Source organism: Ranitomeya imitator, chromosome 1 (assembly GCF_032444005.1).
Source record: "Ranitomeya imitator isolate aRanImi1 chromosome 1, aRanImi1.pri, whole genome shotgun sequence".
Lineage (NCBI taxonomy): Eukaryota > Metazoa > Chordata > Amphibia > Anura > Dendrobatidae > Ranitomeya > Ranitomeya imitator.
In genome coordinates, this window is record NC_091282.1 from 37,244,494 (window position 1) to 37,316,582 (window position 72,089).

The 72,089-nt window shown below is 47.0% G+C and overlaps 1 protein-coding gene across 1 annotated transcript; it reads right to left on the reverse strand.

The window, feature by feature from the left end:
• Positions 1-29,309: 29,309 nt before the first annotated feature.
• TARS1 (threonyl-tRNA synthetase 1) lies at positions 29,310-52,507 on the reverse strand. Its single transcript, XM_069745985.1, has 19 exons — positions 52,221-52,507; positions 51,062-51,142; positions 49,781-49,971; positions 48,691-48,814; positions 48,472-48,593; positions 48,131-48,248; positions 47,921-47,985; positions 47,466-47,544; positions 44,608-44,754; positions 42,774-42,872; positions 41,021-41,187; positions 39,461-39,623; positions 38,879-39,016; positions 38,333-38,410; positions 34,961-35,061; positions 34,769-34,873; positions 33,698-33,770; positions 32,926-33,040; positions 29,310-30,747 (listed from the first exon to the last, which is right to left on the reverse strand). Exons 1-19 carry the CDS (start codon positions 52,266-52,268, stop codon positions 30,599-30,601), a joined length of 2,163 nt encoding a protein of 720 aa, XP_069602086.1. The 5' UTR covers positions 52,269-52,507; the 3' UTR covers positions 29,310-30,598.
• Between the last annotated feature and the right edge of the window lie 19,582 nt (positions 52,508-72,089).

The window sequence follows — 72,089 nt, forward strand, 5'->3', positions numbered from 1 at the left end:
CCCTGCTGTTACATACTTGATATGGCGCCCCCTCATGTTATATATTTGTTATGGCGCCCCCTGGTGTTACATACTTGATATGGCGCCCTCTGCTGTTATAAACTTGTTATGGCGCCCCTGCTGTTACATACTTGTTACTGCGCCCCTGCTGTTACATACTTGTTACTGCGCCACTGCTGTTACATACTTGTTACTGCGCCCCCTGCTGTTACATACTTGTCATGGTGCCGCCTGCTGTTACATACTTGTTACTGCGCCCCCTGCTGTTACATACTTGTCATGGTGCCCCCTGCTGTTACATACTTGTCATGGCGCCCCCTGCTGTTACATACTTAATATGGCACCCCCTGCTGTTACATACTTGATATGGCGCCACCTGCGGTTAAATACTTGATATGGTGCCCTCTGCTGTTAAAAACTTGTTATGGCGCCCCTGCTGTTACATACTTGTTACTGCGCCCCCTGCTGTTACATACTTGTCATGGTGCCTCCTGCTGTTACATACTGGTTATGGCGCCCCCTGGTGTTACATACTTGTTATGGCTCCCCCTGCTGTTACATACTTGTTATGGTGCCCCCTGGTGTTACATATTTGTTATGGCGCCCCCTGCTGTTACATTCTTGTTATTGCCCCCCTCGTGTTACATACTTGTTATAGCGCCCCCTGCTGTTACATACTTGTTATGGCGCCCCCTGCTGTTACATATTTGTTATGGCGCCCCCTGCTGTTACATACTTGTTATGGCTCCCCCTGCTGTTACATACTTGTTATGGCGCCCCCTGCTGTTACATACTTGTTATGGCTCCCCCTGCTGTTACATACTTGTTATGGCGCTCCCTGGTGTTATATATTTGTTATGGCGCCCCCTGCTGTTACATACTTGTTATAGCGCCCCCTGCTGTTACATACTTGTTATGGCTCCCCCTGCTGTTACATACTTGTTATGGCGCTCCCTGGTGTTATATATTTGTTATGGCGCCCCCTGCTGTTACATACTTGTTATAGCGCCTCCTGCTGTTACATACTTGTTATGGCGCCTCCTGCTGTTACATACTTGTTATGGCGCCTCCTGCTGTTACATACTTGTTATGGCGCCCCCTGCTGTTACATACTTGTCATGGCGCTCCCTGGTGTTACATATTTGTTATGGCGCCCCCTGCTGTTACATTCTTGTTATTGCACCCCTCGTGTTACATACTTGTTATAGCGCCCCCTGCTGTTACATATTTGTTATGGCGCCCCCTGCTGTTACATATTTGTTATAGCGCCCCCTGCTGTTACATACTTGATATGGCGCCCCCTCATGTTATATATTTGTTATGGCGCCCCCTGGTGTTACATACTTGATATGGCGCCCTCTGCTGTTATAAACTTGTTATGGCGCCCCTGCTGTTACATACTTGTTACTGCGCCCCTGCTGTTACATACTTGTTACTGCGCCACTGCTGTTACATACTTGTTACTGCGCCCCCTGCTGTTACATACTTGTCATGGTGCCGCCTGCTGTTACATACTTGTTACTGCGCCCCCTGCTGTTACATACTTGTCATGGTGCCCCCTGCTGTTACATACTTGTCATGGCGCCCCCTGCTGTTACATACTTAATATGGCACCCCCTGCTGTTACATACTTGATATGGCGCCACCTGCGGTTAAATACTTGATATGGTGCCCTCTGCTGTTAAAAACTTGTTATGGCGCCCCTGCTGTTACATACTTGTTACTGCGCCCCCTGCTGTTACATACTTGTCATGGTGCCTCCTGCTGTTACATACTGGTTATGGCGCCCCCTGGTGTTACATACTTGTTATGGCGCCCCCTGCTGTTACATACTTGTTATGGCGCCCCCTGGTGTTACATATTTGTTATGGCGCCTCCTCCTGTTACATTCTTGTTATTGCGCCCCTGCTGTTACATATTTGTCATGGCGCCTCCTGCTGTTACATACTTGCTATGGCGCCCCCTGCTGTTACATATTTGTTATGGCGCCCCCTGGAGTTACATACTTGCTATGGCGCCCCCTGCTGTTACATATTTGTTATGGCGCCTCCTGCTGTTACATATTTGTTATGGCTCCCCCTGCTGTTACATACTTGTTATGGCGCCCCCTGCTGTTACATACTTGCTATGGCGCCCCCTGCTGTTACATATTTGTTATGGCTCCCCCTGCTGTTACATACTTGCTATGGCGCCCCCTGGTGTTACGTACTTGTTATGGCGCCCCCTGGTGTTACATACTTGTTATGGCTCCCCCTGCTGTTACATACTTGTCATGGTGCCCCCTGGTGTTACATACTTGTTATGGATCCCCCTGCTGTTACATACTTGTCATAGCGCCCCCTGGTGTTACATACTTGTCATGGTGCCCCCTGCTGTTACATACTTGTCATGGTGCCCCCTGGTGTTACATACTTGTTATGGCTCCCCCTGGTGTTACATACTTGTTATGGCTCCCCCTGCTGTTAGATACTTGTCATGGTGCCCCCTGGTGTTACATACTTGTTATGGCGCCCCCTGCTGTTACATACTTGTCATAGCGCCCCCTGGTGTTACATACTTGTCATGGTGCCCCCTGCTGTTACATACTTGTTATGGCTCCCCCTGCTGTTACATACTTGTCATAGCGCCCCCTGGTGTTACATACTTGTCATGGTGCCTCCTGCTGTTACATACTGGTTATGGCGCCCCCTGGTGTTACATACTTGTTATGGCGCCCCCTGCTGTTACATACTTGTTATGGCGCCCCCTGGTGTTACATATTTGTTATGGCGCCTCCTCCTGTTACATTCTTGTTATTGCGCCCCTGCTGTTACATATTTGTCATGGCGCCTCCTGCTGTTACATACTTGCTATGGCGCCCCCTGCTGTTACATATTTGTTATGGCGCCCCCTGGAGTTACATACTTGCTATGGCGCCCCCTGCTGTTACATATTTGTTATGGCGCCTCCTGCTGTTACATACTTGTCATGGTGCCCCCTGCTGTTACATATTTGTTATGGCTCCCCCTGCTGTTACATACTTGTTATGGCGCCCCCTGCTGTTACATACTTGCTATGGCGCCCCCTGCTGTTACATATTTGTTATGGCTCCCCCTGCTGTTACATACTTGCTATGGCGCCCCCTGGTGTTACGTACTTGTTATGGCGCCCCCTGTGTTACATACTTGTTATGGCTCCCCCTGCTGTTACATACTTGTCATGGTGCCCCCTGGTGTTACATACTTGTTATGGATCCCCCTGCTGTTACATACTTGTCATAGCGCCCCCTGGTGTTACATACTTGTCATGGTGCCCCCTGCTGTTACATACTTGTCATGGTGCCCTCTGGTGTTACATACTTGTTATGGCTCCCCCTGGTGTTACATACTTGTTATGGCGGCCCCTTGTGTTACATACTTGTCATGGTGCCCCCTGGTGTTACATACTTGTTATGGCGCCCCCTGCTGTTACATACTTGTCATAGCGCCCCCTGGTGTTACATACTTGTCATGGTGCCCCCTGCTGTTAGATACTTGTCATGGTGCCCCCTGGTGTTACATACTTGTTATGATGCCCCCTGCTGTTACATACTTGTTATAGCTCACCCTGGTGTTACATACTTGATATGGCGCCCTCTGCTGTTATAAACTTGTTATGGCGCCCCTGCTGTTACATACTTGTTACTGCGCCCCTGCTGTTACATACTTGTTACTGCGCCACTGCTGTTACATACTTGTTACTGCGCCCCCTGCTGTTACATACTTGTCATGGTGCCGCCTGCTGTTACATACTTGTTACTGCGCCCCCTGCTGTTACATACTTGTCATGGTGCCCCCTGCTGTTACATACTTGTCATGGCGCCCCCTGCTGTTACATACTTAATATGGCACCCCCTGCTGTTACATACTTGATATGGCGCCACCTGCGGTTAAATACTTGATATGGTGCCCTCTGCTGTTATAAACTTGTTATGGCGCCCCTGCTGTTACATACTTGTTACTGCGCCCCCTGCTGTTACATACTTGTCATGGTGCCTCCTGCTGTTACATACTGGTTATGGCGCCCCCTGGTGTTACATACTTGTTATGGCGCCCCCTGCTGTTACATACTTGTTATGGCGCCCCCTGGTTTTACATATTTATTATGGCGCCTCCTCCTGTTACATTCTTGTTATTGCGCCCCTGCTGTTACATATTTGTCATGGCGCCTCCTGCTGTTACATACTTGCTATGGCGCCCCCTGCTGTTACATATTTGTTATGGCGCCCCCTGGAGTTACATACTTGCTATGGCGCCCCCTGCTGTTACATATTTGTTATGGCGCCTCCTGCTGTTACATACTTGTCATGGTGCCCCCTGCTGTTACATATTTGTTATGGCTCCCCCTGCTGTTACATACTTGTTATGGCGCCCCCTGCTGTTACATACTTGCTATGGCGCCCCCTGCTGTTACATATTTGTTATGGCTCCCCCTGCTGTTACATACTTGCTATGGCGCCCCCTGGTGTTACGTACTTGTTATGGCGCCCCCTGGTGTTACATACTTGTTATGGCTCCCCCTGCTGTTACATACTTGTCATGGTGCCCCCTGGTGTTACATACTTGTTATGGATCCCCCTGCTGTTACATACTTGTCATAGCGCCCCCTGGTGTTACATACTTGTCATGGTGCCCCCTGCTGTTACATACTTGTCATGGTGCCTCCTGGTGTTACATACTTGTTATGGCTCCCCCTGGTGTTACATACTTGTTATGGCTCCCCCTGCTGTTAGATACTTGTCATGGTGCCCCCTGGTGTTACATACTTGTTATGGCGCCCCCTGCTGTTACATACTTGTCATAGCGCCCCCTGGTGTTACATACTTGTCATGGTGCCCCCTGCTGTTACATACTTGTTATGGCTCCCCCTGCTGTTACATACTTGTCATAGCGCCCCCTGGTGTTACATACTTGTCATGGTGCCCCCTGCTGTTACATACTTGTCATGGTGCCCCCTGCTGTTACATACTTGTCATGGTGCCCCCTGGTGTTACATACTTGTTATGGCTCCCCCTGGTGTTACATACTTGTCATGGTGCCCCCTGCTGTTACATACTTGTCATGGTGCCCCCTGCTGTTACATACTTGTCATGGTGCCCCCTGGTGTTACATACTTGTTATGGCTCCCCCTGGTGTTACATACTTGTTATGGCTCCCCCTGGTGTTACATACTTGTCATGGTGCCCCCTGCTGTTACATACTTGTCATGGTGCCCCCTGCTGTTACATACTTGTCATGGTGCCCCCTGGTGTTACATACTTGTTATGGCGCCCCCTGGTGTTACATACTTGTCATGGTGCCCCCTGCTGTTACATACTTGTCATGGTGCCCCCTGCTGTTACATACTTGTCATGGTGCCCCCTGGTGTTACATACTTGTTATGGCGCCCCCTGGTGTTACATACTTGTCATGGTGCCCCCTGCTGTTACATACTTGTCATGGTGCCCCCTGGTGTTACATACTTGTTATGGCTCCCCCTGCTGTTAGATACTTGTCATGGTGCCCCCTGGTGTTACATACTTGTTATGGCGCCCCCTGCTGTTACATACTTGTCATAGCGCCCCCTGGTGTTACATACTTGTCATGGCGCCCCCTGGTGTTACATACTTGTTATGGCTCCCCCTGCTGTTACATACTTGTCATGTTGCCCCCTGGTGTTACATACTTGTTATGGCGCCCCCTGCTGTTACATACTTGATATGGCGCCACCTGCGGTTAAAGGGAACCTGTCACCCCGAAAATCGGGGGTGAGGTAATCCCACCGGCATCCGGGGCTTATCTGCAGCATTCTATAATGCTGTAGATAAGCCCCCGATGTTACCTGAAAAAAGAGAAAAAGACGTTATATTATACTCACCCAGGGGCGGTCCCGCTGCTGGTCAGGTCGAACGGGCGTCTCCGGTCCGCTGCGGCGCCTCCCATCTTCTTTCCAAGACGTCCTCTTCTGATCTTCAGCCACGGCTCCGGCGCAGGCGTACTTTGCTCTGCCCTGTTGAGGGCAGACAAAGTACTGCAGTGCGCAGGCGCCGGGCCTCTGACCTTTCCGGCGCCTGCGCACTGCTGTACTATATTCTGCCCTCAACAGGGCAGAGCAAACTACGCCTGCGCCGGAGCCGTGGCTGAAGATCAGAAGAGGACGTCTTGGAAAGAAGATGGGAGGCGCCGCAGCGGACCGGAGACGCCCGTTCGACCTGACCAGCAGCGGGACCGCCCCTGGGTGAGTATAATATAACGTCTTTTTCTCTTTTTTCAGGTAACATCGGGGGCTTATCTACAGCATTATAGAATGCTGCAGATAAGCCCCTGATGCCGGTGGGATTACCTCACCCCCGATTTTCGTGGTGACAGGTTCCCTTTAAATACTTGATATGGCGCCCTCTGCTGTTATAAACTTGTTATGGCGCCCCTGCTGTTACATACTTGTTACTGCGCCCCCTGCTGTTACATACTTGTCATGGTGCCTCCTGCTGTTACATACTGGTTATGGCGCCCCCTGGTGTTACATACTTGTTACTGCGCCCCCTGCTGTTACATACTGGTTATGGCGCCCCCTGGTGTTACATACTTGTTATGGCTCCCCCTGCTGTTACATACTTGTTATGGCTCCCCCTGATGTTACATACTTGTTATGGCGCCCCCCTGCTGTTACATACATGTCATGGCGCCCCCTGGTGTTACATATTTGTTATGGCGCCTCCTCCTGTTACATTCTTGTTATTGCGCCCCTGCTGTTACATATTTGTTATGGCGCCTCCTGCTGTTACATACTTGCTATGGCGCCCCCTGCTGTTACATATTTGTTATGGCGCCCCCTGGAGTTACATACTTGTTATGGCTCCCCCTGCTGTTACATACTTGCTATGGCGCCCCCTGCTGTTACATATTTGTTATGGCGCCCCCTGGTGTTACATACTTGTTATGGCTCCCCCTGCTGTTACATACTTGTCATGGTGCCCCCTGGTGTTACATACTTGTTATGGCTCCCCCTGCTGTTACATACTTGTCATGGCTCCCCCTGCTGTTACATACTTGTCATAGCGCCCCCTGGTGTTACATACTTGTCATGGTACCCCCTGCTGTTACATACTTGTCATGGCTCCCCCTGCTGTTACATACTTGTCATAGCGCCCCCTGGTGTTACATACTTGTCATGGTACCCCCTGCTGTTAGATACTTGTCATGGTGCCCCCTGGTGTTACATACTTGTCATGGTGCCCCCTGCTGTTAATAATAATAATAATAATAATTTTTATTTATATAGCGCCAACATATTCCGCAGCGCTTTACAAATTATAGAGGGGACTTGTACAGACAATAGACATTGCAGCATAACAGAAATACAGTTCAAAACAGATACCAGGAGGAATGAGGGCCCTGCTGCTCGCAAGCTTACAATCTATGAGGAAAAGGGGAGACACAAGAGGTGGACGATAACAATTGCTTTAGTTATTCGGACCGGCCACAGTGTAAGGATCGGGTGTTCATGTAAAGCTGCATGAACCAGTTAACTGCCTAAGTATGTAGCAGTACAGACACAGAGGGCTAATAACAGCATAAAGTGAATGAGAACATGATGCGAGGAACCTGATTGTTTTTATTTATTTATTTTTTAAATAGGCAATAGGCCACACAGGGATCGTTAGGTTAATGCATTGAGGCGGTAGGCCAGTCTGAACAAATGAGTTTTTAGGGTACGCTTAAAACTGTGGGGATTGGGGATTAATCGTATTAACATGGGTAGTGCATTCCAAAGAATCGGCGCAGCACGTGTAAAGTCTTGGAGACGGGAGTGGGAGGTTCTGATTATTGAGGATGCTAACCTGAGGTCATTAACGGAGCGGAGGGCACGGGTAGGGTGGTAGACTGAGACGAGGGAGGAGATGTAGGGTGGTGCTGAGCCATGGAGTGCTTTGTGGACGAGGGTAGTAGTTTTGTACTGGATTCTTGAGTGGATGGGTAACCAGTGTAATGACTGGCACAAGGTAGAGGCATCGGTGTAACGGTTGGTGAGGAATATGATCCTGGCTGCAGCATTCAGGACAGATTGGAGCGGGGAGAGTTTGGTAAGAGGGAGGCCGATTAGTAGAGAGTTACAATAGTCCAGACAAGAATGAATAAGTGAAACAGTAAGAGTTTTTGCAGAGTCGAAAGTAAGAAAAGGGCGAATTCTAGAAATGTTTTTGAGATGCAGGTAAGAAGAGCGAGCCAGTGATCGGATGTGGGGGGTGAATGAAAGGTCAGAATCAAGGATGACCCCAAGGCAGCGGGCATGTTGCTTTGGAGTAATGGTGGAACCGCACACGGAGATGGCAATGTCAGGCAAAGGTAGGACAGTGGAGGGAGGAAACACAAGAAGTTCAGTTTTTGACAGGTTTAGTTTCAGATAGAGGGAGGACATGATGTTAGAGACAGCGGTAAGACAGTCACTGGTGTTTTCTAATAAGGCAGGCGTGAGATCAGGAGAAGAAGTGTATAATTGGGTGTCGTCAGCATAGAGATGGTACTGGAAACCAAATCTACTGATTGTTTGTCCAATAGGGGCAGTGTACAAAGAGAAAAGGAGGGGGCCTAGGACTGATCCTTGAGGAACCCCAACAGTAAGGGGAAGGTGAGAGGAGGAGGAACCAGCAAAACATACAGTGAAGGATCGATGCTGTTACCTACTTGTTATGACGCCGCCTGGCGTTACATACTTGTTATGACGTCTCCTGGTGTTACAAACTTGTTATGGCTCCCCCTGCTGTTACATACTTGTTATGGCGCCTCCTGATGTTACATACTTGTTATGGCGCCCCCTGGTGTTACATACTTGTTATGGCGCCTCCTGCTGTTACATACTTGTTATGGCGCCCCCTGCTGTTACATACTTGTTATGGCTCCCCCTGGTGTTACATGCTTGTTATGGCGCCTCCTGTTGTGAGTTCCGTTCTGGAGCTCCCTCCTGTGGTTGCTAATGGTATTTTTGCGAGTTCTGCCCTTGGGCTCCCTCTGGTGGTTTCAAGTGGAACTGCTGCTCCGTTAGGTAGCTGTGGCAGCTGCCTTCACTAATCGCCTTGCCTGGGTTTGTTATTTAAACCTGCTCTGGGCTCTAGTCCATGCCTGCTGTCAATGTTCTTGGTTGGATTTGATTCTTCCCTTGGATTTCTCATATGGCCAGTCCTTGTCTGCAAAAGATAAGTTTTGCTAGTTTTATTTGTCCATTTGCTTGGACTCTATTGCTTTGCGTTTTGTCTCTTTTGTCCAGCTTGTCACTATGTCTTATTCAGGCTAGCTGGAAGCTCTGGGGAAGCAGATTTGCCCCTCCACACTGTGAGTCGGTGTGGAGTTCATTTTTGTAAACTCTGCGTGGATTTTGTAGTTTTTAATACTGACCGCACAGTATCCTTTGCTCTCTGTCTATCTAGTTTAATTTTGGCCTCCCTTTGCTGAAATCTAATTTCATTTCTGTGTTCGTCATTTCCCTCTCCTTTCACAGTCAATATATGTGGGGGGCTGTCTTTCCTTTTGGGGGTTTCTCTGAGGCAAGATAGCTTTCTATTTCCTTCTTTAGGGGTAGTTATATCTGAGGCTGTGACGAGGTGTCTAGGGAGTGTCAGGAACATCCCATGGCTATTTATAGTTGTGTTGTTAGGATTAGAGACTGCGGTCAGTAGAGATACCACCTTCTCAGAGCTCGTTCCATGTTGCGTTTTAGCCACCAGGTCATTTCAGTGTGGCCTCTTAACCACCATGTCATAACAGCCTCCTGGTGTTACATACTTGTTATGGCGCCCCCTGGTGTTACTGTTGTGAATTCTGTTGTCGAACTCCCTCCTGTAGTCGTGAATGGTACTTCGGCGAGTTCTGTCCATGGACTCCCTCTGGTGGCTGTGAGTGAAGCTGCTGCTTCTGAGGTTCCTTACACAGGTGACGTGGTTTATCCTTTGGTTGGCTGCTCTATTTAACTCCACTCAGATCGTTACTCCATGCCATCTGTCTATGTTCCTGCATTGGTTCAGTTCGCTCTTGGATCTTTCTGGTGACCTGTCTTCTCCAGCAGAAGCTAAGTTCCTGATAGTTATTATTTGTTCATTGTTTCCTTGTCCAGCTGTTTATCATGATTTTGTCTTGCTAGCTGGAAGCTCTGGGATGCAGAGTGGAACCTCCGCACCGTGAGTCGGTGCGGAGGTCTTTTTGCACACTCTGCGTGGTCTTTTGTAGTTTTTTGTGCTGACCGCAAAGATACCTTTCCTATCCTCTGTCTGTTTAGTAAAGGTACCGTCACACTAAGCGACGCTGCAGCGATTCCGACAACGATCCGGATCGCTGCAGCGTCGCTGTTTGGTCGCTGGAGAGCTGTCACACAGACAGCTCTCCAGCGACCAACGATGCCGGTAACCAGGGTAAACATCGGGTTACTAAGCGCAGGGCCGCGCTTAGTAACCCGATGTTTACCCTGGTTACCATCGTTAAAGTAAAAAACAAACACTACATACTTACCTACCGCTGTCTGTCCTCGGCGCTCTGCTTCTCTGCTCTGGCTGTGAGCACAGCGGCCGGAAAGCAGAGCGGTGACGTCACCGCTCTGCTTTCCGACTGCCCGGCGCTCACAGTCAGTGCAGAGAAGCAGAGCGCCGAGGACAGACAGCGGTAGGTAAGTATGTAGTGTTTGTTTTTTTACTTTAACGATGGTAACCAGGGTAAACATCGGGTTACTAAGCGACCCTGCGCCCTGCGCTTAGTAACCCGATGTTTACCCTGGTTACCAGCGAAGACATCGCTGAATCGGCGTCACACACACCGATTCAGCGATGTCAGCGGGACGTCCAGCGATGAAATAAAGTTCTGGCCTTTCTTCCCCGACCAGCGATATCACAGCAGGGGCCTGATCGCTGCTGCCTGTCACACTGGACGATATCGCTAGCCAGGACGCTGCAACGTCACGGATCGCTAGCGATATCGTCCAGTGTGACGGTACCTTAAGTCTGGCTTCCCTTTGCTGAAACCTGTTTCATTTCTGCGTTTGTGACTTTCATCTTTACTCACAGTCAATATATGTGGGGGGCTGCCTTTTCCTTTGGGGAATTTCTCTGAGGCAAGGTAGGCTTTATTTTCTATCTCTAGGGCTAGCTAGCTCTGAGGCTGTGAAGAGGCGTCTAGGGAGAGTCAGGAACGCTCCACGGCTATTTCTAGTGTGTGTGATAGGATTAGGGCTTGCGGTCAGCAGAGCTCCCACATCCCAGAGCTCGTCCTGTGTGAGTTTATCAGCTCGTGCCGGGTGCTCCTAACCACCAGGTCATAACAGTTACATACTTGTTATGGCGCCTCCTGCTGTTATATACATGTTATGGCACCTCCTGCTGTTACATACTTGTTATGGCGCCCCCTGCTGTTACATACTTGTTATGGCGCCCCCTGCTGTTACATACTTGTTATGGCGCCCCCTGCTGTTACATATTTGTTATGGCACCTCCTCCTGTTATATTCTTGTTATTGCGCCCCTTGGTGTTACATACTTGTTATGGCTCCTCCTGGTGTTACATACTTGTTATGGCGCCCCCAGGTGTTACATACTTTATATGGTGCCCTCTGCTGTTTCATACTTGTTATGGCGCCCCCTGGTGTTACATACTTGTTATGGCGCCTCCTAGTGTTACTTACTTGTCATGGCGCCCCCTGCTGATATATTCTTGTTATGACGCCCCCTGGTGTTACATACTTGATATTGCTCCCCCTGCTGTTACATACTTGTCATGACGCCCCTTGGTGTTACATACTTGATATGGCGCCCCCTGCTGTTACATACTTCTCATGGCGCCCCCTGCTGTTACATATTTGTTATGGCGCCCCCTGCTGTTACATATTTGTTATGGCGCCTCCTGCTGTTACATATTTGTTATGGCGCCCCCTTTTGTTACATATTTGTTATGGCGCCTCCTGCTGTTACATACTTGTTATGGCGCCTCCTCCTGTTATATTCTTGTTATGGCGCCCTCTGCTGTTACATACTTGTTATGGCGCCCCCTGCTGTTACATTCTTGTTATGGCGCCCTCTGCTGTTACATACTTGTTATGGCGCCCCTTGGTGTTACATACTTGTTATGGCGCCCTCTGCTGTTACATACTTGTTATGACGCCCCCTGCTGTTACATAATTGTTATGGCGCCCTCTGCTGTTACATATTTGTTATGGCGCCCTCTGCTGTTACATATTTGTTATGGTGACCCCTGGAGTTGCATACTTATGACGTCTCCTGGTATTACATACTTGTTATGGCGCCCCTGCTGTTACATAATTGGTAAGGCGCCCCCTCGTCTTATATACTTGTTATGGCGCCCCTTGGTGTTACATACTTCTTATGACGCCCCCTGCTGTTACATACTTGTTATGACGCCCCCTGCTGTTACATACTTGTTATGGCGCCCCCTGCTGTTACATACTTGTTATGGCGCCCCCTGGTGTTACATACTTGTTATGGCGCCCCCTGATGTTACATACTTGTTATGGCGCCTCCTGGTGTTACATACATGTAAGGCTACGTTCACATTTGCGCCGTGGGGCACAGTGTCGTCGACGCATGCGTCATCAGCCCCTATCTTTAACATGGGGGGCGCATCCATGCGCCGTATGTGTCAAGCGTTTTATGACGCATGCGTTCTTTTGGCGCACCAGACCGGACGCGGACGACGCTACAGGTTGCAGTTTTGATGCGTCACATTTCCGAAGAAAAACGCATGCAACGCACCTATGTCGTAAATGCGCCAAAAAAAACACATTAGTGTCTATGAAAAACGCTTAGGGCGCAGTTGCCTGCATTGAGCCGCGTTTTTTGACTAAATGTATTTTTTGGGGGCGTTTTGGATCTTCACTTGTATAGGACAATGCATGCGTCAAAAAACGCTGCGTTGTGTATGCATTTGCCATGCGTTGTGCATTGCTTCGACGAAGCTGCGCCAAACAACGCAAATGAGAACGTAGCCTTATGGCGCCCCCTGGTGTTACATACTTGTCATGGCGCCCCCTGGTGTTACATACTTGTTATACCACCCCCTGCTGTTACATACTTGTCATGGCGCCCCCTGCTGTTACATACTTGTCATGGTGCTCCCTGCTGTTACATATTTGTTATGGCGCCCCCTGGTGTTACATATTTGTTATGGCGCCCCCTGGTGTTACATATTTGTTATGGCGCCCCCTGCTGTTACATATTTGTTATGGCGCCCCCTGGTGTTACATACTTGTTATGGCTCCCCCTGCTGTTACATACTTGATATGGCGCCCCCTGCTGTTACATACTTGTTACTGCGCCCCCTGCTGTTACATACTTATTGGTGCCCCCTGCTGTTACATACTTGTTATGACGCCCCCTGCTGTTACATACTTGTTATGGCGCCCCCTGGTGTTACAAACTTATGGCTCCCCCTGGTGTTACATACTTGTTATGGCGCCTCCTGATGTTACATACTTGTTATGGCGCCTCATGGTGTTACATACTTGTTATGGCGCCCCCTGCTGTTACATACTTGTTATGGCTCCCCCTGGTGTTACATACTTGTTATGGCGCCTCCTGGTGTTACATACTTGTTATGGCGCCCCCTGGTGTTACATACTTGTTATGGCTCTTCCTAGTGTTACTTACTTGTCATGGCGCCCCCTGCTGATATAGTCTTGTTATGACGTCTCCTGGTGTTACATACTTGTTATGGCGCCCCCTGGTGTTACATGCTTGTTATGGCGCCTCCTGGTGTTACATACTTGTTATGGCGCCCCCTGGTGTTACACAATTGTTATGGCGCCCCCTGCTGTTACATACTTGTTATGGCGCCCCCTGCTGTTAGATACTTGTCATGGTGCCGCCTGCTGTTACATACTTGTTATGGCACCTTCTCCTGTGACATTCTTGTTATTGCGCCCCCTGGTGTTACATACTTGTTATGGCGCCTCCTGATGTTATATACTTGTTATGGCTCCCCCTGCTGTTACTTACTTGTTATGGCTCCCCCTGCTGTTGCATACTTGTTATGGCGCCCCCTACTGTTACATACTTGTTATGGCACCTCCTCCTGTTACATTCTTGTTATTGCGCCCCTTGGTGTTACATAGTTGTTATAGCGCATCCTTTGTTATATATTTTATGGCACCCCCTAGTGTTACATACTTGTTATAGCGCCCCCTGCTGTTACATACTTGTTATGGCGCCTCCAGGTGTTACATATTTGTTATGGCACCTCCTGCTGTTACATATTTGTTATGGCGCCCTCTGCTGTTACATATTTGTTATGGCGCCCCCTGGAGTTAAATACTTGTTATGGCGCCCCCTGGTGTTACATGCTTGTTATGGCGCCCCCTGGTGTTACATACTTGTCATGGTGCCCCCTGCTGTTACATACTTGTCATGGTGCCCCCTGGTGTTATGGCCCCCATCCTTATATATGTCAACCATCTTAGTATATGGCCTCCATCCTGGTTCTTGTCCCCATCCTGGTATATGGCCCTCATTCTGGTATATGTCCCTCCATCCTGGTTCTTGTCCCCCATCCTGGTATATGACCCTCATTCTGGTATATGTCCCTCTATCCTGGTTCTTGTCCCCCATCCTGGTATATGGCCCTCATTCTGGTTCTTGTCCCCCATCCTGGTATATGGCCCTCATTCTGGTATATATCCCTCCATCCTGGTATATGGCCCTCATTCTGGTATATATCCCTCCATCCTGGTTCTTGTCCCCCATCCTGGTATATGGCCCTCATTCTGGTATATGTCCCTCCATCCTGGTTCTTGTCCCCCATCCTGGTATATGGCCCTCATTCTGGTATATATCCCTCCATCCTGGTATATGGCCCTCATTCTGGTATATGTCCCTCCATCCTGGTTCTTGTCCCTCATCCTGGTATATGACCCTCATTCTGGTATATGTCCCTCTATCCTGGTTCTTGTCCCCCATCCTGGTATATGGCCCTCATTCTGGTATATGTCCCTCCATCCTGGTTCTTGTCCCCCATCCTGGTATATGACCCTCATTCTGGTATATGTCCCTCTATCCTGGTTCTTGTCCCCCATCCTGGTATATGGCCCTCATTCTGGTATATGTCCCTCCATCCTGGTATATGGCCCTCATTCTGGTATATATCCCTCCATCCTGGTTCTTGTCCCCCATCCTGGTATATGGCCCTCATTCTGGTATATGTCCCTCCATCCTGGTTCTTGTCCCCCATCCTGGTATATGACCCTCATTCTGGTATATGTCCCTCTATCCTGGTTCTTGTCCCCCATCCTGGTATATGGCCCTCCTTCTGGTATATGTCCCTCCATCCTGGTTCTTGTCCCCCATCCTGGTATATGTCCCTCCATCCTGGTTCTTGTCCCCCATCCTGGTATATGGCCCTCATTCTGGTATATATCCCTCCATCCTGGTATATGGCCCTCATTCTGGTATATGTCCCTCCATCCTGGTTCTTGCCCCCATCCTGGTATATGGCCCTCATTCTGGTATATCTCCCTCCATCCTGGTTCTTGTCCCCCATCCTGGTATATGTCCCTCCATCCTGGTTCTTGTCCCCCATCCTGGTATATGGCCCTCATTCTGGTATATATCCCTCCATCCTGGTATATGGCCCTCATTCTGGTATATATCCCTCCATCCTGGTTCTTGTCCCCCATCCTGGTATATGGCCCTCATTCTCGTATATATCCCTCCATCCTGGTTCTTGCCCCCATCCTGGTATATGGCCCTCATTCTGGTATATGTCCCTCCATCCTGGTTCTTGTTCCCCATCCTGGTATATGGCCCTCATTCTGGTATATGTCCCTCCATCCTGGTTCTTGTCCCCCATCCTGGTATATGGCCCTCATTCTGGTATATATCCCTCCATCCTGGTTCTTGTCCCCCATCCTGGTATATGGCCCTCATTCTGGTATATGTCCCTCCATCCTGGTTCTTGCCCCCATCCTGGTATATGGCCCTCATTCTGGTATATGTCCCTCCATCCTGGTTCTTGTCCCCCATCCTGGTATATGGCCCTCATTCTGGTATATGTCCCTCCATCCTGGTTCTTGTCCCCCATCCTGGTATATGGCCCTCATTCTGGTATATGTCCCTCCATCCTGGTTCTTGCCCCCATCCTGGTATATGGCCCTCATTCTGGTATATCTCCCTCCATCCTGGTTCTTGTCCCCCATCCTGGTATATGACCCTCATTCTGGTATATGTCCCTCCATCCTGGTTCTTGTCCCCCATCCTGGTATATGGCCCTCATTCTGGTATATATCCCTCCATCCTGGTATATGACCCTCATTCTGGTATATATCCCTCCATCCTGGTTCTTGTCCCCCATCCTGGTATATGGCCCTCATTCTGGTATATGTCCCTCCATCCTGGTTCTTGCCCCCATCCTGGTATATGGCCCTCATTCTGGTATATATCCCTCCATCCTGGTTCTTGTCCCCCATCCTGGTATATGGCCCTCATTCTGGTATATGTCCCTCCATCCTGGTTCTTGTCCCCCATCCTGGTATATGGCTCTACTGTTAATTTCACAGAAAAAAAAACCCCAATAAACGCTCCTACTCACCTTCCCAACACTTCCACACCACGCGGCGTCAACTTCTGAAGCTGGCAGCTGATTTCGGTGTGTGATGGAAGTGCATGACATTAATTGCACATCAACATCAGCTGCTGGCCTCTGACTGGCCAGCAGCGTGTATTGTGGCTCATGGACCTGATGGGTCTGTACACTGTGATACACTACACCTGAATGTGCATCCGAGGACACACATCCAGCTGAAGTAGGGGCTGGCATCAGTGGGCCCCTCACATGCCAGGCTCCGTCACCGCTGCAACTGCGGCCATTATGCCCCTGACTATGTGGACATCACATGTAAGAATTCTTGAAAAATGTTCAGTAAGACAACGGCCCTGTTATTTCTCTAGATGTCTGGGGGGAAATATAACCGACAGCAGAAATGAGGGTAACAGCTGGATTAGATTCTAATCCGCTGTCCTCCTCTGACCTCAGCTTGAGGGAGGAGTGAGGGGTCCGGTGAACCCTTTATAACATCTCAGCCCCCGAATATGCGATCGCCTCCCAGGAAAAGCAATGAGTGTTACAGATCTGTCCATACTTCTGCCAGGAGCCCTCACAGATCTAATTTACAGCGGGGAAAAAAGTATTTAAGGTACCGTCACATTTAGCGATGCTGCAGCGATATAGACAACAAGCCGATCGCTGCAGCGTCGCTGTTTAGGTTGCTAGGAGACGTCAAACACCGACAACAGCAGAACGATGCTGGAGCGATCCAGTGGCGTACTTATCGTTCTCACTGGTTGCTGCTCCATGAAAAACCATTGCAGGCATCGTTGCTTTTGCTGTCAAACATGACGGATCACGCCGCCTGACGACCAAATAAAGTTTGTGACTTCTAGCTCCGACCAGCGATGTCACAGCGGGATCCTGATCGCTGCTGCGTGTCAAACACAACGAGATCGCTATCCAGGACACTGCAACGTCACGGATCGCTATCGTTGGAAAGTTGCTCAGTGTGAAGGTACCTTTAGTCAGCCACCAATTGTGCAAGTTCTCCCACTTATACAGATGAGGGAGGCCTGTAATAGACATTGTAAGAGGGTGAACCGTGATAACATCCGGACCCTGCTGCTGCACTTCTGAGCTGAGAGAAAAAGCCCGGGAAAGTGGGACGTAAAATTAACATAATAACTTATAGGTCCAAAGATATGGAGAGGTATAAGGGTATGCGTCCACGGGCCGTTTTACATCCGGACTAGCTGCGGATTGAACGCTGCGTGGAGCCGCAGCGTTCAATCCGCAGCGTCCAGATGTTACAGCATAGTGGAGGGGATTTTATGAAATCTCGTCTCCACTATACGTGGTAACACGCATCCGGCGGCCCTGCGATTCTGGACATGCGGCGTGTCTTTTTAGATCGCAGCATGTCCGTTTACCTTGCGGCGCTGCTGCGCCGCCGCAAGGTAGAACACAGGGCCCTATGTGTGGGGTGCGATGATACCGGATGTGTGCAATGAACACATCCGGCATCATCACGTCTCCAGAAGGGGCCGGAGCTTTGGGCGGAGCGAGTTTGCCGCTCCGTCCAAACCGCCGGCCATCCTGAGCGTGGACACGTACCCTTATATATTTCTTATACATCTTGGATATGAAATGAACATGAAATATATACAGATAATAGAGGAATGAACACATATCCCATATAAACAGGTGTATATTACATTCCCTGAGCTTTATAGGTGGGGAATGAACATGAAATATATGTAGATAATAGGAGAATTAACACATCTACTATATAATTGTCTAAGGGTCACTTCTGTCTGTCTGTCTTTCTGTTTGTCTGTCTGTCACAGATATTCATTGGTCGCGGCCTCTGTCTGTCATGGAAATCCAAGTCGCTGATTAGTCGCAGCAAAACAGCCACGACCAATCAGTGACGGGCACAGTCCGGAAGGAAATGGCCGCTCCTTACTCCCCGCAGTCAGTGCCCGGCGCCCGCATAATCCCCTCCGGTCACCGCTCACACAGGGTTAATGCCGGCAGTAACGGATCGCGTCATGCCGCGGGTAATGCACTCCATAAACGCTGCTATTAACCCTGTGTGTCCCCAACTTTCTACTATTGATGCTGCCTATGCGGCATTAATAGTAAAAAAAAAATGTAATGTTAAAAATAATAATAAAAAAAAAACCTGCTATTCTCACCCTCCGTAGTCCGCCGAGCCGCTCACGCCAGCCGCCATCTTCCGTTCCCAGCAATGCATTGCAAAATTACCCACAAGACTTAGCGGTCTCGCGAGACCGCTAAGTCATCTGGGTAATTTCGCAATGCATCCTGGGAACGGAGGATGGCGGCAGCCACGTGCGTATCGCCGGAGCTTCGGGGGATCCCAGGGGGTGAGTATATAACTATTTTTTATTTTAATTATTTTTTTAACAGGGATATGGTGCCCACACTGCTGTATACTACGTGGGCTGTTAGATACCACGTGGCTGTGCTATTAATTACGTGGCTGCTATATACTGCGTGGGCTGTGTTATTTACTACGTGGCTGCTATATACTGCGTGGGCTGTGTTATTTACTACGTGGCTGCTATATACTTCATGGGCAATGTTATATACTATGTGGCTGCTATATACTGCGTGGGCTGTTATATACTACGTGGCTGCTATATACTGCGTGGGCTGTTATATACTACATGGCTGCTATATACTGCGAGGGTTGTTATATACTACATGGCTGCTATATACTGCGTGGGCTGTGTTATATACTACGTGGCTGCTATATACTGTGTGGGATGTTATATACTACGTGGTTGCTATATACTACGTGGCTGCTATATACTGTGTGGGCTGTTATATACTACGTGGCTGCTGTATACTGCGTGGGCAGTGTTATATACTACGTGGCTGCTATATACTGTGTGGGCTGTTATATACTACGTGGTTGCTATATACTGCGAGGGTTGTTATATACTACGTGGCTGCTATATACTGTGTGGGCTGTTATATACTACATGGCTGCTATATACTGCGTGGGCTGTTATATACTACGTGGCTGCTGTATACTGCGTGGGCAGTGTTATATACTACGTGGCTGCTATATACTGCGTGGGCTGTGCTATATATTACGTGGCCAGTGTTATATACTGCATGGCCTGTGTTATATACTACGTGGGCTGTGCTATATACTACGTGGCTGCTATATACTGCGTGGGCTGTGTTATATACTGCGTGGCCACTGTTATGTATTGCGTGGCCTGTATTAACACATCGGGTATTCTACAATATGTATGTATATAGTACCCACATAGTATATAGCACAGGCCACGTAGTATTTGTCTGCTATATACGTGGCCTGTGCTATATACTATGTGGCTGCTATATACATACATAAATACATATTCTAGAATACCCAATGCGTTAGAATCGGGCCACCATCTAGTTATATATAAACAGGTGTATATTACCGTATATCCTCGTGTGTAAGCTGAGTTTTTCAGCACATTTTTTGCGCTGAAAACACCCCCCTCGGGTTATACATGAGTCATTGTCCCAGAAAAACGGCGAGAGAGGGGGAGCGGCAGAACAGCAGGCCACAGAGGCAGGAGCCAGCGGCAGTAACTGTGCCTGCTACTAAAGAAAATGAATATTCACAGCGCTGGCAGGGAATATTCATTTCTCTAAAGCGCGCACAGTTACAGCCGCAGCCGTCAGCTTCCAGCACAGATCCTACTTACCTTCCCAGCGCGCCCTCGCTGCATCTGATTCCTGCGCCAGCAGCTCTTCCGGCCGAGCTCAGGGAATGTAATATACACCGATTTATATGGGATATGGTTTCATTCCTCTATTATCTATATATATTTCATGTTCATTCCCCACCTATCAGGCTCAGGGAATATAATATACACCTGTTTATATGGGATATGTGTTCATTCCTCTATTATCTGTATATACTTCATGTTCATTCCCCACCTATCAAGCACAGGGTTATACACCTGTTTATATGGGATATGTGTTCATTCCCCTATTATCTGTATATATTTAATGTTCATTCCCCACCTATAAAGTTCAAGGAATATAATATACTCCTGTTTATATGGGATGTGTTCATTCCTCTATTATCTAAATATATTCCATGTTCATTCCCCACCTATGAAGCTCAGGGAATATAATGCACACCTGTTTATATGAGATATGTGTTGATTTCCTAATTGTCTGCATATAATTCATGTTCATTTCATATCCAAGATGCAGAAGAAATCTGTAACACCTCTCCATATCTTTGAACCTATAAGTTATTATGTTCATTCTTTTTATTTATTCCTTTTCTTGAATCTTTTAAGTACGTCCCCGGGAAAGTGTGTGTCCTGGGGCCTAGTGTCTGCTGTATAATACGCTGAGAGGTGATGCTGCTGGAAGCAGAGAGACTGCCATGTGAGACGCAGTGTGAGGCAGCTAATAAGAAGTGAGAAGTTTAGACTCTGTAAGGACTTTTTGCTGTCAGCGTGTTTCTGAGGGTGTTAACCCCTTCCTCTTGTGAACCTGTGGTTCTGCTGTGGAACAAGTACAGAGATTTCATGAGAGCTGTGTGACTTTGGAGCTCTGTGGAATCCCTGCTGTGCAGAGCTGAAAAGCAACAGAAGACATTGATCCTGTGCAGACCCAGGTAGTTTGCTTTCAGTGAAGTTGTGAGTGACTGCTGGAGGAGAGACTGTATCCTGTACCACCCGTATGAAGAGGGACCCTGACAAGCCCCATTGAAGTGCTATCCCGGACCCTATCCTGAAGCTACAGACTGTAAGTCCCCAACATGCGGGCTCGGCATCGGCTGACAAGACGCGGAACCTTGTTTTGCTGTAGCTATTTTGGCGCTGAAGATTTTGGGACTGGCTGCAGCCGATGCAAGTTATATGCCTGAATAGAAACTCCCCTCAGGTTAACGGTACCGTAATAATAGATACTCGGGTATTCACAGATTAAGTGTTTAAGAACTTCTGTTATATTTGTATGTATTGCTATTGTGGGTTTTGAACGATTTAAACTCAGTGTGCCATTCCAGGGGGTCCCATAATACCACCACATCTGATTTACACCTGTTTTCTTAGTACCTTGTTTGCCCTTTTGGACAGGTAAATTTATTCTAAACCTCAGTGTAACACGCTCAAAGCGGGAACTTTGGGATTGGCACAATGATTTCAGCTCTGGCTGAATGAGTGTAATTGAAAGGGAATTTCAGTCTGTTTCCCTCAATACTAAACCTCACTCAAGCTGTCATTTTAGTAAAGACAGTATTGTTATTTCTGCCTCAGTCTCGGTCTGTGACCCACTGGATCTTATTCGGACCTCTGGTCTTTACAACATCATAGGTAGACCACAACTATGAGAGTCACTATGAGAAAACAAATCCCCAGAAATTCACCTTGTCTGATTTGGCAAGATTTATTTGACAAAATATGGTGGAAAATTAGTATTTGGTCACCTAAAAACATGCAAGATTTCTGGCTCTCACAGTGGCCTGGCCTTAATTTTAAAACCTGACCACTGTCACTTTATGAGATTATAACTCTGGAACGCTTCAACGGATCCCGGTGATTCTGAGATTGTTTTTTTTCAGGACATATTGTACTTTATGATAGTGGTAACATTTCTTGGCTATACATTGCATTTATTTTTGAAAAAAAAAAAAATGTAAATTTGGCAATTTTTTGTAAAACGTCAGAATTTTCAAACTTTTAATTTTTATGCCCCTAAATCAAAGTGTTATATCGCACAAAATAGTTAATAAATAACATTTCCCATATGTCTACATCAGCACAATTTTTGAAACATAATTTTTTTTTTCTGAGGAAGTTATGAGGGTAAAAAGTTGTCCAGCGATTTCTCATTTTTCCAACAAAATTTACAAAACCATTTTTTTAGGGACCACCTCACATTTGAAGTGACTTTGAGCAGCCTCATCTTCTGGACATCTCTCCTGATGAACCCGTATGTGTGGGGGAAACGCGTTGAGAGTTTATTTCATGTAAGGAGACATAGGATCATGATCCTCGGCCGCCTATATGCAGCACTGCATTCCAGCTGATAAGTATACATGCATTATTGGGACAATTGTGCCCTTATAGACTATCTGACTATATCTTGGAATGTATTATTGTATGGTGACTCTGGTGTGCAATTATATTCATGGGATTTGTTAATTCATTATTGATTGAGTATGTTGTTCTAGTTCAGCACCGTGTTAGCCCTACGTAAATTTAATGGTCAGGGGATGTTGATATGGTCGGAATCATAATGCTGCTATAGTACCCAGCCCCCCCAAGAAATCCTGTGGCTTCATATTGATGATCTATATATGCATTGGTTATGAGTGGTAAAGATTGAGTACATTTACATATCTAGACCTTTTTGTTGGTCTTATATATCTAATATACAGTATTCAAGTACATCATCATATGGACAGTACAGACCATCTGGCCGTCTGTTTCTGACTGTATTCTTCGAGGGTGAAATCAGGAGATAAGGGTCAGCCATCGCATGAGCGGGGGCGCCATTCTCGATGTTCTTAGGGTGCCAACCTCCGCATCTAGGTAGGCATCCAGACAGATTGATATCTAGGGTTGGATCACTCAATTCTACACATCTGATGAGTGAGAGTGTCACTGTATGTCAGCACAACTATGTCACCTTTTGTATAAAGTATTTGATCTTGGGTGCTATTGGTTCCCTATGTGTTAGAATGGGTTTACCTCTGTATCTATCTTTGTAAGCAGGGGTGGTTATTTACTAGGTAGATAATATATTCGTAAATCCAAGAGACTAGAGGAGGTGAATTGTTGGTTCCCTCTAGAATCTCATAGCCCAGAGTATAGAGGCAATTCTATTCAGGGGATATCTTGACTGTGTGCTTTTATTATATTACATAAAGGTTATTTTTCTTTAATAGGGTTTTTTTTTAGTAAGCTATGACAGAAAATACCCATTCTAAAAACTGCACTCCTCAAGGTGTTAAAAATCACATTCAAGAAGTTTATTAACCCTTCATGTGCTTCACAAGAGCTGAAGCAATATAGAAGAAAAAAATGAACATTTAACTTATTTTTCACAAAAATGTTACTTCGGACAGAATTTTTTTTTTTTTTTCTCAAGGGTAACAGAAGAAAATGAACCACAATATTTATTGTGCAATTTCTCCTGAGTACGCTGATACCCCACATGTGGGGGTAAACCACAGTTTGAGCGCACGGCAGGGCTCGGAAAGGAAGGAGCGCCGTTTAATGTTTTGAACACAAAATTGGCTGGAATCGAGAGAGGACCCATGTCGCGTTTGCAGAGCCCCTGATGTGCCTAAACAGTGGAAACACCCCACAAGTGACACCATTTTGGAAACTAGATCCCTTGATGAATTACTCTAGGGGTGCAGTGATCATTTACATTTTTACCACAAACATTTTGTTTTAGACCCAGATTTTATATTTTCACACAAGAAATGGGTAAAAATGGCACCAAAATTTGTCCCACAATTTCTTCTGAATATAGAAATACCCCATATGTGGCTCTTCAGTGCTGCTTAGTCATACGGAGAGTATCGGTCAGGATGGAGCGCTATCTGCCTCGTGGAGCATAGGTTTACCTAGAATAGTTTGCGGACTCCATATACAGAGCCCCCTAATTGCTAGAGAGCAGAATCCCACCTCAAGTGATTCCATTTTGGAAAGTATACCCCTGCCAAATGTGAATGCTAAAGGTGGTTTATGCACACTGGGTCTCAGAAGGGAGGGGGGCATTTGGATTTGGGAGCGCAGAATTTGCTGAATTTCTTTTTGGGGGCAATGAGCCATTTCACTTTTCCAGAGCCTTTGTGCTTCCAGTTACATGGATGCCCCCTATATTTCCATTAACAGATGACTGACCTGAGCGGGGACTTGCTTTTTTTGCATATTGAGTTCAAGCTTTTATTGGGAACATTTTAGATAAAGTTTGGGAGCACAGTTATCTGGCGCTCCACGCTGAGCACCTACATTGAGGTTTCCATCTCAATCTCGAGTGACTTGACAGACAAAACCCCCGATGGATCCATTCACTATAATGAGGCACCAGAGTTACTCTGGACTCCGTCTGGCCTCTGTTCAGCGTTGTCCTTCCTTTCAGAGGTGCACAAAACTATGGAGGTCCGCATTTTTATGCGCGCCTAAAAAGACAGACACAGTTGGATCACATGTCCTTTGGCGTCCACAGTGCCTCCATCTGCCTCATTATAAGGAATCTTCCGGTTCGGTCTGAATCATGTATTTCAGCGATGTACATGGTAACCCCAGTGCAAGCCGCTCAGCGTAGAGCACAGGATAAATGTGCAACACGTCTTAATGCGATCTTTGGGAGGCAGAATGAACAAATCCACACCAGGTGAAGAATTTGTTTTATTTATTTTTTATGCCATTCCTCGTGCGGTATAAGTGATAAGGCGACTTTATTTTTCAGGTCGGTGCGATTACAGCAAAACCAGATTTATATCCTTTTTATGTCTGGCTGCTATCACACACTACAAGACACTTTTTTTTGCAAAGAAACATTTTTGCATCGCCATATTTTAAGAGCTATAATTTTTCCATATTTTGGCCCACAGAGACATGTGAGGGCTTGTTTTTTGTGGGACAAGTTGACTTTCTTATTGGTACCATTTTCGGGCACATGACTTTTTTTTTAATCGCTTTCTATTCCGATTTTTGTGGAGGCAGAATGAACAAAAACCAACAATTCACAAATAATTTTTTTTTTCCTCCGCTCTGCCTGTCGTAAAATTACTAAGGCAGCTTTATTCTTCGGGTCAGTACGATTACAGCGATGCCACATTTATATAGTTTTTTTATGTTTTGAAGCTTTTAGACAATAAAAACATTAATAAAAAAAAAATATTTTTACATTGCTTTATCCTGAGAGCTATAACTTTTGTATTTTTTCCGCTGATGGAGCTGTATGGCGGCATGTTTTTTGCAGGACAAGATGTCTGTCATTCAGTGATACTATTTTCATTTAAATTTGTCTTTTTGATTACGTTTTATTCCACTTTTTCCAAGCGGTATGATGATAATTAAGCATTGTTTGCTATTTTTATATGACAATTTTATAGATCGGATTGCTCCGGAAGCAGCGATACCAAACACGTGTACTTTTTTTTGTTTATTTCATTTTTTTAAATAAAAATGTGTATTTATTAGTGAATGTTTATTATTATTAATATTTTGTTTTAAAAAAATTACGTTTTTTTAAATCCTTTTTTACCTAGTTTTTTTATGGGACTTTTTCACTTTGATAGCAGGTATAATGCATTGCAGTGTACTAGTATTGCAGTATTACCTATACTGAAAGCTTCTGACACCATGCTGTGAGCCCCCTTGGGGTCAAAATGATCACAAGAATGGTGAGCAAAAATCCCAGAAGCACACTGGGGGGTTTGGTCCTAGTGAATGACCTGCATAGAGCTGGGACCAAGGTAGCAAAGGCTACCATCAGGAACACACTACGCCGCCAGGGACTCAGATCCTGCAGTGCCAGATGTGCCCCCCTGCTTAAGCCAGTACATGTCCAGCCCCGTCTGAAGTTTGCTAGAGAGCATTTGGATTATCCAGAAGAGTATTGTGAGAATGTCATATGGTCTGATTAAACGAAAGTAGAACTGTTTGGTAGAAAAAAACTTGTCGTGTTTGGAGGAGACAGAATGCTGAATTGCATCCAAAGAACATCATACCTACTGTGAAGCATGGGGGTGGCAACTTCATGCTTTGGGGCTGTTTCTCAAAGGGACTAGGACGACTGATCTGTGTACATGAAAGAATGAATGGGGCCATGTATCGTGAGATTTTGAGTGCAAACCTCCTTCCATCATCAAGGGCATTGAAGATGGAACATGGATGGGTCTTTCAGCATGATAAAGATCTCAAGCACACCGCCAAGGAAACGAAGGAGTAGCTTTGTAAGAAGCATATGAAGGTTCTGGAGTGGTCTAGCCAGTCTCCAGATCTCAACCCCATAGAAAACCTTTTGGAGGGAGTTGAAAGTCTGTGTAGCCCAGCGACAGGCCCAAAACATCACTGCTCTACAGGAGATTTGCATAGAGGAATGGGCCAACATACCACCAATGGGGTGTGCCAACCTTGTGAAGACTTACAGAAAACGTTTGACCTCTGTCATTGCCAACAAAGGATATATAACAAAATATTGAGAGGAACTTGTTAATGACCAAATACTTATTTTCCACCATAATTTGCAAAATAAATCTTGACAAAGCAGACGCGGTGATATTTTGGATTTGTTTTCTCATTGTGACTCTCATAGTTGTGGTCTACCTATGATGTCAATTACAGGCCTCTCTCATCTTTTTACGTGGGAGAACTTGCACAATTGGTGGCTGACTAAATACTTTTTTCCCCACTATATCCTATCTGCATTTTCCCTTTTATTTTATCCTGTTTTATGTCTTTGTGCTATTTCATCTTTTATAACCTTTATTAAGCACTGTACTTTTCATATTTTAAATCTAAAATGTAGTAAGTTTGTCCTTCGTTGCTGTAACCTTCCCACAACCGTAAGGAGACAATAGCTCGGTTGTGTCACCCTGTGTATATGTCAGAGTGCATAAAGAGGACTGATCAGGTGCCTAGGAAAGCTGGGTGGCATGTGTGCTAGTGTGTGACCCAGTGCAGGCGTCTCGATGACCTATGAAAATGGCAACTGGTGGAAGCGAAAAGTGTAGGGTGTGTAAGAATTGAGATAGGTGAATGTGCGAGTGATTGGGGGAAGTGGAGACCCCCTTTACTGCAGCCTCAGAGGCACATGTGTGTGTTGCCAGCGAGTGGTGTTCAGAACACATGGTGACCAAAGTATGGGCACCCCTGACATCAGTCCTACACAAGCTGGAGACATCTCACTTGGATGATTGTGGCTTTGGGCCCTGTTTTATAGACTCCATCTTTTTGGGATGGATTTCTGCAAGATTCTGGGTTGTGACTGTAGAAATCTGCACCCAAAGCATTTAGGACGCAGTTATATCGACCAAAAACCATCAGGCTCTGACTATTTTTTTTACCCTCACACGCACCACAAATCACAGGAGTCACTAAGAACAGGATTGTAGAAACTTATAAAGACAATCGGGCTCTATCTATTCCTGGTCGCCTTTTATTTCAACTCATAAAGGGGTGGAGCCTAAAAATAGGCGTGGTTTACTGTGACTCCTCCCTCACCACAGATGGGAGAGGGCTCCTGCTGAACGTCGCTGTTGCACAGGAAGAGATCGATATAATCTGTGGTTGGTGAGGACAGAATAATTCCATGTTTATTGTCCATCAGTAATATGGGAAACTGTATGCACAGTTAAGCATGGCAGCTACACAATTGTTCAATTGTGCTCCATAGTGTATATTCCATATCTGTTTGCTTCATCTATGTCCTGCTGCTGCCATCTTTCACAACTAGTGCCCTTTTACACATTCTGTGCACTCTCTCCATATCAGTCTCTCTCTTCTCCCCCTCCCATGTACAATTCTCAGGCTCTACTGCCATTTCTGAAACACCCAAAACCAACCGCTGCCACCATACAACACATGAAATGCTCGCACAAGTCAGTGAACCACCTGCTTCTTCTCTTTATTCTCCTTCTAGTTGCTGGTGACATCTCCCCTAACCCTGGCCCTCCTTCCATTAGTAAATATAACTTTCTTCCTGCTGCACATAGAAACCCTGCTAATCTTATGCACATTCAGTGCTCACCTTTTCCTGTCTTTTAATTGCACCCTCTGGAACAATTAAAAGGAAGCCCCAGCTTATCACATATACAGAAATCTATGTGCCATCGCTACCGAGCAGCTGATGAACAATAGTGGTCTTTCACTCCAATCTCCTCCCTCTCCTGTCCAGACTCAGAATTGTCAATTGCCCTGGATGAAAAAAAAACACCAGCTACACACAGAACGACCTGACACAGACAGAAGCAACCCTGGCACATGCTGCAAACACGTTTTCTCCAGGGTCGCTCTAGGTGTGGCAAGCGTCTGTGGAGAAAATCACTTTCAGCAGTTCATGCTCAAAACTTATAGGTCTTTTCTCCGTCTGGCCAAACAAGGCTACTTCACCCCCCCCCCCAACACTTCACTAGTCAACAATCTAAAATGACTCCTCGAAACTTTCCACTCTCTCCTGAGCTCTAAAGTACAGGTCCTGGTCACCAACCTCAGCACTTACTATCTGGCCACATATTTCCTAGATAAAATCAACCCTATCCTTCAAGACATTTTTGCACAATTCTCTAAGAACCGAGGGACCATCCCTCCTGCACCTCAAGCTCACTTTCCACCTTTAAACCTGTTATGGAAGACGTGACCAGGCTCTTTTTCTCGTTCTACAACCTGCACCAGTGACCCTATTCCCTCACATCTCCTCCAGTCCTTCTCCCCAGCTGCCACTGCCTAACTAAATTACTTAACCTCTCTTTCTTCCAGAATCTTTCCATCTTCATTCAAATACTGTCAATATTTACACAGGGCGGCGCGCTTTCCTACACACAGTGGCGCGCACTAATCCTCCTCTTGCTTGGCTTTTTTTTCACCATTAATTTGCATTGAAAACTGGAGCATCCATAAATAAATCAAGAGTGTGTACTATGTCCGATGCCGCCTTATCTAGGCCACAGCTGTCATTACCTGCCCTACCTTCTACTCAAGCGACCATTGCACCTATGCTATTTATATTATGTCTGTACTATTTGCAACCAACCCATACAGAGCACAGCACACGGCAGTACAAAACTTTATTAGATCTGGAGCCGGACGCTTCCCCATAAAATTGCTCCATTGGACGACACTGACATTTTCTTTCTGTTTATGGCATCTTTTATAGAACATTGACATCCCTTCATTGAGGCAGAACACACGGACGCAGCTTTTCTCGGTGTAGTACACGTGGCTGGACACACGGACGCGTTTCTCGGTGTAGTACACGTGGCTGGACACACGGACACGTTTCTAGGTGTAGTACACGTGGCTGGACACGGACGCAGCGTTTCTCGGTGTAGTACACGTGGCTGGACACACGGACGCAGCATTTCTCGGTGTAGTACACGTGGCTGGACACACGGACGCAGCGTTTCTCGGTGTAGTACACGTGGCTGGAGACACGGACGTAGCGTTTCTCGGTGTAGTACACGTGGCTGGACACGGACGCAGCGTTTCTCGGTGTAGTACACGTGGCTGGACACGGAGGTAGCGTTTCTCGGTGTAGTACACGTGGCAGGAGACACGGACGTAGCGTTTCTCGGTGTAGTACACGTGGCTGGACACGGACGTAGCGTTTCTCGGTGTAGTACACGTGGCAGGAGACACGGACGTAGCGTTTCTCGGTGTAGTACACGTGGCAGGAGACACGGACGTAGCGTTTCTCGGTGTAGTACACGTGGCAGGAGACACGGACGTAGCGTTTCTCGGTGTAGTACACGTGGCAGGAGACACGGACGTAGCGTTTCTCGGTGTAGTACACGTGGCAGGAGACACGGACGTAGCGTTTCTCGGTGTAGTACACGTGGCAGGAGACACGGACGTAGCGTTTCTCGGTGTAGTACAGGTGGCTGGACACACAGACGCAGCATTTCTCGGTTTATTACATGTGTCAGGACACACGGACGCGTTTCTCGGTTTATTACACGTGGCATTACTCGGAGACCCAACCGTCTCCCCACGGATTATTTGTTCTATCTGATGTAACATTGGACCGTTGTTCGTGCAGCTTCCAGTCGTTTTCATCAAAGCAGAGTCTACGGGAGCCGACGGCCGGGACAAAACTATGCAGAGAACGCAGAGAGCCGATAGAAAAGACAGAAGACCCATCTAAATATAATATAAACCCCCCTTCAGAAACTATGACAGCAGGAAACCCCCAGGATCAAACCCCCCCGTGCCCTGAGAGGACATTTATTGAGCGCGAGATCGAACTTCAGAGGTTTTTTGTTTTTTTTGGCTCATGGACGATGGTTTCATTTCAGACCTGTGCTCGGCGATGGTGGCGGCGGCCCTTTAAGAACAATGGATATTAAAACTCTTCTTCTGAATTCTTGGATCGGGATTCTCTCAGCTGGAGGAGTCTGGTGATCGTCTCCTCCACCGTGCGCTCGCCGTGCACCTTGTTATCTCTGGTGCGGATGTTCACCGTCCCGCTGGTCTTCTCCTTTTCTCCGAGCACTGAAATGAGAGTCACAAATTTAAGGGGTTGTCCCCACCTGTGATACTGATGACCTACAGTATATCCGCCATGTTATCTGATGGCAGATGATTGTAGAACTCAGGGAACAGCGCAGCTCAATGTGTTGTGGTCATTATCGGTACTGCAGCTCGATTCCCGGTCACTTGAGTAGGGGCTTAGCTGCAGTACAGAGAACGTCCACTACACGGAGTATGGCGCTATACCCTGGGAACATCCGGCCCCCACGGAGCTCTGCACGTCAGACCCCCTCACCCATCTGATATCCCCAGTCCTGGAGGGACGTTCTGCCTTCTAAGGCCGGTATGTGTTACTGCAGCCACCATTCACACTATTGCAGTGGTTTTCATCATGTTGCAAAACTACGACTCCCAGCATTACCTAGAAATTTGCAGGGAGTTGTAGATTGTAAGAGGCACAGGTTACAAATCAGTGGAGTAGAAGTGTGGAAAGGCCACCATCTTCACTATATACATGATTCATCCTGGGAATCTGCAGCTGGGGGAAAACTACAGCTCCCAGCATGCCTCTCTCTGCTCTGCAATAGCAGTTAAACTATACGTTAAAAAATAAGTGGTTTGTTGTATTGCTCAATCGCGGAAAATCAGTATAAAAGATGTACTCATTGCTACTGCAGACCTTGTCCTCATTGCTTTACCCGACTGCACTGCTCTCCATTCAGCAACACCCAGCATGCAATTCTGTAAATAGACTAATTTAAAATACTTGTTTTGGGTCTACAGCCCCTCTGCGGAGCAGTCCTGGACGACCACTTAATGAGAGCCCCCCCATCTAGTATCATTTGTCCTCAGACTTCACATTTGACTTCAGAACCGCAGCAAATCATGAGACTCCTCTGACCTCTTTCATACCATCAATTCTTCACATCCTCCTCTAATCAGAACTACCGTATTCTTTTCAGTCTCCCCTGATCATTTCATCAGAATCGTTCTGAATATCCTCCTCTCGGCTCTTTCTTCAAAATAATTCATTGTCCTGCTCTGTTCCTTTCTATTCTTCACATTCGCCTCCGTTTCTGGACAATTATTAACATCCTCTTCGGATTCTCTCATCAGAATGGATTCTTCACATCTTCCTCTGATTCTTTTTGTGAGAGTGATTCTTAACATCCTCTGCTGATACTCATGTCAGATTGATTCTTCAACTCCTCCTTCTCCTCATCCAACCAATCTGCTTTGTGTTTCACTGTAGATACATCATCACGGTGCTTCTTCCATTATGAGATATTAGTGACAGTGCGTCCCACCTGCTCACATCAGCCATTTCTTATTCTTCTGCAGAGATCTCAGTGCTGTCCAGGTCTTATGAAATATTTACCAAGATCGGGGTTTCTCAGCTCCTGTCCTTAGGGAATCGGCCTAGTGATGGACTGAGGATTTCTGTAAGGCTGCAGTAATCTGCACATAAGCTTCCGCCATGGAGGATCTGCACAGTTGGGATTCCTCCAGGACGGCAAGTAACAAGGACGGCAATAGGTAAGTGTGAGGGTGTGATGCTCGTTGCTAATAAGCTCCATAGTCTCCATCCCTATATTACATGTACCTTCCACACTACTAATATTACCATAGTGGGGGAGTGCCGAGGATGTATCCGGAACGTCTGTGCACACAAAGCAGATTTGTTGCTTTTTTTTCTGCACAGATTTGTCAGAAAACCTGAAGGGTGAACGAATCCTGAGGTCTCAGCGCACGGTGCTTATTTGTGACCTGCAGATTTTCAATTCTTTCAACGTTCACACTAATGAGTGGGGAAAAATCTGCATCAAAAACGCAAGTAAAAAAAAAAAAAAGCAAGCATCAAACCCACACATATTGTACGCTGCGTTTTTCCTGCCAGGAGGTGCAGAAATACTTACTGTGTATATCTCTTACCCCCATGTCACAGCAAGTAATTGTTGGGGTCCTTATATATCAGATTTGGGTTTCCTGCCCCTGTGCTATAGAGGAAACACGGAGACCACCCAAAATAATGGCGGCTCAGCAGCCTCATACTGTACAGCGCTGCCGCCCACTAATAGTCCATGAGGAAAGTGATGATGAAGAGTGCGGCCATCACCACTCACCATCGACCGCCGTGTCATGGATCTGACCATCACTACAACGAGCTCCTATGGGGAGAACAAGGAGCATTCCTCTTACCAAGAATGAAGTTGTACTGGGCGAGCTGGGCGTTCCTGATCTTCTTATTCAGGGTAGAGCCGTGGTCGAGGTCAACGTCTGCCATAAAGCCGGCGTGGTGGAACTGCTCCCTCACCTGCGAAGAATCATACAAGAAATAAGGCGAAGCTCGAGGGTCCGACCACCCGATCACATCCAATCACCTCCATGTAATAATCTAACACAGCCCCCCTGCCCTCCAGATAGCATGCATGCCCTCCATATAATGACCCAGTCTCAGAGCGTGGACTCGCGGACACTGCACCATTAGATGTGTGCGGAGACCTGATGGTGTCAGTGAAAACTGCATGGACTTGCGGAGAGTGCACCATTAGAGGAATGTGCGGAGACCTGATGGTGCCGGTGAGAACCACATGGATTCGTGGACACTGCACCATTAGATGAGTGTGCGGAGACCTGATGGTGCTGGTGAGAACCGCATGGACTCGCGGACACTGCACCATTAGAGGAGTGTGCGGAGACCTGATGGTGCAGGTGAGAACCGCATGGACTCGTGGACACTGCACCATTAGATGTGTGTGGAGACCTGACGGTGCCGGTGAGATTCGCTGCCTTATGAAGATGTACTCTTACAATGGTGCCATCACTGACCGGCAGATCAGCGATCAGTGGATCAGGCGGCTTCTTCTGGAGGCAGCACCGGATTACAGATCTAAATCACACATTATCTGGGCACCAGCAGCCCCAGGAAAGAGAAGTCCTCAGTAATGAAATACTCGTCGCTGGCCCTCACCTTCTGGGCGTAGTCGTCACACGTCGGCCCCACGGGCACCACCATTACCTGCTGAGGGGAAATCCAGAGAGGCCTGGAGGACAGAAGAGCAGAAATCAGCGGGCGGGAGGATGGCTTCCAATAGTCTGTAGATCTGTATGTAACTCTGCATCTCCTTGGTGTCAGTAAGGACTGGATATCGCACACTTAGGACGTGGTGAGGTTCTCGCTCTTCTTCTGGCCACTTTCACCTCCTTGACTCATTTTGATAATTAAATAGTTTCTACTTATTGATATTTTTTAGATCAATGTAAAAAAGTTCTACTAGAAAGTGACATTGATGTTTCCAGCAGCCAATCAGATCACAGCAGCCAGGCAGTGATGTCACGATCCACCAGAGCTGCCAGACTCTAGGTGGTAAGTGTCCTTTAAGAGGACGTCCATACAGACCAATGTATGACCAGACCACCCCGAGGAGACCCCCTATCAGCTGCAGTGTTATCTGGGCACAGCGCCATACGTATAAATGTGGCTATGCCTGGTACTACACCAGCAAATGGAGACAAGCGGCAGAATCTGACATGTCCACCCCTGTATGTACAGCGCTGCTCCTGGATATACAACCAGAGGTGATTTTACGAGTTGTTGTCAAGATGTGTTTATTTTAGTGTGTTTGCTATGAAAATGCTCAAAAATGTGCATGTTGTAAGTTTGCAGCATTTTGTCATCTTTTTCACTTATTAGTTTGAAGCATCTTCATTATTTGTTTCCACAGGCACAGCGCCATCCATACCAGTGTGGCTATGCTTGGTACTGCAACTGTGAATATAGCAGAGCTGTGGCATCAGAAAGCGCCATCCTGGCGATCAAAATATTGCAATTTTTTTTAATGCAAAACAGACATTTCTGGGGCGTCCGTGCGCCATTTTTATAAAAATAAATCAAAAGATACAACTACAATTCGATAGCTTCATGTAAATACACCCTGAACACGCTGTGGTCCCCGAGCCCTCACATATCACGACCTATGTCCTAGAGCGCCCCTTTATCGCCTCTGTGATACATGACAGACGAGACAGACCCAAACTTTACCATTTCCCTCCATAATTCTCAGTTAAAATAGCGATCATCCGTTCCACGGACCCAAGGATGGCGCGGTGGATGATGACCGGCCGCTTCTTGTCGTCGCCGTCCGGGCTACAGAAAAAATGAAAGGCGATGTTAGAACAGGAGGCGACGCGCTGACCTGTGCCCCCCTATATGCAGGCACTGCCCCCCACTGACCTGACATAAGAGAGGTTGAATCTGATGGGGAGCTGGAAGTCCAGCTGGATGGTGGCGCACTGGTGGTACCGGCCGATGGCGTCTTTAATCTGGATGTCAATCTGGAAATCAGAATTAGTATTAATGTCCGGTCTTACAGATGGGAAGGAACGCTGCGGGGCGAAGCCCTTACTGCCGTCATATCACTGCTTCCCCAGAGCGGCACGAGATCTCTTCTCTGGCTTCGACAGGGGGTCACCTGCAAACTCTGAGCCATACTTTAATTTTTTATTTATTTATTTTAAAAAAGCTCTTTTGCAGTTTTATAATGAATGTGAAAAAATGGGGGTTTAGAATTTAATAAAAAAATGTTTTGTTCTACAATAAAAAATAAAAAGTGCGTTTAGTGTCTCCATAACAAAACACATTATTATTTATACTGTATTGTGAATGCCGTAAAAACAAATACCAGAATTCATCTGCAGAATTGTCATTTTGTCCCACCGTCAAACACATAAAAGTTATTCATCACATTATTTGTGCCATTAAAGAACACAACTCATCCAGGAGAGAACACAAGCCGCCATATGGCTGCGTCATCAGAGAGGAGCTCTGGCTGTGATCTCTCGGGTTCGTCCTGTGTCCACGGTATAAATGGCTCTGTACTGTGGGTTGAGACTTCTACAAGATGAGGAAGACCAGCAAGAAATCAGGCTTTAAGGTTGGACTTCAGAAAGGCAGATTTTAAGGAACTGAGAAAGAGGGTAGGAAAGGTCTAATGGCCGAATGTTCTAAAGGACAGAAATGTCCAAGAAGGATGGGAGATTTTCCTAAATGAAATTCTCACTGCACAATAAGTAACAATCCCGAAAAGAAGGAACAATTGGAAGCATTTAAAGAGACCAGGATGGATGAACACAGAACTTGTTAAAAAGCAAAAATTAAATGTATATTAATGCTGTCTGCAGGGAATGCAGGGCAAGAGTTAGAAGAGCTAAAGCCAGTAATAAAGTGACTCTTGCAAGGGAGACCAAAAGCAGCAAAAAAGGATTTCAGGAATATGTCAAAGGAAAAAGAAAAGTCAAAGATGCTATAGGATTTTTACAGGGTGAAAAGGGTGAAGTGGTCAAAAATGATGTTGAGAGGGTGAACTTTTACATTTCTATTTTGCATCTGTGTTCTCTTAAGAAAGTAAACGCAACACCAACTGATCTTCATGGCGCCATCGAAGGAATAAAAAAAATCCACTCTATCCATAAACAGATGGTCAGGGAACACTTAGCTAAAGGTACCTTCACACATAACGATATCGTTAAGGAAATCGTGTGTGACAGCGACCAACGATCAGGCCCCTGCTGGAAGATCGTTGGTCGCTGCAGAAAGTCCAGAACTTTATTTCGTCGCTGGACTCCCTGCTGATATCGCTGGATCGGCATGTGTGACGCCGATTCAGCGATGTCTTCACTGGTAACCAGGGTAAACATCGGGTTACTAAGCGCAGGGCCGCGCTTAGTAACCCGATGTTTACCCTGGTTACCAGCGTAAACGTTAAAAAAACAAACACTACATACTTACCTTCAGCTGTCTGTCCCCGGCGCTGTGCTTCTCTGCACTCCTCCTGCATCCTGTGTCAGCGCCGGTCAGCCGGAAAGCACAGCGGTGACGTCACCGCTCTGCTTTCCGGCTGACCGGCGCTGACAGTGCAGAGGAAAGCAGAGCGCCGGAGGACAGACAGCTGAAGGTAAGTATGTAGTGTTTGTTTTTTTAACGTTTACGCTGGTAACCATGGTAAACATCGGGTTACTAAGCGCGGCCCTGCGCTTAGTAACCCGATGTTTACCCTGGTTACCGGGGACCTCGGGATCGTTGGTCGCTGGAGAGCTGTCTGTGTGACAGCTCTCCAGCGACCAAACAGCGACGCTGCAGCGATCGGCATTGTTGTCGGTATCGCTGCAGCGTCGCTTAGTGTGACGGGGCCTTAATTTACATGAATTTATATCTCCTGGTCCTGATGAAATACATCCTAGAGTACAGAAAGAGTTAACCGAGGAAATTGCAGAACCCCTAGCCAGAATCTTTGAAAAATCCTGGAAAACAGGAAAAGTCCCAGAGGACTGGAGAAGGGCAAGTGTTGTGCCGATCTTCAAAAAAGGAAAGAAGACAGAGCCAGGAAATTACAGGCCAGTGAGCCTTACTTCTATACCAGGAAAGATATTTGAAGAAGTTATTAAACAGCATGTATCTAAGTACTTGGATAAGAATACAGTAATTAACCAGAGCCAGCATGGGTTTGTAGCAAACAGACTAATCTAATTTCCTTCTATGATGGAATCACTGACTAGGTGGATCAGGGAAAAGGATTTGATATAGTATCTCATACAATCCGTAATAAAAAAATGACCAAGTATGGGATTGACAAGGCTATGGTTAGGTGGATTCATAACTGCCTCAGTGATCACACTCCGTGGTAAAAAATGGTTGCACATCCAATTGGAAGAGTGCTTCAAGTGGGGACCACAAGGCTTTGTCCTTGCTCCAGTGATGGTCAACATTTTTATAAATGATCTAGTTAAGGGAACTGAAGGTAAACTAATCAAATTTGTAGATGATGCAAAGCTAGGAGGGATAAATACTTGAGAAGACAGAAAGGATTCAGAAGGATCTAGATACGCTTGAACAATGGGCAGTGACTGATCGAAGAGTATTTAACAGGAAAAAATACAAGATTGTACATCTGGGCAAGAAAAACAAAAATTACATCTACAGAACGGGAGGAATAGAACGAAGCAACATCACGTGTGAAAAACACTTGGGTATACTAATAGATCACAGATTGCACATGAGTCAACAGTGTGATGCAGCAGCAAAAAAAGCAAACATAGTTCTAGGATGTATTAAGAGAAGCATAGAGTCTAGATAACGTGAAGTCATTATCCCCCTCTACTCCTCCTTGGTCAGGCTTCATCTGGAACAGTGTCTAGTTCTGGGCACCATATTTAAAAAAAATACATTGAAAAACTGGAACAAGTTCAGAGAAAAGCTACCAGGATGGTGAGCGGACTGCAAAGTATGTCCAACGAGGAGCGGTTAAGTGATCAGGAAGGGTTTAGCTTGTAAAAAAAAAAGCTAAGAGACTTAATAGCTGTCACAGGCTGTCACATTATAGAAGGATCATCCTTATTCTCATCTGCACACAGAAAAACGAGAAGCAACGGAATGAAACTGAAAGGGAGAAGATACAGATTAGATATTGGAAAAATCTTTTTGAGCGCAAAATCCACTGCTTGGCCACCGTCTGTCTTCAGCCACCAATAGGTGGAGCTCAGGGGCTTCTTACAGCTTATGTAAAAAATATATTATGTAAAAACTATATTGTTGTAGAAATCCACCAACCTTTGGTCCATAGAAGGCACCATCGCCCGGATTCAGCACCCACTTCTCTCCGAATTCATTCAGACTGTTTTCAAGTTGCTGCAAAAAGTATTAAAACAGAGTTCGAGGGGTTGTCCACACTTACAAAAACATGGCGGCTTTCTTTCCATAACAGCGCCTCATGTATCCACAGGTTATGTGTGGTATTACAGCACAGTCCCATTCACTTTAATAGAGCTGCGGTACCAGACACAACCTGTGGACGAGTGTGGCGCTGTCTTTGGAGGGAATCTATACAGGATGCAACTAAATATATTGGGATATAATAACAGCCTCTCAATAGAAGGCGCCAAAAATATACATTATGTATATCCTGCACAGCCATGTGTGCATATGGCTTAATGTACGGTTCCCATTGACCTACCTGGAGCCCGTCAGTCGCTGCCTTCCATCATCCTACATGGAGCCCATCAGTCGCTGCCCCCCCATCAGCCCACATGGAACCTGTCAGTGTGTGGTCCCATCAGTCTAGATGGAGCCAGCCAGTCGCTGCCCCCATCTCCTCACCTTCTCCGCCTGATTCCAGACTTCAATGTCACCCAGAAACTTCTCGGGCCTCGTGGAGAGGTTCAGCTTGAAGGTGAAGCCAAAGACGTCGTAGACGGCGCGCAGGAAGTGCAGGCAGCTCATGATCTCCTCCTCTATCTGCAATTATAAGGCGAGCGGCAAGTTATTGTCTCCGGGGCAGAAAAATATCAGGATAAATCTGCACATTTTCTCTCATCATCGGGAACCTCAGGAGAATCTGCACCGACCTATCCTGAATGATGAAAGACATCACCGGGGAGTGACCCGAACGTATCATAGGGCACATATTATTATTAACCCTATTGGAACCAAAATAGGCAAACAGCCCCATATTGGGGGCCCCACATCAGGGGGCTCCATGGCCATCACTACTGGGGCCACATCGCTGCTGGTTAAGTCACTTTCTGCTTTAGCTTCCACAGAGACTGGAGCCTCACATTGCCTTTCCAGCGATTATCAGTTATTGTGCAGCCCCCCGAGGTGATTGGCACAAAACTCTGACCTCAGAGAACCCATATGACCCAGGATTGGGGAATACATGTGAATTGCGAGCACTCGTACCTGCTCCATGGCACAGAATATGTGGGCATCGTCCTGCTGGAAGCGACGGACTCGGGTCAGTCCTGTGAGGGCACCGGACAGCTCGTTGCGGTGAAGGACCCCGAAGTCGGCCATCCTCAGGGGAAGCTCCCGCCAGGAGCGCGGCCGGTGGTCAAACATCAAACTACAACCGGAGATTTCCAGGAGGAAATTGTGAAGTTACAGAACTCCAATATCAGTCATAGTGTGAATACATACAATGCATACTTATAGCAATTAGTATGACACATCTGATCGGTATGACATTATATTTCTCAAATATAACCGTGTACTGTGATGCACGGTTGCTCCCCTGTTCCCTGGGTGGGGAGGTGGGGGACGAGAACAGACGGAGGGCTAATTCAGAAGATGAGGCAAGGAAGGAGGCCCTGGCATCTTCACCTCAAGAAGTATCCTGGGCAATAGAGCACCCCCAACTGTTAGGGACAGGGAAGGTGCCCCTGGACCTGGGTCACCTGACAGCTGAGTTGTGACACAGTCTATGGCCCTGTAGACGCATACACCCAAACCCCAATTTGAGAGGGTTGGGACAGTAACCCCGACTGAGCCACTGATCGGGTGCCTAAATGAAAAAAAAGAACCCTTCCTTTTGCCATCCCGTCCTGCCTTCCCGAATGCAGTTGTGCCTAAAAAAAACAAAAAAAACCACAAAAAAAAACCAGTGCACTCTAGGTAACAGATCCACCTGTGTGATACCAACATCCCGTCACCCTTACAAGCCCCTTGTGGGGACAGATATAAGAAGTAAAGGTACTGTCACACTAGACGATATCGCTAGCGATCCGTGACGTTGCAGCGTCCTCGCTAGCGATATCGTCCAGTGTGACAGGCAGCAGCGATCAGGCCCCTGCTGGGAGATCGCTGGTCGGGGAAGAAAGTCCAGAACTTTATTTCGTCGCTGGACTCCCCGTAGACATCGCTGAATCGGCGTGTGTGACACCGATTCAGCGATGTCTTCACTGGTAACCAGGGTAAACATCGGGTAACTAAGCGCAGGGCCGCGCTTAGTAACCCGATGTTTACCCTGGTTACCAGCGTAAAAAAACAAACAGTACATACTTACATTCAGCTGTCTGTCCCTTGCTGTCTGGTTCCTGCCTTGACTGCTGGCCGTAGTGAAAGCAGAGCACAGCCACAGCAGTGAGTCACCACTGTGTGACTCACCGCTGTGCTGTGCTTTCACTTTCACTTTGCGGCCAGCAGTCAGTGCAGGGACCAGACGGCAAGGGACAGACAGCTGAATGTAAGTATGTACTGTTTGTTTTTTTACGCTGGTAACCAGGGTAAACATCGGGTTACTAAGCGCGGCCCTGCGCTTAGTTACCCGATGTTTACCCTGGTTACTGGGGACCTCGGGATCGTTGGTCGCTGGAGAGCGGTCTGTGTGACAGCTCTCCAGCGACCAAACAGCGACGCTGCAGCGATCCGGATCGTTGTCGGTATCGCTGCAGCGTCGCTAAGTGTGACGGTACCTTAAGCCCTTAATATTTCAGATCATCGGATCTGGTTGTGGTCTCCTACCAGTGCCCGGGGCAATTCATGGGCTTCAGAGCAAAAATCTCCTTCTCCACTTCAAAAGAAAACATGTTCTCGCTGTAGTGCTGCCAGTGCCCGGATGTCTGCCACAGTTTGCTGTTGTACACGTTGGGGGTGACCACCTCCTGGAAGCCACGTTTCCTGTACTCTTGCTACAAGTGGAAGCAAAAAGATAAAAATACAAGAAGAGGATCAAAATTAGAGATAAAGTCAGTAACTCCGCGACATGTGCATGTGACCTGCGCCCCCGACCCCACCATGACTACCCATCTCCGCACCGGGACGTTCTGCACAGAAGACAGGGTCTAGTCTTCTGGTGATCGTTTTCATTTTAGGCTGATGAGTATAGACTAGAGTTAAGTGAATTTGCTCAGGTCCCTGCTTATTCTGACAGCTATAGCGCTTACCGAATAAGCTGCAGAGGGAACCCGGCTTCCTGGATCGCGCCGGCTGATCAGCTGTCCGGCTCCTCAGTTGACTATCAGGCTGGGACGCATAATGTCTGGGCCTTGACCGAGCAGGGACTTGACTTTCCTCCGGCTTTCAGACACTTCTGTGGTGATGGCGGCTGTAAGCCCACCTCGCAGCCACACGACCTGCTCTGGTGCAGGTTCTGATGACAACTCTCTCTTCTTGGCCTGGCCAGGCCTTTTATAATTAGTCCCTGCGACAACTGTCACTTGACCTGGTGTCATCTCTAAAACTCTTCCCCCGGGGAACATGTACTTCCTTCTTGTTTCCTGCTAATACAATTCTTTTTACTTTCACTATCATTATGTCCCTCACATGGCGCTGTTCGCTTACAGCTCCTCAGTCTCTCTTGTCCATCTCTCTACACTTTGCATATAAAATGGTGAGAGGCAGCAGGGAGGAGCCGGCTGTCAATCATCATGTCCGCAGTGACGCCACGACGTTGATAGAGTGTAGAACTGCTCTGTCAAAGTGAAGCCACAGGAAGTCGGAGAGAGATGTCATGGGGCAGAACAGGAAGGTAGTTATCAGCTGGTACATTCTTAGCCCTTAGGTCTACGTCATATCTCTTTGCCGAGCATCTGAAGATGAGGTATTCTCTCTGTTATCAGCTTAGGGAAAGCTGACTGCAACCTATCAATGGAATGAAAGACTGGAACTCCAGAAAACTGCTCCCCATCATTAAACCGAGACTAATCAGTGCTGAGAGCCCCAGAGGCGCCTACGTAGAGGGAGAAAGCTGCGACATGATATTTTCCCTGGCGTGTGATACTGCACATTTCAGGATTAAAGGGTTTATCTTAGACTTTGCTTATTGTTTCTTCAGGCCAAGAATGAACCGGTGGGAAATTGCTAATAACCTGTATTAAAAAAGCAACTTTTGACACCAGCCATGTAATGCGCAAATTCAGGGTTTCCAAGTCATTGTGCTTTACATATAAAATGCTGAGAGGTGGGGGGAGGGGGAGCCGGCTGTCAATCACCGTGATGTCGACAGTGATGCCAAGTCGTTAACAGAGCGTAAGAGATAGAACTGCCCTGTCAACGTGATGTCACAGGAAGCCGGAGCGCCGAGAGAGATGTCACAGGGCAGAACAGGAATTTAGTTGACAGCCGGTAAGTTCTTAGCCCCCATATCCCATGCAAAAAGATAAGCAAAGTCCCAGGTCACCCCTTTAACAGGGATGTACCTGTACCTATGGGACTAATCAGGCTGCTCAGTGTGTGACCTGAGACATTACACCTACGCGTGTCTCCTGCTCCTTACCCGGATGAAGCCGATCAGCTGGTTATAGATGAAGGATCCTTTCGGCAGAAAAAAGCAGCTTCCGGGGCTCAGCTCATGGAAGAAGAACAGCTCCTGATCCTAGATTGGAGCAGACACACAATAGTCATTGCACTTTGCAGCCGACATTACAAGCGCTATTCTACACCTTGTCGCTATTTTACATCTCGGCCAACATGTTTGCATCAATTAACCCCATCACGATCGATAATGTATATTTACGTCATCAGCGGGTGTCCCTGCCTTTGATACGGGCTCCAGTGCTGAGCCGGGATCTTTCCCCGTAGTTGATAGCTGATTTAATCAGACATCACGTGCCTCCAACAGCCAAGGGTGGATTCAAGATCCAGCACTGGCTGTTAACTAGTTAAATCTCGTTGTCAATCACTGACAACAGCATCTAACGGTTGCCGACGTGCCGGTAGGGCATCATACATGCCGTCCATCGGCGGCCCTGTCACGTGATCATGGCGCTGATGGGTTGTCATGAGCCAGGGGTCTATGACCCTCCTGTGAACACCGGCCCTTGGCCTCAGCACAGCGCAGAGGATTGGACGATCGCAGCTTCAAGTTTCTTTAGGGGGCTATTAAATACAGTATGAAGTAAAAAAAAATAAAAAGTTCACATCATCTCACTTCTGCCCCATTAAAAAAACAAAATAAAAACCCACACATTTGGTTTTGCCGTGTTCAGAAATGTTCAATCTATCAAAATATAAAATAAATTAATCTGATTGGTAAACGGCATAATGAGAAAAAAAAATCAATTAGCCAGAATTAAATTTTTTGGTAGCGGCAACATTGCAATAAAAGGCGATCTACCCCAAAATGGTATAAAAAAAAAAAACCCTCAGCTCAGGGAGCAAAAAGTAAGCCCTCACCCAGCCCCGGAGCCCGAGAAATAAAAACGCAACCATTTTTTTCCCCATACAAATTGGAGAATTCTATTGCCAGGTCAGTTTTGCCATATAATGAACATGGTAAATAAAAAAATAAAAGACAATTGTGAAATTTTACTTTTTCTGTAATTTCACCGCATTTGGAATTTCCCCCCCAATTTTGCAGCACGCTACATGGTAAAATCAATGATGTTGTTCAGAAGTATGACCCTTCCCGCAAATAACAAACCCTCATAAGGCCATATTGATGGAAACATTAAATAAAAGTTATGGCTCTTGGAAGAATTAGAGCAGAAAAGAAATACAAAAAATGGAAGATCACACCAATCCCAGCTATTAAATCCCTGAACTTTTTTTTTTTTTATGATTGGACAAGTTTTCTTTTTTTCTTCCCATTTTTCCAGGAGCCATAACTTATTTTTCCTCTAACATGGCCGTATAAGGGTTATTTTATTTTTTATTTTATTTTCGCGACAAGTTGTAATTTTGAAGGACACCATTAATTTTGCCATACAATGTACTGAAAAAAAAATACCAAGTGTGGTAAAACTGAATATATTGCAAATTTTATATTTTTATGGGAGGGAAATAAAAAAAATGGCTGAAAAAGCCAATTTCTGGCGATTCTGTTCTTTTTGTTATGGCGATTACTGTACGAGTTCATTAATTTTCATAGACAGAATGTTTACAGACATCACAATACCAAAGCCCTATGTTAAGTCGTCCTGTCTTCTACATGGCATGACAGCAAGAATAATTGCAAACTTACAAATGTATAACCAATCCCGATACTTGTGTCAAACAGATAATCTATATTTTTATATAGCGCCATCTTATTCCGCAGTCCTTTACAGTTTGCACATATAATACATTATACGAAGATGCCGCATCACCACATCCTACTTATCAGCGCTCACCCGCCCAATCTTCCTGTGGTCTCGATTTTTCGCTTCTTCTTGAAATTTTTCCCATTCTTTCAGCATTTTTGGATCAGGAAAAGAAATTCCATATATTCTTTGTAAGGTTTCCATATCAGCTTTCCCTTCCCAGTAAGTGGAGGAATTCTGCAAATTAATCAACAGCAAATAAGGAGAAGTCTGATGATAGTGTGCTCCAGAGCAGAAATCACCAAGAATAATGATAATAGAACAGTAACGTCATCGTATAATACATTTATATGTCACATCATGTCATAGGGCTACGGTATATAGGAAATTTATATAACTATAAGGAAAATAAGCCAGAAATGTGATATATAGAGGATGTGTCCCGTGTGGTGTAGTATATAGAGGATGTGTCCAGTGGGGTGTAGTATATATAGGATGTGGGCCGTGTGGTGCAGTATATAGAGGATGTGTCCCGTGTGGTGCAGTATATAGAGGATGTGTCCCGTGTGGTGCAGTATATAGAGGATGTGTCCCGTGTGGTGCAGTATATAGAGGATGTGTCCCGTGTGGTGTAGTATATAGAGGATGTGTCCCGTGTGGTGTAGTATATAGAGGCTGTGTCCCGTGTGGTGTAGTATATAGAGGATGTGTCCCGTGTGGTGCAGTATATAGAGGATGTGTCCCGTGTGGTGTAGTATATAGAGGATGTGTCCCGTGTGGTGCAGTATATAGAGGATGTGTCCCGTGTGGTGTAGTATATAGAGGATGTGTCCCGTGTGGTGCAGTATATAGAGGATGTGTGGTGTAGTATATAGAGGATGTGTCCCGTGTGTGGTGCAGTATATAGAGGATGTGTGGTGTAGTATATAGAGGATGTGTCCCGTGTGGTGTAGTATATAGAGGATGTGTCCCGTGTGGTGTAGTATATAGAGGATGTGTCCCGTGTGGTGTAGTATATAGAGGATGTGTCCCGTGTGGTGTAGTATATAGAGGATGTGTCCCATGTGGTGCAGTATATAGAGGATGTGTCCTGTGTGGTGTAGTATATAGAGGATGTGTGGTGTAGTATATAGAGGATGTGTCCCGTGTGGTGTAGTATATAGAGGATGTGTCCCGTGTGGTGTAGTATATAGAGGATGTGTCCCGTGTGGTGCAGTATATAGAGGATGTGTGGTGTAGTATATAGAGGATGTGTCCCGTGTGGTGTAGTATATAGAGGATGTGTCCCGTGTGGTGCAGTATATAGAGGATGTGTCCAGTGTGGTGTAGTATATAGAGGATGTGTGGTGTAGTATATAGAGGATGTGTCCCGTGTGGTGTAGTATATAGAGGATGTGTCCCGTGTGGTGTAGCATATAGAGGATGTGTCCCGTGTGGTGTAGCATATAGAGGATGTGTCCCGTGTGGTGTAGTATATAGAGGATGTGTCCCGTGTGGTGTAGCATATAGAGGATGTGTCCCGTGTGGTGTAGTATATAGAGGAGGTGTCCCGTGTGGTGTAGTATATAGAGGATGTGTCCCGTGTGGTGTAGTATATAGAGGATGTGTCCCGTGTGGTGCAGTATATAGAGGATGTGTGGTGTAGTATATAGAGGATGTGTCCAGTGTGGTGTAGTATATAGAGGATGTGTCCCGTGTGGTGTAGTATATAGAGGATGTGTCCCGTGTGGTGTAGTATATAGAGGATGTGTCCCGTGTGGTGCAGTATATAGAGGATGTGTCCAGTGTGGTGTAGTATATAGAGGATGTGTGGTGTAGTATATAGAGGATGTGTCCCGTGTGGTGTAGTATATAGAGGATGTGTCCCGTGTGGTGTAGCATATAGAGGATGTGTCCAGTGTGGTGTAGTATATAGAGGATGTGTCCAGTGTGGTGCAGTATATAGAGGATGTGTCCAGTGTGGTGTAGTATATAGAGGATGTGTGGTGTAGTATATAGAGGATGTGTCCCGTGTGGTGTAGTATATAGAGGATGTGTCCCGTGTGGTGTAGTATATAGAGGATGTGTCCCGTGTGGTGCAGTATATAGAGGATGTGTCCCGTGTGGTGTAGTATATAGAGGATGTGTCCCGTGTGGTGTAGTATATAGAGGATGTGTCCCGTGTGGTGCAGTATATAGAGGATGTGTCCCGTGTGGTGCAGTATATAGAGGATGTGTCCCGTGTGGTGCAGTATATAGAGGATGTGTCCCGTGTGGTGCAGTATATAGAGGATGTGTCCCGTGTGGTGCAGTATATAGAGGATGTGTCCCGTGTGGTGTAGTATATAGAGGATGTGTCCCGTGTGGTGTAGTATATAGAGGATGTGTCCTGTGTGATGTAGTATATAGAGGATGTGTCCCGTGTGGTGTAGTATATAGAGGATGTGTCCCGTGTGGTGTAGTATATAGAGGATGTGTCCTGTGTGATGTAGTATATAGAGGTTGTATCCCGTGTGGTGTAGTATATAGAGGATGTGTCCCGTGTGGTATAGTATATAGAGGATGTGTCCCGTGTGGTGTAGTATATAGAGGATGTGTCCCGTGTGGTGTAGTATATAGAGGATGTGTCCCGTGTGGTGCAGTATATAGAGGATGTGTCCCGTGTGGTGCAGTATATAGAGGATGTGTCCCGTGTGGTGTAGTATATAGAGGATGTGTCCCGTGTGGTGCAGTATATAGAGGATGTGTCCCGTGTGGTGCAGTATATAGAGGATGTGTCCCGTGTGGTGTAGTATATAGAGGATGTGTCCCGTGTGGTGTAGTATATAGAGGATGTGTCCCGTGTGGTGTAGTATATAGAGGATGTGTCCCGTGTGGTGCAGTATATAGAGGATGTGTCCTGTGTAGTGTACTACATAGAGGATGTGCGTATGTCTGTATTGGGGGGGCACGGACCCCGTACTCGTTACCTTGTGAATTTTGAAGGCTTTAATCTTGCCGGTATGTCTGACGTGGGGTCCTCTGCAAAGATCTATTAAGGGGCCACATCTATGAATGAAAACACCAGTTAACAAACCTGAAAGCTGTACAGAGTGTAAACAGTGCAGTAGCCACAGTCGCTGCTGGGTCTTTTTAGGGTCACAGCAGTCATGGACGCCATATCCATGTGACTTCCAGTTCCAAGGACCATGCCAGAAAAATATGCCCATGACTATAAAGTCTGTTCTATCAACTACACATAGCGTCTGTTGCTCTGGAGGACCCGAGTCTCGCGTGCAATACACTGATAGTAATGGAAACACTGCAATTACTCAGTGCTCCTCCTGTGGAGGCGCTGTGGGGAAATGAGCAGTTGTCACCACATTCCCTTTAAGGTGATTATGGGACTGAGAAGGGAAAAAAGTGTGTTCTGAGTCGTCATTACCTGTACACGGTGGTGGTCGGGGTGTCCACTTTTTCATTTAGGATCCGGCATTTAAACTTGTTATACTAAAGTGAGAAAGAAAATTTTAATGAGTTAACAGGAAAATAATTAGAGTCAAATATTGTGAGTTTTGATTTCGGATCGGCTTTAGATGTGGTTTTATGGAAATGTAGATGAATGTGAGGCTGTTACGAGAGACGGGGGCTTCACCTTAAACATTTCTAGCAGGGTTTCTTTGGAAATTTCAAGTCTTTCGAATGGTTGTTTCTCCTTCATTATCTTTTTGCAGAGGTTTTCTAAGCTGGAGAAGTCGTTGCTGGACACCCCCCTGGGAGAGAAGGAAAAAGAGAAGAAAAGACTTAGAACATTTCGGCAGCGACAGCTCCATCAGCAGCACAAAAACGGTGAGAAAAAGACCAAACTGGTGCGACCAGAGTCATCCCTAACACGGGTGCATGAGGCCGGGCCCCGGACATCTGCTAACCGGCCCACCAATTGTCTTAGCACACACCTATGGTGAGTGGATGCTGAGCTGATAAGGAGAGGCTCACCCGTCTTCAAGAAACATGTCGTAATAAAAGCCACTTTCTATAGGCGGCCCGTAGCACAGGCAGCCCCCATACACGCGCTCCATGGCTTCACCCATAATGTGCGCGCTCGAGTGCCAGTAAACCTGCAGGAGGAAGAGGAGAAGAAAGTCACCGAGTGCAGCGGCACCCGAGGATAATACACCGACCAGTCAGTCATCACAAACCACGACAAGCACTTACTGCTTGGGCTTCTTCATCATCAAATTTCAGTAGTGCAAGTGTACAGTCTTCCTCCAGGGGGCGGTCAAGGTCCCAGACCACGTTGTTCACCTTGGCGATCACTGTGCTATCCGCCAACCCCTGGCTGCAGGAGACAAAGCAATCGGCATAAGGATGTTTAGGGTTTTGATCTTACATCATTCATTGCATTGTAAAAATTACCTTAAAAAAACGGATTCTCTAGGTCGGTACGCTTATGGCGATACCAAACTTGGTGAAGTAAAATGAGGCTTGTGTCGCCATTTTCTGAGACTTGGATTTTTAGATTTAATGTGCCCATGACGTGATCAAGGGTCTCCAATGTGCGTCTATGTCTGCCGGGGATCTGCTGAAGACCTTGGTGCTTATTATTACGGAGCTCCTTTGAACCCAGCATGTGGCCGGGCTTCATAGGAGACCTTGAGTTTTGCTGTGGTATTGGTGTATAGCGAGCAGATGATCGCAGGTTAAAGTCCCCTAAGGGGACTAATAAATACAGTGAAAAATAAAGAAAAAATAAAGATAATAAAAAAATTACACGTGATAATCGACGAGTTCAGAAAAGTCTGATCTATAAAACTAATTAGCCCGAACAGTAAACATTGTAAACAGGAAATTAAAAAAAAAAAAATCAAAGTAGCTAAAATTTGTGCCCAACATCTCAAGTTTGGGCTCCTGACGGCAGCGGTCCTGGCGTCATTCACTTAAATGGAGCTGTGAACACAGAAGTGGACAAGGTGGGGAAACAACATCAACGTCCGCCTCATTCTCAGGATCAGTGGGGTCCCAGAGGTCAGACCCCCCAGTAATCATTAAGTGATGGCATATCCTAGACATGTGCAAGACAAGATGGGTAAAACCCTTTAGGTTTATACTTCTAGCATCAGTCTCTGGGGCAGGACGGAGGGTTTGGAGGGTCTTTCTCCATGACTGACAGTTGCCACTCCACGGCAATTGCTGAAAACGGCCAAAACGTCAACATCACCAAAAAGGCGTCTAGGGCAAATACCAGGGCTGACGGCTCTATATAAAAGCCCCCAGGGCCCCCCATCGTGTTCTGTCCTCTCCTCACCTGATCCCAGCAGCCACTTGGTACGGCGTGGTCTTCCACGACTCGGCGTCCACTTGCTTCCCATCCGGCAGGGTCACCTTGATCGGTTTGCTCGCTTTGGCGGCTTTCTCTGCCAGGAGGGCATCGTGCTCGGCCTTCAGCTTACTGTAGATGTCCAGCCGCTGGCTGATGTATTCAGGCCAAGGATTGAGCTGACGATGGAGACAAAAGTCAGGATGTAGAATATATAACGCCCGTGTGTACTATACGGCATCACCAGGGGAAATATAACCTAGAATTATAGCGCCACCTACAGGGCGTTAATATCTGGAACAGGCCGGTGTTGATTTCAGGTCACAACATAATCGTTGATCTTTTTACCGATATGGTAGAAGAAGGGTTAACCTGTAATTGAGCCGCTCACCTGGCACAGAGATTATCGGGAATGTACCCGCCTCTGCCTGGCAGCGACTCACAGGGGCACAGTCCATGCCAATATTTACACAGAACGACACAGCACTGTGCTCTGCCTGCAGGGAGGCATGATGGGAAGGGCTGAAGACCAGGACCCCCAGCAGAATATAGATGAATGATTGGCCATGCTACGCTGGGCAGAGACACCCCTCACCCTCAAGAGGCAGAGACCCTCCCCACCCTCAAGAGGCAGAGACCACCTCTCTGAAAAGTGAAACCCCTCTGCGGGAGAGAGAGGACCCATCACCACCCAAAAGGAAGGAACCCCTCCTTGCCTAAAGTGAGAAACAACCCCCCTACACCAACAAACAGAGAGGACACCCTCTCCCCAGAGCGGGTGAAGACCCTCCATGTGCAAGAGAACGCCCCCACCAGAACGAGTCAACAACTCCTCAAGAGGGCCCACTTCCACTACCTTTTCACTCAGTCCAGTAAACAGAGTGGTCCTGAGTGGGGGACTCCCATTTAAAGGGGTTGTCCAGTGAAAACAAGTCATCACCACTCCTGTGGATCGGTGACGGCCCGACTGCTGGGACCTGCACTGATCGGCAGCAGAATGGGGAATGCAGAGGCAGCGCACACGCCCGACCACCGCTCCATCAGTGCTGCCGGGAAAGCCAATAACAGTAATCGCCGCCCTGTGAGTGATGGACGGCCATGTGCACTGCCCTCCGTTCTAGTGGAGAAAACTGCCCCGTTCTGCCTATTGCTGCGGGTCCCTGAAGTCGGACACTCACCCATCTATAAGTTGTACCCGATCCTACAGCCAGGAGATAACCAGACAACCCCTATAATGAAGCCCCTGTAATATGTGTAATACGTCCTAACCTCCGCGCGGCCCCCGTCTCCACATCCATCCTTGCTCTTCTTTTTTCCTCCTTCCTTCTGTTTCCCGCCTTCTGAATTTGCCTGAAAAAATACAAAATAGTCATAATAAGTTATAACAGCTGAAAGTGGAAGAAAGCGCGAAACGGGAAGTGCGAGAGACTGAAAATAAAGGAGGGGGGAGTGCGGGGAGGGGACGGCGCGACCACAGAGACAAGAGGGGAGCACCAGACGCTCCCAGGTCCTAACACCCCGTACATGGCACGTGCTCACCATTGTTAGGATCTCGGGTGCTTTTTTTTTTTTTCTATAATTTGGAAAATTAAACTTTTTTTTCAGTTTGTACTTTAAGGTTTTGAACCTGTGACGGATCAGCAGCACAATACAGTGTGACGCCCGTAGATAATGATCATTGGGGCGGGGAGATCTGGTGTAATCCACACTGTATATGAGTCATCAGGCGAGGACGGAGCGACTCCCTTCTGATGGGGTGAGAACGGAAGAAGCGAGCTCAGATCACTGCACACAGAGGGGCCAGCTGTGGGCTACAGCCGGCATCTGCCTCTAACAGCAGCGACCGGAGGAAAACGCCAATCGCTGCCGTTTAACCACTTAAATTCCATCTATTTCTTTTAATCACCATAAAAATTAAATAAAAAGTGAACGGTGTCCGATGTAGCCCAAAATGGTATCAATAAATACAGGAGCTCGGCGCAGAGAACGAGACCTCGCCCAGCGATGACGGAAAAATGGGAAAGTTACAAGTCTGGGAAAATGAGTGAACGTGAACGGTGTCGTCAGAACTACGCGTCATCCTGCCAGCGATTGCACGGAGACGTCAGCGGAAAAATATAAAGCGTTCTGTCCCCTCCAGGATAGGTGGTGCATGTATGATCGCTGGGATCGAGCGTCATGGACCGGTGGTCGCACATGCGCAGTGCAGCATCAATCACTGGGGGTGACGGACACAGCAGGGGGCAGAGCTCCGGGGTCTCCGGCCGTCCTGGACACTGCAGCTGCGCATCCCCTCACTATAGCGCCTGCTCGGTGACCTCTGGGAGCAGTGCACAATGGCAGCAGAGCACAATGGCAGCGCAGGATGTCCAGTACATGTGGCCCCCCCATACACAGACCCCGCTGTGCGCCCCCCAGCCCCGCTCACCTTGCTCAGGTTCAGGCTCTGCATTGTGGCCGCCACGTTCTCCGCCATTCCTGTCACTGACTACCCGGCAGCTGACGCAACCGGCACCCAGAGAGAACAACCTAACACGGCGAATGAGGGAACGAGCCAATCAGAGGGAGAGACACGCCCCCAAACACGGAGGCCTGTCCCCGACGACCAATCAGGAAGCGGCCATAGCAAGGATGGTTGCAGTCACAATAGAACTCATGGCCGTGTCCGGCTCCTCACACACATTCTGCTGCTCTGCTGACGTGCGGCCGCGTGACGTCACCACAAGTCATGTGACTAGGGAGTAGAAACCGCCACATAGGGCGGGCAATGATATCTGTCTGATCTCCTCCCAGATTTCACCTCCAAGGAGGAGGAAGAGAAACTGCCGATAATACTGGGGGAAGAGGAAAGTGCAGTGGCCGTAGCAGCGGAATATGTCAGTGCCTGCCACAGACTAAGAGGAGCCTGATATGTCATGGACTCCCGTACCCCAACACTGGACACGTCCCTATCCCCCGACTAAAGAGCCCGATATGTCATGGACTCCTATACCCCACCCTGGAAACATCCCCTATCCTCTAAAAGGAATTTGATATTCCCTGGACCTCTATATGCCCCCCCTCCCCCACCCCCGTATTTTTACCATATGCTTTGGCAATGCTAACATGTACTTAGTCCTGCCAATAAAGCTCATTTGAATTTGAATTTGATATCGGAGCATTGACGTTATCACAAGGGGACGCTAGGGGGCGCGCTGTGGTGTTATCACTGGAGGACGCTAGGGGGCGAGCTGTGGTGTTATCACTGGAGGACACTAGGGGGCGCGCTGTGGTGTTATCACTGGAGGACGCTAGGGGGCGAGCTGTGGTGTTATCACTGGAGGACACTAGGGGGCGAGCTGTGGTGTTATCACTGGAGGACACTAGGGGGCGCGCTGTGGTGTTATCACTGGAGGACGCTAGGGGGCGAGCTGTGGTGTTATCACTGGAGGACACTAGGGGGCGAGCTGTGGTGTTATCACTGGAGGACACTAGGGGGCGAGCTGTGGTGTTATCACTGGAGGACACTAGGGGGCGCGCTGTGGTGTTATCACTGGAGGACGCTAGGGGGCGTGCTGTGGTGTTATCACTGGAGGACGCTAGGGGGCGAGCTGTGGTGTTATCACAAGAGGACGCTAGGGGGCACTGTAGTGTTATCACTGGAGGACCCTAGGGGGCACTGTAGTGTTATCACTGGAGGACACTAGGGGGCGAGCTGTGGTGTTATCACAAGAGGACGCTAGGGGGCACTGTAGTGTTATCACTGGAGGACGCTAGGGGGCGAGCTGTGGTGTTATCACTGGAGGACGCTAGGGGGCGAGCTGTGGTGTTATTACTGGAGGACACTAGGGGACAAGCTGTGGTGTTATCACTGGAGGACACTAGGGGGCGAGCTGTGGTGTTATAGCTGGAGGACACTAGGGGGCGCGCTGTGGTGTTATCACTGGAGGACACTAGGGGGCGCGCTGTGGTGTTATCACTGGAGGACGCTAGGGGGCGAGCTGTGGTGTTATTACTGGAGGACACTAGGGGACAAGCTGTGGTGTTATCACTGGAGGACGCTAGGGGGCGAGCTGTGGTGTTATCACTGGAGGACACTAGGGAGCGAGCTGTGGTGTTATCACTGGAGGACACTAGGGGGCGAGCTGTGGTGTTATCACTGGAGGACGCTAGGGGGCGAGCTGTGGTGTTATCACTGGAGGACACTAGGGGGCGAGCTGTGGTGTTATCACAAGAGGACACTAGGGGGCGAGCAGTGGTGTTATCACAAGAGGACACTAGGGGGCGAGCTGTGGTGTTATCACAAGAGGACACTAGGGGGCGAGCTGTGGTGTTATCACAAGAGGACACTAGGGGGCGAGCAGTGGTGTTATCACAAGAGGACACTAGGGGGCGAGCTGTGGTGTTATCACAAGAGGACACTAGGGGGCGAGCTGTGGTGTTATCACAAGAGGACACTAGGGGGCGAGCAGTGGTGTTATCACAAGAGGACACTAGGGGGCGAGCTGTGGTGTTATCACAAGAGGACACTAGGGGGCGAGCAGTGGTGTTATCACTGGAGGACACTAGGGGGTGCGCTGTGGTGTTATCACAAGAGGACACTAGGGGGCGAGCTGTGGTGTTATCACAAGAGGACACTAGGGGGCGAGCTGTGGTGTTATAGCTGGAGGACACTAGGGGGCGAGCTGTGATGTTATCACAAGAGGACACTAGGGGGCGAGCTGTGATGTTATCACAAGAGGACACTAGGGGGCGAGCTGTGGTGTTATCACTGGAGGACACTAGGGGGCGCGCTGTGGTGTTATCACTGGAGGACACTAGGGGGCGAGCTGTGGTGTTATAGCTGGAGGACACTAGGGGGCGAGCTGTGATGTTATCACTGGAGGACACTAGGGGGCGCGCTGTGGTGTTATCACAAGAGGACACTAGGGGGCGAGCTGTGGTGTTATAACAAGGGGACACTAGGGGGTGAGCTGTGGTGTTATCACTGGAGGACACTAGGGGGCGAGCTGTGGTGTTATCACAAGAGGACACTAGGGGGCGAGCTGTGCAACCACCCACCATATAGCTGGAGGACACTAGGGGGCGAGCTGTGATGTTATCACAAGGGGACACTAGGGGGCGCGCTGTGGTGTTATCACAAGGGGACACTAGGGGGCGTGCTGTGGTGTTATCACAAGGGGACACTAGGGGGCGTGCTGTGGTGTTATCACAAGAGGACACTAGAGGGCGAGCTGTGGTGTTATAACAAGGGGACATTAGGGGGCGAGCTGTGGTGTTATCACTGGAGGACACTAGGGGGCGAGCTGTGGTGTTATCACAAGAGGACACTAGGGGGCGAGCTGTGCAACCACCCACCATAGCACTATGCGTTTTCATGGAGCAGAAGATGTGGCCTCATTCAATAGAAGTGTATGGAGCAAGTCCACACCCAGTGGCTATGTTTCCACGGTCAGGAAACTTTCAGGATTTGCTGCGGATTGGATGCTGCGTACAGCTGCAGTGTCCAATCCGCAGCGTCCAGATGTTACAGCATAGTGGAGGGGACTTTATGAAATCCCATCTCCACTATGCCTGCAGGGACGCATCCGGCGGCCCTGCGTAACCGGACAGGCGGCGCGTCTTTACCGACCGCAGCATGTCTGTTTATCTTGCGGAGATGCCTCGTCTCTGCAAGATAAATAACCCAGTCTATGAACACATGCAGAATCACTGCGTATACAACAGGGGGCAGCGCTTTGGGCGGAGCGGGGTACATTCAGATTTTACACTTCCCTCATTCACAAATGTACCCATGTTTCTATAGAATAATAAACTGAGTAGTTTGGTTAGTGAATGATAAGATGCTGCTTTTGTGATGCCCTGGTTGTCACAGTGGCATTGCTTTCCTCCCGGGGAGAGTGATGTCAGGCTTGGAAGCAAGGAAGGATATCTTTAACCAGGTAACCACAAAGCACACAACACATTCACACTCCAGGCCAGAAGGGGGAGCCCTGAACCTGGTTTATGGCGAACTCCCCTATATATAAATTCTGGCTTGGAGGGAAAGTGAGTTTGTCTGCCAGAGACAGGAACAGAGTGACTCAGCCCGTCAGAGTGACAGAACAGAGAAGGACGTGTGAGGGGCCATGCAGCCAGAGGTGCTGCAGCTCCTGGATAGAGACATAAGAAAGGAAAGAACAGTGTTGAGTGAGCGTGCAGGAGGACGAAGCGCAGGAGAGTGATACCAGGGAGGAAAAGCAGCGTTTGGACTGTCACCCTGGCCGAGTGCAGATTCCGGTGGCCGGAAGACCGAGGCTGTGTCCGACTTCAGGAGGCATCACCTGTCCACCCTAATACCCAGGAGACACAGTGGTGCATAGAGCCCGGGTCGTGATAGAGACCCTATAAAAAAGCTTAAGTCACCTGTCATACGGATTTGTGTCCTACCTTCATGGAGGACAGAGGGAACTGTGAGGACCTTACCAGAAGCCATAAGCAGTAAGGAACTATAACATCACCGCGCTAAGAGGAAGGCTTCTAACTCCACCTGGTGAGGGGGACTCCCAACTTGCTTCCAAGCCGGCCGGACCCTGCCTGTACCTGTGATCTGGTGCCCTGGACTGTGGCTGCCTGCTACCATCAGTAAACCAGGAAAAGAGACTACAATCCTGTGTCCTCTGTTCTTTACTGTACCATTCACCATCTTCCATCTACACACCGGGAGCCCTGGGGACCTACTTCACCTGTGGGAAGGTATACCATCTAGCTGCCGTAACATCACCCCAGAGGACCCCTTTAACCCCTTAAGCCCGAGGGTGGTTTGCACGTTAATGATCGGGCCAATTTTTACAATTCTGACCACTGTCCCTTTATGAGGTTATAACTCTGGAACGCTTCAACGGATCTTGGCGATTCTGACATTGTTTTCTCGTGACATATTGTACTTCATGTTAGTGGTAAAATTTATTCGATATAACTTGCGTTTATTTGAGGAAAAAAAACGGAAAATTGTGAAAATTTCGCAATTTTCCAACTTTGAATTTTTATACCCTTAAATCACAGAGATATGTCATGCAAAATACTTAATAACATTTCCCACATGTCTACTTTACATCAGCACAATTTTGGAACCAAAATTTTTGTTAGGGAGTTATAAGGGTTAAAAGTTGACCAGCAATTTCTCATTTTTACAACACCATTTTTTTTTTAGGGACCACATCTCATTTGAAGTCATTTTGAGGGGTCTATATGATAGAAAATACCCAAGTTTGACACCATTCTAAAAACTGCACCCCTCAAGGTGCTCAAAGCCACATTCAAGAAGTTTATTAACCCTTCAGGTGTTTTACAGGAATTTTTGGAATGTTTAAATAAAAATGAACATTTAACTTTTTTTTCACACAAAATTTATTTCAGCTCCAATTTGTTTATTTTACCAAGGGTAACAGGAGAAAATGGACCCCAAAAGTTGTTGTACAATTTGTCCTGAGTACGTTGATACCCAATATGTGGGGATAAACCACTGTTTGGGCGCATGGCAGAGCTCGGAAGGAAAGGAGCGCCATTTGACTTTTCAATGCAAAATTAACTGGAATTGAGATGGGACGCCATGTTGCATTTAGAGAGCCCCTGATGTGCCTAAACATTGAAACCCCCCACAAGTGACACCATTTTGGAAACTAGACCCCTTAAGGAACTTATCTAGATGTGTGGTGAGCACTTTGACCCACCAAGTGCTTCATAGAAGTTTATAATGCAGAGCTGTAAAAATAAAAAATCATATTTTTTCACAAAAATGATCTTTTTGCCCCCAATTTTTTATTTTCCCAAGGGTAAGAGAAGAAATTAGATGACTAAAGTTGTTGTGCAATTTGTCCTGAGTACGCTGATACCCCATATGTGGGTGTAAACCATTGTTTGGGCGCATGGCAGAGCTCGGAAGGGAAGGAGCGCCATTTGACTTTTCAATGCAAAATTGACTGGAATTGAGATGGGACGCCATGTTGCGTTTGGAGAGCCCCTGATGTGCCTAAACATTGAAACCACCCACAAGTGACACCATTTTGGAAAGTAGACCCCCCCAAGGAACTTATCTAGATGTGTTTTGAGAGCTTTGAGCCCCCAAGTATTTCACTACAGTTTATAACGCAGAGCCGTGAAAAAAAAAAAAAATTTTTTTCACAAAATTGATTTTTTAGTCCCCAGTTTTGTATTTTTACAAGGGTCTGTTAGGAGTCAAGTTTCCTCTGCTGCACAGGGGGAATCTCGAGCCATCTCCGCTGCGGTCTCCCATTCTCCTCCAGCCGCAGTGGAGTCTGCTCAGCAGGGATGTCGCTCCCAGTGTCTCGCTCGCTCTCACTCTGTACAGAGAGTTACTGCTGCTTCTTCAGCTTCGGCCATTTAAGTCAGTGCTGGTCAGCGGCGAGCGGACTTCCCTGGGACTAAGTCCTTGTTTGCGCACACTGAGCATGCCCAGGGCAAGATCTCCCGTTGGAGATCGAGGGTCATGTGCTCAGGCTCTGCAGCACATTCCATTGGTCCTCTTGGCAGGTCCTGGAAGGGCAAAGTTTCTGTGGCCACTTCCTGTCCTGCAATTATATAAACTGCGCATGACCGCACGGCCATGCGCTAGTGTACAATTGAATACGTGTGTTTGTTGTGAGTGCAAGTCGTTCATTAAATACCCCTACCCTATTGTACGACTGTTCGCGTATGGAGTATGGCTGCTATCTAGCGCCCGACAAATCACTCAACGTGTCACACACGTATCAGCGTCTATTGCTGTGACCGCCAGTGCGGCGCCACGCGCCATTAGTGCGCTTCCTGACCCACGTCTGGGTGCTTAGTGGTGCCTTCCAGCACGGCACAGTTCGCACTTCGGTGCTCTAATTATAAGAGTTGCCTAACACACCCTGTTGCGGTGTTGTGTCAGCAAGTGGTCTAATCGGACTTCAATCCTAGTTGGGGTTAAGTTCGCTGACTGCTTGCTCGCCTTCTATGTGCGGTTCCGCGATCCTGTGACGCAACAGGATCGCTTCCTTCACGTTGGGTGAAGTTTAACCTACGCGAGTATACTTATGAGTACCGCCATATAGTCCGTCATTACTCAGCAGCAGGTTCCATCTCTGCACGGTGGACCCCGGGCTACGAACGCACCGTACACTATCAGTCTTATTATTTGGTGCGTTCCGCTAGCCCTAACAGGGTCACAGTATAAATTGGACCCCAAAAGTTGTTGTCCAATTTGTCCTGAGTACGCTGATACCCCATATGTGGGGGGAAGCACTGTTTGGGCGCATGGCAGAGCTCGGAAGGGAAGGAGCGCCATTTGGAATACAGACTTAGATAGAATGGTCTGCAGGCATCACATTGCATTTGCAGAGCCCCTGATGTACCCAAACAGTAGAAACCCCCCACAAGTGACCCCATATTGGAAACTAGACCCCCCAAGGAACTTATCTAGATGTGTAGTGAGAACTTTGAACCCCCAAGTATTTCACTACAGTTTATAACGCAGAGCCGTGAAAATAAAAATTCTTTTTTTTTTCACAAAAATGATTTTTTTAGCCCCCAGTTTTGCATTTTAACAAGGGTAACAGGATAAATTGGACCCCAAAAGTTGTTGTCCAATTTGGCCTGAGTACGCTGATACCCCATATGTGGGGGGAAGCACTGTTTGGGCGCATGGCAGAGCTCGGAAGGGAAGGAGCACCATTTGGAATACAGACTTAGATGGATTGGTCTGCAGGCATCACATTGCATTTGCAGAGCCCCTGATGTACCCAAACAGTAGAACCCCCCACAAGTGACCCCATATTGGAAACTAAACCCCCCAAGGAACTTATCTAGATGTGTTGTGAGAACTTTGAACCCCCAAATGTTTCACTACAGTTTATAACGCAGAGCCGTGAAAATAAAAATTCTTTTTTTTTTCACAAAAATGATTTTTTATCCCCAAGTTTTGTATTTTCACAAGGATAAGAGGATAAATTGGACCCCAAAAGTTGTTGTCCAATTTGTTCTGAGTACGCCGATACCCCATATGTGGGGGGGAACCACTGTTTGGGCGCATGGCAGAGCTCGGAAGGGAAGGAGCGCCATTTGGAATACAGACTTAGATGGATTGGTCTGCAGGCGTCATGTTGCATTTGCAGAGCCCCTGATGTACAAACCCCCCACAAGTGACCCCATATTGGACACTAGACCTCCCAAGGAACTTATCTAGATGTGTTGTGAGAACTTTGAACCCCCAAGTGTTTCACTGCAGTTTACAACGCAGAGCCGCAAAAATAAAAAAATCTTATTTTTCCCACAAAAATGATTTTTAGCCCCCCACATTTTTATTTTCCCAAGGATAACAAGAGAACCTGGACCCCAAAAGTTGTTGTACAATTTGTCCTGAGTACGCTGATACCCCATATGTTGGGGTAAACCCCTGTTTGGGCGCACGGGAGAGCTCGGAAGGGAAGGAGCACTGTTTTACTTTTTCAACGCAGAATTGGCTGGAATTGAGATCGGACGCCATGTCGCGTTTGGAGAGCCCCTGATGTGCCTGAACAGTGGAAACCCCTCAATTCTACCTGAAACCCTAATCCAAACACACCCCTAACCCTAATCCCAACGGTAACCCTAACCACACCCCTAACCCTGACACACCCCTATTTCTAATCCCAACCCTAATCCCAACCGTAAATATAATCCAAACCCTAACTTTAGCCCCAACCCTAACCCTAACTTTAGCCCCAACCCTAACCCTAACTTTAGCTCCAACCCTAACCCCAACCCTAACCCTAGCCCCAACCTTAACCCTAGCCCTAACCCTAGCCCTAACCCTAGCCCCAACCCTAACCCCAACCCTAGCCCTAACCCTAGCCCTAACCCCAGCCCCAACCCTAGCCCCAACCCTAGCCCCAACCCTAGCCCTAACCCTAGCCCTAACCCTAGCCCTAACCCTAACCCTGATGGGAAAATGGAAATAAATACATTTTTTAAATTTTATTATTTTTCCCTAACTATGGGGGTGATGAAGGGGGGTTTGATTTACTTTTATAGCGTTTTTTTATATCGGATTTTTATGATTGGCAGCTGTCACACACTAAAAGATGCTTTTTTTATAGCAAAAAAGTTTTTGCGTCTCCACATTTTGAGACCTATAATTTTTCCATATTTTGGTCCACAGAGTCATCTGAGGTCTTGTTTTTTGCGGGACGAGTTGACGTTTTTATTGGTAACATTTTTGGACACGTGACAGTTTATGATCACTTTTTATTCTGATTTTTGTGAGGCAGAATGACCAAAAACCAGCTATTCATGAATTTCTTTTGGGGGAGGCGTTTATACCGTTCCGCGTTTGGTAAAATTGATAAAGCAGTTTTATTCGTCGGGTTAGTACGATTACAGCGATATCTCATTTATATCATTTTTTTATGTTTTGGCGCTTTTATACGATAAAAGCCATTTTATAGAAAAAATAATTATTTTGGCATCGCTTTATTCTCAGGACTATAACTTTTTTATTTTTTTGCTTATTATGCTTTGTGGCAGCTCGTTTTTTCGGGACAAGATGACGTTTTTAGCGGTACCATGTTTATTTACATCCGTCTTTTTGATCGCGTGTTATTCTACTTTTTGTTCGGCGGTATGATAATAAAGCGTTTTTTGGCTCGTTTTTTTTTTTCTTATGGTGTTCACTGAAGGGGTTAACTAGTGGGACAGTTTTATAGGTTGGGTCGTTACGGACGCGGCGATACTAAATATGTGTACTTTTATTGTTTTGTTTTTTTTTAAGATAAAGAAATGTATTTATGGGAATAATATATATATTTTTTATTTACCGTATTTATTTAGTAATTTTTTTTTTTTTTTACACATGGGGAAATTTTTTTAAAAACTTTTTTACTTTGTCCCAGGGGGGGACATCACAGACCGCCGATCTTACAGTTTGCACAACACTCTGTAAGATCGGCGATCTCATTCACCGCTGCAGGCTTACAGAGCTGCAGCTGTAGCCTGCTCCTGACCCGGAAGTATTCCCTGCAGGACCCGGATGCAGCCCCGCGGCCATTTTGGATCCGGGGCCTGCAGGGAGAAGACGCTCGGTACAAGGTGAGCACATCACCTTGTACCGATCGTCTCAGGGAAGCCCGCAGGGAGCCCCCTCCCTGCGCGATGCTTCCCTGTAACGCCGGCACACCGCGATCATGTTTGATCGCTGTGTGCCGGGGGTTAATGTGCCGGGAGCGGTCCGTGACCACTCCTGGCACATAGTGCCGGATGTCAGCTGCGATAGTCAGCTGACACCCGGCTGCGATCGGCCGCGCTCCCCCCGTGAGCGCGGCCGATCGCTATGATGTACTATCCCGTCGGTGGGAATTAAAGCCCACCCCACCTCGACGGGATAGTACATCATATGGGATTAAGGGGTTAAGCAGCGTCGGTCCCCACTGACTGAATACCACAGGTGGCGTCACTCACGAACAAACTTTATTCTCAAAATCCCTTTAAAGACCTTTCCCTTTACTTGAGCACCAAGAGCCATGGACCAGGTCGCAGTCACAGTGACATCCCCTTTAGTTGCGACCGGACCCGGTACCGAGTACCCCACGGCCCTGGCGGGCGACTCACTTATTTTGTACAGAGTAAATCAAGTGAATTATGAGAATTACTGTCCATACAGTGGGATTGGGGCCCAGATCTGCACAGGGGCCCACCGGGGGATGTCCCTGTTCCCCTATGGTCCAGACTGAGCCTGTCACCGCCGTTCCTGACTCAGAAAGAGTCTAATCCTTGCAGCGCAGAGTGCGTGTGCTGGGAAAAGTCATGTCTGCTGTCACACAGAGTGACTGCAGACCTATCATTTTAGACCGGACACCCCCTGTAAGTACATCCATTGCTGCGGCCCTGCGCTATGTTGTCTTTCCTTGGTGGTTTTTTGGCACTGCGGCCATTCTTTCTATGCGGTGTCTCAGCATCAGGATCCTGGCCAAGTAGTCGCATCTCCTCTCTATGTTCCGTGTGCCCCGGAGTTTTCTCGGCACCCTCTCTTCCCTCCCTTTGGCCGTCCAGGGTGTGTGGAGCCAGTTTAGGTTTCCAAGGGGCTTATTGGGTGTTTTGTTGGGCACTTGTGCTTTGTCCCTTTTTGTGGTTTATTTAAACAAAAACTCTATTTTTCCCTCTATGCAATGTTTTGGCTAGTCACGTTGGACACAGGCCAGTCATTTTGGTCAGTAGGCGCCTCCGTCCACTGGTTGGTTGACATGGATGGTGTGTGGCGCTCTTGGCCTGATATCTTTCGCGTGCCTGGTGTGGCAGGTGCATGCTCTCCAACCGGGTAGCGTATGCTCACTACAGTCGCTGGTCATCAGGCCCCGCCAGCCGGCCAATCGTTTTTGTTGGTGAGCGCATGCCCTTGTTAAGCTCCTCCCTCTGGCCATTCAGAAGGGTCCGCGTGTGCATGGACACACTTCGTATCCCCCTCTTGTCAATCCAAAAAATAAAAAACTGTCCAGAACTTCCAAACAGAATAAGACAAGTGTGAACAGGTGCAAGCTGTCACGACCATTCAATATAACCAAGAAAATACAGCTGCGCTCTGAAATGCTATAATACGCAAACATTGAATATATGAAATTGGAACTGCATTACTGCTAGAGAAAATATGTTAATCTGCCATTTTCTGACTATTATCCCAGCCAGTTAGCAGGGGTTTCGTGCCCCGTGCACTGGTCGGAGTGGGTGAGTACGTTCTCCCCCGCCACTATCCCTGCCCCTTCGGCTTCTTGTGTGGCTCCATTTTTAGTGCCGAGATTGCTTCTGGTCGTGGCTCCTCTGCGTCCCACTACCCTGCTCACCATCTCTGACCATGGTTATCCAGGTCGCTGCGGTAACCATCCTGTTGAGGGCTCACCTATCTGTGGATTTGTGGACCAGGTAGACGGCCTGATACTATCAGTACCCAGCGGCTGCACCAGTCATCTACTCGCCACAGAGGTCAGAGCCTACTGCTAGCATAAATTCTGATTTGGACCTCTATCAAGTGGGAACGTTGGGAGATGATGGATAGTCTTGTTTTAGTGGTAAACTTTTCTCTAAAGTTCACAGAACAGATCCCCCTCCCTCCACTGAATCAGGGTTCTTTAGAAGGGGCAGATGTGTGGCTAGATCTTTTTCCAAACATGAGGAGTTTGTAGGGGTACTACCTAAGGCACAGGAACATCCTTGCAGATATTTTCAAAGACATGGTCGCATGGAGATTGTCAAGGATAAGAGCCCAATTTGTCACAAGAACACAGCTGGGGAATCAAGCAGATCTACCGGTTGTTACTAATAGTCAAAAATAAACACTCCGCTGCCCCTAATCGTCAGGACTATTACGCAATTGACTGACAAGTGATGGACGAGGACACAGATGCATCAACTACTATGCCAGTTATTGTGGAACTCATAGTGAACGTATGGTATATACACGGCTGATTCCAATGCTTGAAATATATATATACCTCGTACTGTCATTTACCAGCTCCACAGTAAGAAAAGGAACCAGCTGCCACCACCAATCGTTTATTTAGGCTGATTGGACGCCTGTTTTAGGCAGCGTATGGCTTCAGGGGTGCAGTTTACAGAACTAGAGGAACACAGCTATTACATTTTATATAATTAAATCTGAATAGTAGGCAGTGTTAATAAAAATATACAAAGATGTTTCAAAATGGACAAAACAATACAGGATATACAATCACATAAAATGCAAAGGCGTAACAAAAGAAAAGTACTAAACCTTTGTCATGGAAATGGAGCAGATCGTAGTGGAGGGAAGCACTCCTTTTAACCTTCGTCAGGCTGCATAATTTTACAACGTTAACAGGCTGCAGAGGTACAATTATACCTTCATATATATTTTATTGAAATTTGGCCAATATATTCTGGACCAAAACTGCAGAGATGTCACGAAATTTCAGCCCTCTACGGCTTTTCGAAAAAAAAAGTTATTGCAATTTTAAAACGGAATAGTTACAATTGTACCTACTCAGCCGGACAAAGGTTAAGGAAACAGTAGAGAACCACAGCTGTGTCTTCAAGGACTGACAATGACAAAAACTGAAAATCTGCCTTTATTGTATAAAAAGAATGCCCACATACCTCTCCTCTGTAAGTTCATATGGGTGTTGGTCATTGTCATGATATTGTATGAAATGTAATATGATTTTGTAGCTTTGTCTGATAGCACACCATGGTGGGCCTTTGACCCCCCTTGTCTCTGTTTCTGTTTGCTGAGGTGTGTATGTGTAGATCCCAAATCCCTCATGCCCCTTCCAGAAGAATTTTTATTGCTCACTCTCCCCCCTCCCATCTAGAATCAGCTAGAACTGGTATAGAATGTCTCTAAAGACAGGAAGTCCTTTGTTCCATTATAATAAGTTATTGGGCCAACGACTTAGGCTAGGAAAATAATAAGTCCATTTTGCGAATCTCCATCGGCGGATCTGTCAGCCACTGTAAGCAGGAGCTTCTAATTCCAACAGGGACAAAGTACAGATTTCTCTGGAACTGTGTGTCCCAACTAGCCCAAATTTGGTTTCATTAGAAAGCCAATTTTAAAATAAGATGAATGCTGGGTGTGTTATGATTCTGACATGTTCGGGAACTAAAATACAAGAATTATAAGAATTGTTGGAGAAAACTATACAGCTGAGGAGAGGGGAGTGCGATGTTAACTCAACCCCTTTAGTGATGTCACGAGGCTGCAGTTTATAAGTCTCTACACTTAAAGGGACTCTGTCACCTGAATTTGGAGGGAACAATTTTCAACCATAGAGGCGGGGTTTTCGGGTGTTTGATTCACCCTTTCCTTACCCGCTGGCTGCATGCTGGCTGCAATATTGGATTGAAGTTCATTCTCTGTCCTTCGTAGTACGCGCCTGTAAAAGTCACAAGGAGATAATAATGCCATATTCTCTATATGATTTTAGCTCTGCATAGATAGGAAACATGACATATATATTGTCATCCATCTGTCAGATTTTAACTTGAGACTGATGCGGCGAACACCCAGTGATGCAAGTCAATGCGTTACGTTACCCGGAAATATGCCTTGTATAAGTGTAGGATCCTTGCTGTTTACAAAAAAAAACAATATTCATAACTGAAATCCCCGGGCTCATAGCAGTCTGTTTGCAGTTCTTCTGCAAGCTGTGCCTGGAATTCATGTCTGCGATCCATCAGATAACCCACTTTAATTTCCTGTTTGCAGCAGGGGGCTCCCAGTTGAATAAGGGTCATGTGGAGTGTAATACAGTGTGAGGTGCCTTTTTTCCTTTTCCAATTTTTAATTAAGCCATGTTTCAATGTTCATTATGAGATGGCTTTATAGATTTAACAATTACATCTATGACAGAGATGTCTTACCCATTCTCAGCAAAATTGGTGGCATCTTGGTCATTGTGCATGTCCCACCTAGAACTTTTCAAGGGGTTCTTCTCGAATCTGTTCGTCATACCTAAGAAGGATGGCTCGGTGCTGGACCTAAGGCTACTGAATGAGAAGGTCCGGCTGTGCTTCTTAAGGATGGACACTTCAATTGGTGATCGCCTCCATGAACGGGGAGTTTCTGTCCTCAGTGTCCTAAGGATGCTTGCCTTCATATTCACATCTTCCCGACACACCAGAGGATTCTCTGAAGTGCGGTCAACAAAGATAATTTTCAGAGGACCTACAAAAAAATGTATATAACCAAGAATGAGAGTATAATCATAATTTTATTATAGCAAAATTTTAGGAGACAAGTGTTAAAAACAGGGGAAACACTAGAGGGTGGCAAACGCCACAGGAGGAGATAAAATGTCATATAATTCAGCATATGAGGATGTTGGCGAACTGTTCAAAGCATGGAATGTGGGCAAATGAGAATTTTTCAGAGGCATGTCTAGTGTGTGTTCTCCCCTGTTCTTAAAGAGGCAGCGTGCACATGGTAAAATACCCCCAGTCGTCAGTTGAGAGGCATTTAGTAATGTCTTCACCTGCAAGATGTCTCTCAGCCAATAGCTGGAAGACAGCTTGCATAAAAGACACCCTCCCCAACATAGAGGGGCCCGAGCAACCACTATAGTTTAGTGTTAGGTGGGTGCAACTGTATGTTGCCAGGTCCCCCGTGCCTAGTCTGTTTAAAGGGAACCTGTCACCTCAAATTGGCGGGATATGTAAATGCCTTTTTTCCAGTCCGATGGGCGGCGTTTCGTCTTAATTTCTCCACCCCATCTGTCCCTGTTGTCTGCAATATGTTCGAGAATTAGAGTACTTGTCCTCCATAGTTTGCGCGTGGGCAATGCAATCTTCGCTCGCGCACACACAGTATGCTTTGCCCAACTGCGGGCAAAGCTGAAAAGCATTACTGCGCGTGCGCGAGCGAAGATTGCATTGTGCACGCGAACTATGGAGGACAAGTACTCTAATTCTCAAACATATTGCGGACAACAGGGACGGATGGGGTGGAGAAATGAAAACAAAACGGCGCCCATCGGACCAGAAAAAAGGCAATTACATATCCCGCCAATTTGACGTGACAGGTTCTCTTTAACTTGATTCCATATCCTGTGTCCCGTTAGCTTAGTTTAGGTAGCCCTTGTTCCTGTGATTGCTTCCATGGTGTCCGTACCCTGAAACCGCACTGGCGGTACCTGAACTGTTTACCGAGACCAGCTTGTTTAACTTGTCCCTGTGGCTGTCCTGTTGGCATAGTCTGAACCTGTCCCTGTGGCCGTCCTGTCATCATAGTCTGAACCTGTCTCTGTGGCCGTCCTGTTGGCACAGTCTTAACCTGACCCTGTGGCTGTCCTGTCATCATAGTGTGAACCTGTCCCTGTGGCCGTCCTGTTGGCACAGTCTGAACCTGTCCCTGTGGCTGCCCTGTTGGCAGTCTGAACCTGTCCCTGTGGCTGCCCTGTTGGCACAGTCTGAATCTGTCCCTGTGGCCATCCTGTCATTATAGCGTGAACCTGTCCCTGTGGCCATCCTGTCATTATAGTGTGAACCTGTCCCTGTGGCCACCCTGTTGGCACAGTCTGAACCTGTCCCTGTGGCCGTCCTGTCATTATAGTGTGAACCTGTGCCTGTGGCTGTCCTGTTGGCATAGTCTGAACCTGTCCCTGTGGCCATCCTGTTGGCATAGTCTGAACCTGTCCCTGTGGCCATCCTGTTGGCATAGTCTGAACCTGAAAGAAAGGAGGAGGAAATAAATCCAACAAAGATAACCTTTTGTCTTTAATAATAAAATTGCTTTATTTTAAAGTGCAGGGCAAAAAGGAGACAGTGATGACAACAGAGTCATCCAAATGTGTCTAAAAACAATAAGTACGAAAGGGACACTGGATACACTAGAACACCTTGCCTACTGACCCATACTAGGAAAGTAACAGTAGTTAACATTTAGAGTCAAAATTATAACACCGCAAGGGGACACAGCCTATAGTACCATTAACTGGTGTACAGAGACACCCCATCTCATATAAACATGGCGCAATGTGAACATGTCGTACAACATTATAAAGTGCTGGCAGGCTATATCACAATAAGACAGGTAGTTAATACATCACCCCAGGATCGGTGCAGCACAGGTGCAGTGTCACAGTGTCCGCCCCAACGCGCGTTTCGGAACACCTTCGTCAGGGGGCGCATAGAGAATGATCAGAAATGAGCAATATAAAAAGGCCAGAAACCGGAAGTGAACCGGAGCTATAACCCGGATGTATCTACGCATCTCATAGCAACCGCCGGCATAACAGAGGGGGACGGCATCATCCAGGCCATGCAGATCGATACACGTGGGGCCCCACAGGATCAACCCACAATGAGCACCGGATCTCCGTCCTCCAAAGAAAGAGCCAGGCGGGCGCATGCGCGGTAGCCTACTTGAAGCCGAAAGTGCCATAAAAGATACTGGCCCCGGCCGGAAACAGAGTATGACAAGATATGTGGGTAGCGAATCGCTATTCTCCCAAGGAGGACCAAGCGGGCGCATGCGCGGTGGCACTTCTGAAGGCAAAGATACAAAACAAGGTATTAGAAAGGAGGGGTAAAAAAGGGGGAAGAAAAGGGAAAAACCCCAGGGCAAAACATGGTGATCACTATGGGCAAAGAATGACGCATATAATATAAAGCCCGTAAACACCACACACGCGATGTATAACCCAATTAGTCCATACACGGGGAGATCAGAAGACATAAGGGGTCCATTATAAAACTGACTCAGTGCATACAAAAAGATTGTCATATATAACGATTAGCTCATTTAAAAATTAACTTAGATAATGAAGTAATAACAAATGTAACAATATAATGAGTCCATATGTTAATTCAATGTAGAGATACACATCTCCAGATGTCTTCTTTTTTATGTACAGCCCGGATGGTGTCCGCGATGGCGACAATGCAGCAATTTTCAACGGTTCATCCTTCTTCAACGCCTTACTATTCCACCATCTCCCCTCAGATTCTCCGGAGTTATAAAGCTCAGGTAAGATGGAATCACTTCATGGAAATGGCCACAAATTATATAGGGTACTAAAACTAAAAATGAATAAAGCATTAAAAACAAATAAGATAAACAACAGTTGTCAAAATGGGGAGAAGAAGCTCCATAGTCAAATGATCACAAGAACGGGGCAAAACTTAAATTTTCATTAAGACCCAGGGGATAGGTTGTCCGCAGGGTCCATATCCATTTCGATTCGAGACGTGCTAGTCTAGTAGTAAGTTTACCACCTCTAATGCCCACATCGAAGCTATCGATACCTCTGAATCTAATCAATTTTCCATCACACCCGTGATGTTCCCTGAAATGTCTAGGGAGTGATTTTAATTCTGTGCTATCAGGAGTATGATTTGCTGCTGCCTCAATACCACGCACATGTTCGCGAACGCGAACCTTAAATTGGCGGGATGTAAGCCCCACATAAATTAAGCCACAAGGGCACGTGGCATAGTAGATGACAAAACGAGTAGTGCAGTCAATCCTCTTTCTGATGTTAAATGTATTTTCTCCACTAGAATCAGAGAAAACACAGGTACGATCCATATTGGGGCATGCCACGCAGTGGCCACAAGGGGAGGAGCCATAGCGAGGAGGAATGCTATCAAGAAAAGTCACTTTAGGTATCCCCTCATAGTGACTTCTCGTAAGATGATCCCTAAGGTTCCTCGCACGCCTAAAGGAAATAAGAGGACGGTCAGGTAGAATCTTAGAGATGGTTTTATCTACCTTAAGAATGTGCCAGGATTTGGATAATGCCTCACGGATCTGGGAGGCACGGGAATTGAAATTGGTCACAAATCGTAACTGCCTGTCCGCATGTCTAAATCTCCCAGATGGTTGATTGTAGATCAAAGACTCACGGGAGACAGACCTAGATCTATTATAGGCCCTTTTTATAGACCGCTTACTGTACCCGCGACTAAGAAATCTGATTCGCAAATCATACTCCTGATAGCGCAGAATTAAAAACACTCCCTAGACATTTCAGGGAACATCACGGGTGTGATGGAAAATTGATTAGATTCAGAGGTATCGATAGCTTCGATGTGGGCATTAGAGGTGGTAAACTTACTACTAGACTAGCACGTCTCGAATCGAAATGGATATGGACCCTGCAGACAACCTATCCCCTGGGTCTTAATGAAAATTTAAGTTTTGCCCCGTTCTTGTGATCATTTGACTATGGAGCTTCTTCTCCCCATTTTGACAACTGTTGTTTATCTTATTTGTTTTTAATGCTTTATTCATTTTTAGTTTTAGTACCCTATATAATTTGTGGCCATTTCCATGAAGTGATTCCATCTTACCTGAGCTTTATAACTCCGGAGAATCTGATTGGAGATGGTGGAATAGTAAGGCGTTGAAGAAGGATGAACCGTTGAAAATTGCTGCATTGTCGCCATCGCGGACACCATCCGGGCTGTACATAAAAAAGAAGACATCTGGAGATGTGTATCTCTACATTGAATTAACATATGGACTCATTATATTGTTACACTTGTTATTACTTCATTATCTAAGTTAATTTTTACATGAGCTAATCGTTATATATGACAATCTTTTTGTATGCACTGAGTCAGTTTTATAATGGACCCCTTATGTCTTCTGATCTCCCCGTGTATGGACTAATTGGGTTATACATCGCGTGTGTGGTGTTTACGGGCTTTATATTATATGCGTCATTCTTTGCCCATAGTGATCACCATGTTTTGCCCTAGGGTTTTTCCCTTTTCTTCCCCCTTTTTTACCCCTCCTTTCTAATACCTTGTTTTGTATCTTTGCCTTCAGAAGTGCCACCGCGCATGCGCCCGCTTGGTCCTCCTTGGGAGAATAGCGATTCGCTACCCACATATCTTGTCATACTCTGTTTCCGGCCGGGGCCAGTATCTTTTATGGCACTTTTGGCTTCAAGTAGGCTACCGCGCATGCGCCCGCCTGGCTCTTTCTTTGGAGGACGGAGATCCGGTGCTCATTGTGGGTTGATCCTGTGGGGCCCCACGTGTATTGATCTGCATGGCCTGGATGATGCCGTCCCCCTCTGTTATGCCGGCGGTTGCTATGAGACGCGTAGATACATCCGGGTTATAGCTCCGGTTCACTTCCGGTTTCTGGCCTTTTTATATTGCTCATTTCTGATCATTCTCTATGCGCCCCCTGACGAAGGTGTTCCGAAACGCGCGTTGGGGCGGACACTGTGACACTGCACCTGTGCTGCACCGATCCTGGGGTGATGTATTAACTACCTGTCTTATTGTGATATAGCCTGCCAGCACTTTATAATGTTGTACGACATGTTCACATTGCGCCATGTTTATATGAGATGGGGTGTCTCTGTACACCAGTTAATGGTACTATAGGCTGTGTCCCCTTGCGGTGTTATAATTTTGACTCTAAATGTTAACTACTGTTACTTTCCTAGTATGGGTCAGTAGGCAAGGTGTTCTAGTGTATCCAGTGTCCCTTTCGTACTTATTGTTTTTAGACACATTTGGATGACTCTGTTGTCATCACTGTCTCCTTTTTGCCCTGCACTTTAAAATAAAGCAATTTTACTATTAAAGACAAAAGGTTATCTTTGTTGGATTTATTTCCTCCTCCTTTCTTTCAAATTATGTTTTTTGATAACCGTCTTGGTCCGATATTAGGGCGGCACTAGCATAACTGGGAGTAATTGCCTTTTATATATTTATATATTTTGTTCACTTTTCTCCCAGATGCGACTTCATAGATATTTGCTGCTCATGGTTACCCCTATTCTATTTCAATTTATGCTTACTGTGTTTTGCACAGGTTTTGGTGGTATCCTTATGG

What these genes read in the sequence shown, in the direction of transcription:
- TARS1 (XM_069745985.1), bottom strand. Translation starts at nt 52,268, where the DNA reads ATGGCGGAGAACGTGGCGGCCACAATGCAGAGCCTGAACCTGAGCAAG. An exon ending in CAAGTGGCTGCTGGGATCAG is followed by an intron (nt 48,815 to 49,780) that starts GTGAGGAGAGGA and finishes TGTCTCCTGCAG; the next exon opens with CCAGGGGTTGGCGGATAGCA. An exon ending in TTCAACCTCTCTTATGTCAG is followed by an intron (nt 34,874 to 34,960) that starts GTCAGTGGGGGG and finishes TTTTTTCTGTAG; the next exon opens with CCCGGACGGCGACGACAAGA.